Here is a 66,871-nt window from a genome sequence, read left to right as displayed (position 1 = left end):
TCTGCAAGTTGATCACCACCACAATGGTCTGGTGGTCTTTAATTAATACCAGAGGAACTCCAGCACCTGATTCTGTATATCACACTGCCAGCATCATCGGGACAACAATGTTTGTCTACAACAGCTCAATCGAAAGTTCTGACAGGCTGTCATGCCCTGGTATAGGAACTGCGCCGCCAGCTAACTGTAAAACCTACAGTGGGTGGTGCGGACGGCCCAGCGCATCGTGGGAGGTGAGCTGCCCTCCCATCAGGAAGTGTATGAGAGACGGTGAGTGGTCAAAGCTCAGTGTTTCAATTACCACCCCAGCCACAATCGGCCAGGCAAGCTCTACCACTGTATAAAATGCCTGAATACCAGATTTCTGAACGGTTTCTACCATCAGACTGTAGAAAAAGGCATGAACACCACCTGCCTGTGGTGGGTTTTAACGTTAGGCTATATAATGCTGCACAAACTGGTCTTTTGAAACAGCTACGTTATTTTTATCTAGCCCATGGCATCACATTATGCATATGATGCTTTCTAAATTAGTATGTATGCATGTATGTATGTATATGTATGTATGTATGTATGTATGTATGTATGTATGTATGTATGTATGTATGTATGTATGTATGTATGTATGTATGTATGTATGTATGTATGTATGTATGTATGTATGTATGTATGTATGTATGTACACACCTGCATATGATGCTAATGTTTCTAAATAGTGTATCACACCTGCATATGATGCAAATGTAACATAAAAAACATTAAAAAAACTAACCATGTGCCTGCGAATGTTCTACATTATCATGTACCTGCTTTCACATAATGCTATCTGCATATATGGTTATATCTTTATTTTTTCTATTTAACCTGTTTCTCTGTATCTCTTTCCCTTTGCTCTGCACCCTCTCTTCTCACGGAACAGTACAAAACGATGGAGTGCACACAAAAAAAAGAAGAAGAAACCCACTGCTTTACAACTCTAAAACTGTGATGTGACAAATAAAACTGATTGTGATTCTCCTGGAAGAAGGTGGAAAGTCAGATTTCTTTTTGTGTGCTGTTGCATGGTGGGAGATCGTATCATCATTTTTGGGAGGATACAAAGGAAAGTACAGTACATCTTAGGCTTAAGTCCTAGTGTAAGAGCCATATGATTGCTGTTGTTATTTTGCACTTTGATGACGTTACTGGAGGGCATGGTCAAGGCCAAGGTTGCCAAGGTATTTAATAATGTCCCTAATCAAGCGGCAGGTGTTGCTGATTGGCAGAGGCAAACAGTTTTTCGACTGTGTTTTGGCTGGCTGGTGGTCTGATACTGTGCCGTGTTCTGTTTTGCCTGCATATTTTGCCTTCATATTTTGTGTATGCTGAAGTGACGGACAATAGGAACAGACAATAAATATCATTTGTTATCAACCCAACGGACACGTTTGGACATCAGTTTTATTGAGCACACGTCTGAACTTTAATCCCTGACCAGTAGTGCCAGAAGTATAGGACTTTGACACTACACCTAGTGTTAAAACGTTAAGCTAGCAGTTATCCAGTACGGTCTGGAGCAGTCGAAACAACAAGTTAAAGCTAATAGCATCTGCCCATCTGTCATGTAGACTTGCCCTTGTGTGTGACACATGTCTTGTATTGTACCGATTTAAAAAAATAAATAAGTGTATGCTTTTATACATGATTTTGAATGATTTCGTCATATTGATCTAACTTCCATTGTGTTTGTGGAATCAAAACTACAGTGAATGTCATCCCTTGTGTCCCCTTGAGGAACAGGTTGTTTGTGAGCTCCAGCACCTGTGGGTCTCTAAAGACTTGACTCAAATGATGCAATATCTGGGCTTTTGTTGCTAAAACTGGGTGGGAACAATTACAGAGTTGAAACTGCACTGCAGAAACGATCCAAAGGTAGGTCCGTCCTTCATACTGGGGCCGTGATATGATTGGTTTCTAAAGAAGTGGGCGTAGCTTTGTGTTTGCGCGGCTGTTCTTGCACCTACCTTGCATTCAGAAGTGTCCTGACGTATCAGCATAGGCGGACATAGACTGATCGTCTGTCAACACCAGACTATACCCAGGTGGGTACAAATTAAACGTGAGCTGGGCAAGCAAAGGCAGGTGTGTGTTCCCCAGTGATAACATCTGGCCCAGGGGTGATGAAATAGTGAGTCAACAGGTGCACTGTTGGAAAATAATTAATTTTCAGGCCCAATGAAACCATTGAGTCACTGGAGATGGTTTCAAAACAGGCTAACATTAATTAACAAGGACATTGTTGTACAGTGTCATAATACAGACAGGGATGGGCAGCCAACAATCTAAATGGTTGTTAATACAAAATATCCCAATATGTAGATTTATCTAAATAAACTACAGTAGTTGACTGATGGGTTTCAGATTGTAAGGATTCGTCATGATCTCCTATTATAGGAATAATCTTTTAAGTGTGACACAGCAAGCCAAACATCAAACATGGATGGGGGGCACCACAACTGCCCTCAACTACTCCTCTCTCTATGAACCCCACCATGACACAATAAACACATTTACTTGAACATAATAACTAAATAATAAACACAACAAACATATTGAGACACAGTGGTGTGGTTGTCTTTGAAGTCGAACCCAGCATCTGTTCGGCTGACTGGGCCGGTGCCTGGTCAGATCTCGTCCCTCTCTTCAGGTGACCACTATGATACAGCTGGCCATTGATAACACTGAGGCCACCCCACTGAGAACTAGAAAAATGTGCTCCTCGGAGGGCAGATCTCCACCAGGCCGGGTTGCCAATCCAGGGCCTGCATACTTTGGAAGTCAATCATATCCGATCAGAATGTAAAATAAAATATCTGACTGACACATCTTGATCACGTGCCTCTGTAGATAATGTGTACCGATTTGTGTGAGTATAGGAGCAAAAAGTGTGTTTGGAAGTGAATGCTAAGAATCTTGACCATTTGTCATTTTGCAGAAATGGTCGGGCTTATATATGGGGAGCAGCATCGTGAAACAAGGAATCCAGGGCAAAATATTTGTATTAAATCGTACAGTTCAAGACTAAAAGCACATAATGTGAGGCGGCCTGTTACAGAGCCACCATGACGCCGATTTGAAACATTTGGCGCACTGGGAGTGTTAGTGCAAAGTTTCACGCAGAGTAGTCCAGCGCTGCCGGAGATTAGCTGTTCATAGACGGACGGACGGACGGAATCACAGTGGTAAAAATATGATCCCTCATCGCCTGGCAGAGATAATTCACCTAGTCTTCTGATTGTGTTTGACATTTTGCATATGAAAAGGCTTTATGTGTTTGCATACACCCGCACATCTAAATAGTGCACCACTATGCCATAATAGAAACATGGCTGTATGTGATTATAATTATCACTATTGTCTCCACCAGGCCAAAGGCGTGGCCGAGGCTATGTATTCGTTCCTGTCCATCTGTGCATCTGTGCGTCCGTCCGCGCGCAAGCGCGTGTGTGTGTGTGTGTGTGCGTGTCTGTCCGTCCGGCATGCATGCGTTAATCCGACAGACCTTTTCTCCGACTATGTGGCATCCGCGTGCGGTTAGGGTTAGGGTGCGGGTTTGGTTCGGGTTTAGTATTGGAAACGTCGGAGCGCTGCGCTGTCGGAGGAATGCGCTGTCGGACTAACGTACTGCACCCTGTCCGTCCGTCCGTCTGTGAGCAGCTAATCTCCGGCACCGTTGGACTGATCACTGTGAATCTGTGCACTCACTTTTTTTTCCCCATCATCCTAGTTATAATGCCACCAGCAGGCCAAGTTTTGCAAAACACATGTTTGGCTATTACTCACAGATTTTGTCACATTATCTCTATAGACAACAAGCAGATGCATTGTTGTCAATGTAGCTCTGGTAAGATAGTTAACCCTGATCAGATACTTTTTTTTTTTTTATATACTTTTTTTATTGCCATTTTTAGTAATAAGATAAACACATCAGAGTATAAACGACTATAAAATATAAAACAATAAAAGACAATGACAAATAATTTGGTATGAATTCAAAAATAAAATATACAACATAAAAACAACAACAAACAGTTATACAGTCCTGATCAGATACTTAACCCTGGTCAGTACTTAACCCTGGTCAGATACTTAACCCTGGTCAGATACTTAACTTAACCCTGGTCAGATACTTAACCCTGGTGAGACAACATGTCGAAACGTTGGTTGTCTATTATTTATTTTAAACAAAGAGTATTGCATCCTAGCATCCGAGCTGTGTGGCCTCCTTTTTGTTGCCTGGGTGGCTTTGAAACAGTATTGTCTCTATACCATGGTCAGCACCTCCTTAATGTTGGTGTATATACTCCTTCTCCTTTGTTTTCCGGATAATGTTGTTGACACATTCCAGGACACACACAACATTACTTTCATATGACAGGATTATTCATGTATGTTAAGCCCTGCCTCTACTTCTGCCTCTGCCCTGATCGGTGTGGTGAAAGATTACGTTATGCCATAAGGTGGCACAGGGGATGGCATGGCATGCCACAGCTCAGTGTATAAAATGTAACAACTGGACAAAAGGCTTTAGAGAAGGGGGGGTTAGGCAGAGGAGGACAGTCATGGGGGCTTCTCTAGACACACACCTGCTTTCATATCTGTACTTGACCTTGATATTGTTCTCTCCCTTCTCTGCTTTGTCTTCCTCACCTTCCTCTTCTTGTGAGTTACAGGCACAGTTTAATCTGAACAGAGTTTACAAGGCTGGGGACTTGGTTCTGGGTGGTGTGTTTAGGATCCACACCATCCCTGTCTACTCTGAGGCGTCTTTCACCAGCAAGCCACAGGAACCCACTTGCAAAGGGTGAGTATAGGGCTGGGAGAAAGAAGGAAAAAAAACAGCACAGGTGCTGGACAAATGGCAGAACAACAGTGACAACAGTGTCTGGTTCTCAGCTTCACTTTTATTTTATTTCATTGCTGCTTTCGATGTTTTGATCTGTTGATCTTCATCAGGGATTTTATGAAAATATACAAGTAAGTTGTAGATCTGCTAACATTCAATTATCATAATTGAGGCACAAGTAGCCCTTGGTGATCACAGATACAAAAGCAATCACGAGAGCAGGGAACTTGTTTTGATAGACATTACGATAAGGTTAGTTGATGTTGTATATTTGTATGTATAGTTTTTACAAAGATAAATATTCAAAGTAAAAGCATTTTTTTTTGTGTGTCAGATTTTGCAGTCAATGCTTCAGATGGGCCCAGACTATGGCTTTTGCCATTACTGAGATCAACAGAAAAACCAACCTACTACCCAATGTGGCTCTGGGATATAGTATCTATGATAATTGTACCCCGTTTGGAGGTGTTTGTGCAGCACTGTCATTGCTCGGGAGAGAGGAGCAGTTTCAATTGGATGAGAGATGTGTTGGGTCTCCTCCAGTGCTCGGTATTGTGGGGGCTGTTACCTCAACAACCTCTATTGCTATCGCTAGAATATTAGGTTTGTACAGAGTGCCCCAGGTACGTTTCCTATCACCATTTTGTTATATGTTTAATTTTGTTTATTTGTAATTTTTAGAAATCTAACATATCATCATTGGTGGACAGAAACCTGAAACCTTATAGTTGTTTTACAGCTTGAGAGGCAGAGCATATGAGCGGGGTGAAGTGGCACAGAGAGAGAGAGAAAGAGAGAGAGAGAGAGAGAGAGAGAGAGAGAGAGAGAGAGAGAGAGAGAGAGAAGAATTGTTGGCAGAATTGTTACTGAATATTGCACTGTATGTTTGAACTGTATGTTTTCAGCAAGAGTTTCTGTTGTTGCTTTTCTTTATTGTTATTGTAGCCAATCTACAAGGCCACAAGGTTGTGACCTTGTAGATTGGCTATTTTAGCTATAATTTTATAAGGGGCTTAAAAATGGTTAATTCATAATGCATTTCTGCAAGTTTTGTAAGTTATCTTTTGGGTCACAAGCTTAGAACGTTTGGGAACTCCTGTCATGTATTACAGAACATAATAATGTGGTGTATTACAGAACAGATGTGGTGTGTCTTTGACAGGTCAGTTATAGTGCTGCCTGCTCCTGTCTGAGTGACCGGAGCCAGTTCCCATCCTTCTTTAGAACAGTTCCAAGCACTGCCTACCAGGTGAACTGCTACACACTAAAGCACTGGTTCTCAAAGTGGGGTCCAGGAACCCCCAACGGTCCTTGAGCAAGAGGAATCAAATTATTGACTTAGGAATGCCACAAAAACAAAAATAAATCCCTGAATTGAAGGCTTCATGGGGTGTGCAATTGATAGAAAATAAGTAATTTTTTGGGTGAACTCCTCCTTTAAACACTTGAGTCCTATTTGGATGTGTGGCTATTCAAACATAGCCTATCTACAAGCTCATGCATCCCAATGTGATGTGTTGTGACTCTTGTGAGCTTATATATTTTGGGAAAAATGTTTTACAAATGTTGACAAATCTTCTCTTATGGGGGTCCCTGAAACTAAATAGTTTCAAATGTGGGTCCAAGACCAAGTATGTCAATTTAGCCTTGATATGAAATTGTTTGAGCACCAATGGCGTCAAGTTGTTTCCACACACCTGACAACATCGTCCCTTTAGTAGTGCATGTCATCAATATTGCAAAACATCTGATGGTGGATAGTAACAGTAAAAGTAAGAAAACTATTCTAATAATTTGGCTACAGAGCTTGTTACATTTATTTGTTAATTAAATGCTTGTTCTGTTCATTTCATTCTCCCAGAGAAACGTCAGAGATTTGTCTCTGTTTTATTTAAAGTGATATAGACTATAGTGGATATAGGCTGTTTGGCTAAATTATAGTTCATTTCTATTGGACAAGTGTCATGCCATTTTATATATTTTTTACATTTCAATTATAGAAAGTTGTGATTATTTAAAAAATACAGATCATAGGAAGTAACTCTAAATGATTTACCACTTCGTGAATAATCAAACCCACTTTTTCCCAACATGCATCAAAAGTGTTCGGCTGCCGTGTTAAGTGGTCAGATGGGTGGGCTGTGTGCATTTTTAGAACATATCAACTTATTAAAAAAAGGTGTTCCGCATGGATCAATGGTATCATAATGATTTTATTTTATTTTTCGTCATTTTTATATTAATGATATGTTATCATTGAAATCTTAGTGATGTGCCAATTATTTAAGGGCCCAGTTGCAATATCTTCATGGTCCACCACAGGTTGGGAATATAGCCTAAGCACTTCTGCCTCCATTCTTTATCCAATCAGGTGCGAGCTATGCTCCAGATCATGAAGCGGTTCGAGTGGACCTGGGCGGGACTGCTGTTTATCGATAATGACTGGGGCCACGATGCCGCCCGCATCCTGCAGTCTGACCTGGTCCAGTCTGGTTTGGGCTGTCTAGCTTATGCGGAGGCCCTGCCATACGAGCTAGAGAGGAATGACCCGGCCGAACTGCAGAGGATTGTCACGGTCATGAAGGAATCCACGGCTCGTGTGGTCCTTGTCTTCGTACAGGAACACATTATGATTCATCTCATGGAAGAGGTTGGGGTCATGATTCGAGTTCATTAAGGCATTCATAATTATAAGCAATCTGAACTAAATTATATTGAAGAATACATCAAAATATGTAGAAATGTAATTTAAATTTAAATGCTTCATTTCCTACTTGTTTGTGTGTATGCATATATACTAGGGGTGTAACAATACATAAACAAATTGCCTCGTTTACAACAACACTCCACTGGACGTGGAGTGTTGTGGTTGTGAATGGGTATTTAAAAAAAAAGGTTCATTCGGTACGGGCCATTCGGTTCGGTACCGAATATATATATTTTTTTCTTTTTCGAATTATATATCTCAACACAATGAACAGGTGGTAAAGCAGAATGTGACAAGTCTGCAATGGATAGCCGGTGGGTACTGGACATTCTCCACCACACTCCAGTCTCCTCGCTTCATGCCGTTCCTGGGAGGAACCATGACGATTCATGTGCACCGTGGAGAGATACCAGGTCTCCGGGACTTCTTGTTAAATATACATCCTGACAATGACCCTGACTACAGACATGAAAATAGCATGGTGTGTACTGTAGTGTTTAGGCTGCAATTTCAAACTGATGTCTGTTTTCAACCACGTGAACCCATTTTGTGGCATTATGAATGCACAAATCTCAGAACATTATGTGAGGCACGTATTAGTGCGACGTGCCGTTCGACACTTGTCGTCAAAAAAGCATAAATTGACCTTCAGTCTTCATCGCGTTTCTTCAGGTGAGGCAGTTTTGGGAGCACACATTTCAGTGTAAATTTGCACCCCTTCCGTCAGACTGGCTGGATTCTGGTGGAAGGGTGTGTACTGGACAAGAGGACCTAGGAACAGCAGAAACTGCACTGTTGGATGTGTCTAACCTCAGGGTAGAGTACAATGTGTACAAGGCTGTGTATGCTCTGGCCCATGCCCTCCATGACATGTTGCAATGTGTGCCAGGAAGAGGGCCTTTCATTGGGCACAGCTGTGCCAGTTTGCAGACAATACAGCCATGGCAGGTGGGATGAATGGAGGGTGTGTGTGTGTGTGTGTGTGTGTGTGTGTGTGTGTGTGTGTGTGTGTGTGTGTGTGTGTGTGTGTGTGTGTGTGTGTGTGTGTGTGTGTGTGTGTGTGTGTGTGTGTGTGTGTGTCTGTCTGTGTGTCTGTGTGTCTGTGTGTGGGGGTGAGTGTGTGTGGGGGTGTGTGTGTTCAGTGGGTGCATTCTGGGCGACAGGAGACCATGTTTTGCATGCTGAAAATACTTAAGCTCCCCTTTTTTTAAATGGCCACCTTTTTGATGCCCCCTTTTAATGACTGTTTGGGTGCCTTGGGCAAAAAGTTTGGAGTTTGAAAACCAGTGGTGTATTTAATACAACAGTCCTTGTCAGGCCCTTGGACAAAGAGTCTGATAATGTGACTTTTTAAAGGTTAATTCGTTTTTAGCAAATCCCCTCCCCCCCAAAAAAGCACAGGAATCGGGTTCAATCTAAAAAAGTTATGCACAATTATGTATGCAAGAGGTCATGTGTGTTCTTTGTTTACATTTTTTGTCGTCCATTATTTTCATGCTGAAAGATCTGATTCTGATACGCCACCTACATTACTTACCTATATTATTATGTCATTTGTCTGCATTATTATTATTAGTAGTAGTAGCAGTAGCGGTAGCAGTAGCAGTAGCAGTAGCAGTAGCAGTAGCAGTAACAGTAGCAGCAGCAGCAGCAGCAGCAGCAGCAGCAGCAGCAGTAGTAGTAGTAGTAGTAGTAGTAGTAGTAGTAATAGTAGTTTCTTGCTCTTCATAATTTTGCTCATCACAATTTCTAGCTTGTGTATTACCTGGAAAAGGTCAACTTCACCTCATCAAATGGTGACGATGTATCATTTGATGAGAATGGTGATCCTTTACCAATCTATGATGTCATGAACTGGGTGTGGCTCCCTGATGGAAGCACAAAGGTTCACAATGTGGGTGTGTACAAGAAGTCCCCATCTGCAGGTGAAGAACTCATCCTTGATGAAGACAAAATCTTCTGGAACTTTCAATCCTCAAAGGTCACTTTGACATTCTATAATAGCTAATGTTGAGCTAATGAGGTGTATGTAATTTATTATGTCTGCTAAGCTGCCTGGTCTGGAGGCAGAGATTATGTTTTTGCCCCTGTCCGTGAGTGCCTCATTGTGATGCACAGTCCAACACAGTCCAATCTAACCCAATTTGAATGAGGGGCCTCTAAACAACACATACCTGAAAGCAATTAGCTACAAATGCTACTGTTTGATTAGTGGGAGCCTATGTCTTATCGGAATTGCATTTTAGTGGGCTCTCAATAGGGAGGTTTCCTGTTAGTAAACATGAGAGGAATATGACCGCGCAGCTGCGGGGGGAAGCCTATGGGTGCGTTTGGAAATTACGCACCGGAGCACACTCGCCTATTAGTTTGTATTGGCCAGTGCGCTCACTGCCGCTCAGGGCTGTATTTTCGAACGCGCCTTTCCCCCACTGACCCCCAGGCATGCGCAGATTGCGCATTCTGCTCTGTGATGACGTCGCGCGGAAATCCGTCTATAGAACGCACCTCCAAAAGCATTTTGATGTCTCCCCATAGTGGTCGCCACAATTACGGAAAGTTGCACCATGTTGTTGAAATTCTATTCCCCCCGCTTCCTCATGCCCTGATGGCCACAACCCAAGACTTAAACAGCCCTGACTAGGTAACCATGCCTGGTGGAGCTACTGTATTATGCTCCAAGGAGCACACTTTTCTAGGTTTAGACTGAAATTTGTCTTTGTTCCTTTCCTCTGTAGCCTCCTCGGTCAGTGTGCAGTGAGAGCTGTTCCCCTGGAACCCGTGTGGCCAGAAGGAAAGGAGAACCTGTATGCTGCTTTGACTGCATTGCTTGCGCTGAGGGAGAGCTCAGTAATGAGACTGGTATGTTTACATTATGTAACAATGTACTGCAGGTTATCTTTAGGATGATACTGTGTGCTTTTCTGTCCCTTTAAACTTGGCATCTTTGTTAGACTCTACAGAGTGCACCAGTTGTCCAGAGGACTTCTGGTCCAGTCCCCAGCGTGACCACTGTGTCCCTAAGAGCCTGGAGTTCCTCTCCTACCACGAGCCCCTGGGTATCTCCTTGACAACCATCTCATTGCTAGGCACACTCATCTGTGCCATTGTTCTGGTAATCTTCTTCTACCATCGAGACACACCCATGGTACGCGCCAACAACTCAGAACTCAGCTTCCAACTTTTGTTGTCACTCAAACTATGTTTCATGTGTTCACTTCTGTTCATTGGCCGTCCCAGGCTCTGGACTTGTCAGCTGAGGCATGCAGCATTTGGGATCAGCTTTGTGCTGTGTGTCTCGTGTATCCTGGTGAAGACTATGGTGGTGTTGGCTGTGTTCAAGGCCTCCAAGCCTGGGGGTGCAGACATTATGAAGTGGTTCGGTGCTATGCAGCAGAGAGGAACAGTTCTGGCTCTTACTTCAATCCAGGCAATAATATGCATAGCCTGGCTTGTGTCTGCCTCACCAACTCCTCGTAAAAACACTCAATACCACAGTGATAAGATAGTCTATGAGTGTGATGTGGGATCAACAGTTGGTTTTTCAGTGTTACTAGGTTACATTGGTTTACTGGCACTCCTGAGCTTTGTCCTAGCATTCATGGCAAGGAATCTTCCAGACAACTTCAATGAAGCTAAGTTAATCACTTTCAGCATATTGATCTTCTGTGCCGTGTGGATAGCCTTCATCCCAGCATATATCAGCTCTCCAGGCAAATACGCAGATGTAGTGGAGGTATTTGCTATTTTAGCATCTAGTTTTGGTCTATTAATGGCACTGTTTGGCCCAAAGTGTTATAACATCCTGCTGAGACCTGAGAGAAACACTAAGAAGTCCATCATGGGTCGAGGCTCATAACAATACATAGCAGCAGTATAGTCAAATAAATCAGTCAGTGATCTATTGTAAAGCTTGTGTCGCTGTGTCCAGCCTGTTCAGGTTGGTGAGGTTGAGGATTGAATATTGTAATGTTAATTTCACGGCTTATAGAGTGGTACAATTAAAGAGTTACATCTAGAGTTTACAAGTCCTCACCATTTAGCAACTAATAATTTATTCTGCTTTGACAAAGGCATTAAAAACGTACAGTCAGCTACATCTGGACGAACTTCAACACAAAATGCAGTTCAAACACATCATTCCGACTCAATGATTTGGTTTGTGTGAAGCTACTGTATTGGTCTACATCTATGCTGTGCCAACTCTGCCCATATTCTAATCCCACTCCTTTTAGTGGGATGATTGACACATTAGATCAGATTCAGCTTTATACAACACTTACAGTAGATATGCAGGTACATGTGAAAATCTTAAACTGGGAAGATCAACCACAATAAAAAAAAGTTTGCTGGCACGCCGCCCTCCTCACAGCACCATGACAATAGTGAAAGTAAATTCATTTTTGTTTTCTTATTTTTTTCTTGCAATGGGCTATTGTGCAACTGTTTTTGATGGGGTGAATGGGTCAGCACCATTAGTTCCATTCGATACGCAATCATGAGCATCTGCTATTACAATGAGAGATGTTTTGTATTTATTATCTCAATACAATAGCTCCTCATGGTTTGAATAAGGCATTTGACATCAAACCATTCTTGTAACCATGCTTTTAAACTGTGTCTTTTTATTTTTCATTGTCTATAATTCCCGTTTGGGGTGGGTTCTCTTTTTTGTACCTGCTGGTCCTCTTTACTGTTTAGTAATATATGTCAGATGGTTTATTTGTATTCTGGACATGTATTTTTAACAGGGCACTTCAACAGTCTGTGTATTAGATGTTTTTTTTTCTTCTCTTTCCTGACTATTAGACACTTGTTGTTGGGTGGGAACATAAGTGGCATTTGCATCTGCATTGCTCACCTTGACACCGATTGCTGACCTGACAGATTATTTAATTGGTAATTGGTTCTTTAATGTCTCAGGTGTCTTTCATTTATTAAACTGATGTGAGGTCTGCCCACTTCTTCCTCTACCGACATACATGTCCTGTTCATTGTACCTTACAAAGACCTTGAATAGGTCAAAACATTGTACTCTGACAAATAAAGTATAAACAGGGAGCTTTGAAGATGGTGTGCAGATTCTGTTCAATATAATAGTTACCAATATTTTATTTCCAGGTCAAATCAAATAAGTATTCATTTGGATATCAAGGATATCAGCCGCTGGCGCACACATTCACAATTATTTTATGACAGATCGCTGTCTTAATGACATTTATGGCAAACCAAAGGTGGAACAGCATTTGCCAGCAACAGTAGGCCTACCGACTCTTTCTGATCAAAAGTCAGTTTGAGGTTAGTTATAAGTCCCCGAAACTCAAATGCATAATGTGAGGACATGAATTAATAGGAAAGAAAAGGAAAACAGCTCTTAGAAAGAGTAAGAGAGTAAAGATCAAAAGGGAAATCGTCACCATTTGTCACCCATGGAGTTGAGATGTCACGAGGAATGCACCAGCATTTTCTGGGCAGTGAAAGAATGAACATCAATAATAACTCTGATGACAGGCAGGATAGAGTAGTGAGCATTTTATTGTCAGGATTTTCAAAAAGACTAAATAGCAGAAAAGCGAAGGCAAGAGGCAGAATAAAGTTAATGCAGTCTTTACTCAGAATAAAAGCAGAATAGACGCAGAACAAAGGTCAATACCAGGAGGTCAGTCATTAAACAGCAAGCAAAGCAGGCAAGGGCAAGGCAATCGGGTGATCCACTAAACAGGCAGTCAAAACTTCACAGTCCAAGAAAAAACTGATAAACGGTTGCTGGTTCAGGCTGGAACAAAACACAGACAGTAGTAAACAGACAAATGGTTGTTGAAGCTGACTGATACAGATTGACAGAGGACAGGGGGCCGGTCTAAAGGGAAGGATTCCTGACAATTTGATGGGATCAAGATGGTGACGTTTCTGAAGTATGCAGCACTGACATATGGGTAGCTGTAGACTTGCACCTTTGAAATTCAGTTCCTTTTTCTCCCGGGCAATTCTAAGTACTCAGTTGTCTTGGAAATTAAGAAAGAAAGACATAGAAGCCTGTCGGCTATAAGTAGGAGTACGATGGGCTTTCTCAAGGATCAGCGGAGAAAGTCTGACTAGAAAACAAAATAGTCTTTTGTGCTCGACTTGGTTCTGACTAAATTGCTGTCCACAGCATATTAGCCTACTACGATTATAATAATGCTTTGCACACCTCCCTTCCAAGATATAGCTCTATGCTTCCAAGCCACTCCGGGGTGTATGATTATTGTCGAGTTCCCCCGGCTACTATTTACAGCATTATGCGCACTATGCAATAAAGGGAAGGCTTCCTGACATTTATGTCCCATGAGAAAAGAACCTGTATCGATTGGTTAGATTTTTTTTTCTTGAATAAGTAATTGTGGGAGCAATGGAGATCTGTGCGCGGATATTCCCTTTACCTCTTCAATGAAAATATACACCTTAATGCTGTAATACTGACATGTAAAACTATACCAAAGTTACGACCCCTGGGTAGAAGATCAGTTAGTACCTAACATTACTAATCTGTAACATTAAAACAATCCAGTGCAATTAAGGAATTATAGATTTCATCCAGTAATATGAAAAGTTTGGATTAAAAGTTTCTGGATTATTCCGATTTGAAGACACCTTCCTGATTGGAACTACATGAAACACAGTGTTTAGTCCACTAAGTCCAGAGCATTCCGTAAAGGGCTGTGATTCCCTTTCATATGTTACAGATTGTGTGTGAAAGAGGGAATAACAAAATGCACACAAACATAATGTTTTGTACGTCCTCAGCTTCATGAATATGGGATTTGTGTAAAAAAAAAGAAGTGCCCCTTTAAGCTAATTAACGTATTCTAAAAGGAACCTTTGAAAGTAAAAAATAAATCACCAATAGCCTTTACGGGAACATTTCACCATCATTTTGTTATGATACTGTAGATAATAGATATTTACATCTCTGACTAATTACTGCTTTAAGTTTAATTATGTATAAAACCAAATCTATTAATAACGAGGTATCAGCAATCAAATCTATTGTTATAAAATATATTGTATATTGTTATAAAACATACATAAAATGTGTAATCATTGAACTTCTGATTAACCATCTACGTCTTGGTAGCACCTCGACCCATGATGGCCTTCTTAGTGTTTCTCTCAGGTTTCAATATGATTATATAACACTTTGGGCCAAACAGTGCCACCAAAATGCCAAAACTAGACGCTAAAATAGCAAATACCTCCACTGCATCCGCATATTTGCCTGGAGAGCTGATATATGCTGGGATGAAGGCTATCCACACGGCACAGAAGATCAACATGCTGAAAGTGATGAACTTAGCTTCATTGAAGTTATCTGGAAGATTCCTTGCCATGAATGCTAGGACGAAGCTGAGGAGAGCCAGTAAACCAATATAACCTAGTAATACTGCAAAACCAACTGTTGATCCCACCGCACACTCATAGACTATCTTATCACTGTTGTATTGTGTGTTTTTATAAGGAGTTGGTGAGGCAGACACAAGCCAGGCTATGCAGATTATTGCCTGGATAGAAGTAAGAGCCAGAACTGTTCCTCTCTGCTGCATAGCACCAAATAACTTCATAATGTCTGCACCCCCAGGCTTGGAGGCCTTGAACACAGCCAACACCACCATAGTTTTTACCAGGATACACGAGACACACAGCACAAAGCTGATCCCAAATGCTGCATGCCTCAGCTGACAAGTCCAGAGTCTGGGACGGCCAATGAACAGAAGTGAACACAAGAAACATAGTTTGAGTGATAGCAATATTTGGAAGCTGAGTTCTGAGTTGTTGGCGCGTACCATGGGTGTGTCTCGATGATAGACGAAGATTCCCAGGACAATGGCACAGATAAGTGTGCCTAGCAATGAGATGGTTGTCAAGGAGATACCCAGGGGCTCATGGTAGGAGAGGAACTCCAGGCTCTTAGGGACACAGTGGTCACGCTGGGGACTGGACCAGAAATCCTCTGGACAACTAGTGCACTCTGTAGAGTCTAAAGACAGCAAGATTAAAGAGACAGACATGGACATTAAGATTCTAAAGATAACTTACATTGCTATACATCCTATACTATATTCTACTAGCCTACCATCTTACTATAACTATTCAAACCTCTGTCCTTCCTACTGTCTGTCTGTCCTCATCCATTCATCTCCTTTGTGATGGGCATTGCCTTTTGTCATAATTATGCAGTTAGTCAGGAAACCAACTTTCTCAAATGTAAGCTGATTATTAGCATTTTCAACCCTCACTAACTTAGACTACTGTGGGTGGAAATGCCTATATAGACTGATGCACCAATATGTACAGTATGTGTGTGTGGCCAATAAAGCACAGAAGCTTTAATTACAAAACAATCAATCAATTGTGTCAGCAGCAACCCACAGTAGAACTCATTATAATGACCAACTGGCAGATGGACACTTCTACAGAGATAAGTGGCCATTCTTATGCACATAGTTTGGGTGAGAATATCCCTGGTTCTGGACTAGTGATGTAAACCAACCTGTCTCATTGCTGATCTCTCCCTCAGAACAAGCAATGCAGTCAAAGCAGCAGACAGGTTCCCCTTTCCTTCTGGCCAAACGGGTTCCAGGGGAACAGCTCTCACTGCACACTGACCGAGGAGGCTACAGAGGAAAGAAACAATGTTCAAGCTCAATCAACACTAAATTACATTCACATCATGAGCTCAACATTAGTTATTTTAGAAAGCTGAAGTGACCTTTGTGGATTCCAAGCTCCAGAAGATTTTGTGTTCATCAAGGATGAGTTCTTCATCTCCGGAGGCTAACTTCTTGACCACACCTACATTCTGAACCGTTGTGCTTCCATCAGGGAGCCACACCCAGTTCATGACATCATAGATTGATAACGGATCACCATTCTCATCAAATGACACATCATCACCAAATGATGTGGTGAAGTTGACCTTTTCCAGGTAATGCACAAGCTAGAAATTGTGATGAACAAAATTAGGAAAAACAAGACAAAAATCACTCCTAGTGTGAAGTATTATTCTGTTATTACTGACACCCTATTGCCTTGTGCTCCCTTATTACTGACAATTAGCATTACTTTATGTACATCTTTTCACTAATGTTATATTTAAATATTCATTACTATTCTAAATTAGACTGCAACTAAAAACATTAACAGGTAAACGTATACCCGACCTGCCATGGCTGTATTGTCTGCAAACTGGCACAGCTGTGCCCAATGAAAGGCCCTCTTCCCGGTACACATTGCAACATGTCATGGAGGGCATGGGCCAGAGCATACACAGCCTTGTACACATTATACTCTGGTCTGAGGTTAGACACATCTAACAGTGCAGTTTCTGCTGTTCCAAGGTCCTCTTGTCCAGTACACACCTTTCCACCGGCATCCACCCAATTTGTCGGAAGGGGTGCAAATTTACACCGAAATGTGTGCTCCCAAAACTGCCTCACCTGAAGAAACACAAAGACTTAAACATACAGTAGCTAAACGTTTGAAAACAGACATCAGTGTGAATTTGCAGTTTAAATACTAAATTAAACAACATACTCACTACACTATTTTCATGGCTGTTGTCAGGGTTATTGGCTGGAAGTATTTTTAACAAGAAGTCCTTGAGACCTGGTATCTCTCCTCGACGGATGGCGATACCCAGGGTGCCTCTCAGGTACGGCATGAAGTTAGAAGTCTGGAGCCCAGTATATGATGTCCACGCCTCACTGGCCATCCATTGCAGACCTGTTACATTCTGCTTTACCACCTATTGTGTTGAATAGCCTTGTAGCAAGTCTGTATTTTATCAAGTCTGATTTTTACTTTCATATCTATGATAGTCTTGGGCTTCACCCCCCAATTGTCAGTGGACATCCATGCGGAAAGCCTGTACTTCTCCGTACATGTACAGAAAAAAACATATAAAGTGCTGACCCTGTAGCCCTGGATGTTAACTCGACATTAGGAACCTGCATGCACTGTATTAGCCCGTATCTTTCAATAGATATGTGTTTTAATCCCGTCTGTGTCGGATTCTGTCGGTAGTTCCCTGTATTCCTATTCCAAAATGGGCGGTCGTGATCGGGCACATCCGGTGAAAGCCGGTATTACACTCAATATAAACAGGAAGTAAACGAGGGGAACGTACGGGCACAGACGTGATTGAAACATATATCTACTGAAAAATACAGACTAATACAGTGCAAAAAGATTCCGAATGACGTGTTAACATCCGGGGCTACCGGGTAAGCATCTTATATTTTGCATTTGAACATGTTCGGAGAAATACGTACTTTACGGGCGGATGTCCAGTGACAATTGGGGGGTAAAGCCCAAGACAATATATATATATATATATATATGCAAATGTAAAAATCGATAAAATACATCTATGATAGTCTTGATCCAAGGCTAGTGTTGAACAAAATTGGTGTACATTGTTGCTGTTGGACATAAACCTTGTAAGTCCAAACATTTTCAGGAAATGGAATAATAATAATAATAAAATCTGAGAAAAGGTCTGGTTATCAAAATATTTTTTAAGAAGTGATTTCAAACATGACACTGACTTTGTTAGCCTGAAATCCTTCCATTCCAGAGCCTTAGGTGCCTGGGCCGCAAAAGCCCAATCACGCCCGGTTAAATATTCATAAAACCCACAGACAGACTTTATAACATTTAGTTATAACAGTGAGATTTGTGAATGGTGTTATTCTTTTTTTTCCTTATTGGGCAGAGAAATACAGAAACCAAAAGCAAAAGCAAGAAAAAATCACACCCTGTGTGAAGGAAGCGGTGCCTTTGGGGCGGGGCTTAACTCATTTCAGTTCGTCCCTATTGGTGGTCTGAGTCGACTTACCAAATTTGTACTTGGTAGCATGCTGCAAACTGGAATGATGGCTGTTTAAAGCCCAGCCAATGGGCAGACAGAGGGGGCGGGGCTTAAGTAATTACAGTTCGTCCCTATTGCTGGTTTTAGTCCATGTACAAAATTTGTACTCCGTAGCATGCTGCGAACTTGAGTTATGGCTGTTTGAAGGCCAGCCAATGGGAAGACAGAGGGGGCGGGGCTTCAGCAATTCATGCTGGTCCCTATTGGTGGTCTAAGTCCACATACCAAATGTGGACTTGGTGGCATGCTGCAAACTGGAGTTATAGCTGTTTAAAATCCCGTGCTCATCCCGTGCTCATACGGGCGCTGGGGGTCCCTGGACCCCTCTTTGATAACGTCAGCAAGTCATGCGCCTCGCTATTGGTGGTGTAAGTCCACATACCAAATTTGGACTTGGTGGCAGGCTTCAAACTGGAGTTATAGCTGTTTAAAATCCCGTGCCCTAAACGGGCGGACTGACATAGCATACGCGGGGGGTCCCTGGACCCCGCTTTGATAACTTCAGCAATTCATGCTCGTCCCTATTGGTGGTGTAAGTCCACATACCAAATTTGGACTTGGTGGCAGGCTTCAAACTGGAGTTATAGCTGTTTAAAATCCCGTGCCCTAAACGGGCGGACTGACATAGCATACGCGGGGGGTCCCTGGACCCCGCTTTGATAACTTCAGCGATTCATGCTCGTCCCTATTGGTGGTGTAAGTCCACATACCAAATTTGGACTTGGTGGCAGGCTTCAAACTGGAGTTATAGCTGTTTAAAATCCCGTGCCCTAAACGGGCGGACTGACATAGCATACGCGGGGGGTCCCTGGACCCCGCTTTGATAACTTCAGCAATTCATGCTCGTCCCTATTGGTGGTGTAAGTCCACATACCAAATTTGGACTTGGTGGCAGGCTTCAAACTGGAGTTATAGCTGTTTAAAATCCCGTGCCCTAAACGGGCGGACGGACATAACATACGCGGGGGGTCCCTGGACCCCTCTTTGCTAACTTCAGCAAGTCATGCTCGTCCCTATTGGTGGTCTAAGTCCACATACCATATTTGGACTTGGTGGCATGCTGCAATCTGGAGTTATAGCTGTGTAAAATCCCGTGCTCATCATCCCGTGCTGATACGGACGGACGGACGGACATACGGACAAAGTCAAGCTTAGAGCGGTTGGCACCGCTAAAAATAAACAATTGCTGAGCATTTGAATTAATTAACCCAGATAAAGAAATAATCAAAAAAACACAACCACATTTATTTCAGAAAGAATGTCTTCACTTCAATATAGCTAATTTTAGATTCCATGAATCCCATAATTAATGTGTGTGTTAACCCTAACCTCCTCCATGAGTTTAACCATAAGGCCCCGATAAGCAAATCCAATGACCACACGAGCTGTGGACTTCTTCATCACGGTGACAGTCCTCTGAAGTTCCGCTGGTTTATAGTCCATGGGCACAACCTCCACATACGCCAGACAAGCCAAACCAGTCTGGTCCAGCTCAACCTGTAAGGATCTGGCAGCGTTGTGTCCATAGTCATCATCAATAATCACCATTCCTACCCAGGTCCACCTGAACCGCCTCATAATCTGGAGCATAGCTCGCACCTGAGCGGATAAAGAATGGAAAGATGAGTTGTACACGCCACTCAAAATTAGGTCCACATGCTTCATACAGTATTGTTTGTGGCCCTTTATTGCCATAGCAACTACCAATGAAAATATCATAATTCTCCTTTCATTGAGGACAAAATCATTAAATCAAGACAAATCATCAACAACAGACATGGGAGGAATTATTTTCTTTTAATTCAGGTAAATAACAAGCCACGCAGTGTGCCACCTTGGCCAGAGAAAATGCGTTCTGAGTAACTCTTCTCTGATTTATTGCAATAGCAATCTGTCTACATTCTGTTCTGTTCACATTTTGAGGATAAAGCCTACTCATTTTGTAACTTTACATTCTATATTATGGCAATCCTTTTTTTCCAACAAGGTTTAGCCTTATAGATAGAATGTGGCTGTTTTCCGTGTTTCCTTATGTTTAGACTAGTCATGTAGTCTGATTGTAACAGTGAAATTAGTCGCTGCACACATCCCCAATCCATGTGTCTTGAAACCAGAAAACTACAGTTTAGGTTAAGGCCCTGTATGGCCCCTGAGCAATGTTAAGTTGAGTAGCTCACTGGTAAATGAGAGCTATACAAAAAGGTCTAATCGTTCTCTTTCGGTGCTGCCAATAAAGACCTTCAGCACTGGCAGTAATACCCACAAGCAGATGATAATGCAATATCTTATTACACACACTAGAGGGAAGTATTTGTCAAGTGTGTGGAACTTGTACTACTTGATACCAAGATCTAATTGTTAGAAGAAGTTTACCTGGAAGGCGTCACTTGGGATTGTTCGAAAAAAGGACGGGAACTGGTGACGGTCACTCAGACAGGCGCAGGTGGCATAGTAACTGACCTACACAAAAGGTACAAAACATCTGTTCTATACAGTATATCTGTATTATACTTTTTTTAAACAACTGTCCACTGAATGCAGAGAATCTCCCTGTCTCTCTCCCAAAAGCATTTGTATGGACTCACTAAAGCAGTGTGTTGTAAGCAGCTATAAATATAACACATAAACACATTTCACATTGTAACCTTTGATTGACTGATGGTGAAAACAACATACCTGACACAATGAAGTAACAATCAGACTTTGCGGAATACAGAGACTTGGGAATCTTACGAGACCAGGGACATGCACACATGATGCAATGTATTTTGTATATTTTAACGTTGTTGTAGCCTTATACATTGATCACAGTGATTGATAATTAAGGTAAGGTTACAATGTTATAGTATTCTGAATGTTGACCCAATTCAGGGAAGTACAATTCCTACTCTCAGGCCCAGGCAGAGAATCACACCTCAATCACAGCTTCATTGCACTCTGACCTTGTGAAAACTATGTTCTACTATGCCTTTCAAACCTGCATATAAAACCTAGCGATGGTACTATAAAAGACGTATCACGTAGTAAACTCACCATGGGCACTCTGTACAAACCTAATACACTAGAGATGGCAATAGAATTGGCTGAGATACCATCACCCACAATACCGATCACTGGAGGGGACCCAGCACAGCGCTCATCCAAATCAAACTGGTGATCTCTCCCGCTGACCATTGACAATGTCGAACGGAAGCCAAGTCCCAGCACGAGACAGGTAGGATAGAGACTATATCCCAGAGTCACATTGGGTAGTAGGCTGGGGTTTCTGTTGATCTCATTGATGGTAAAAGCCATGGCCTGGGCCTGTCTGAACCCTGGAATGAAAAAACTAACAGACCAAAGTGCCACTGTAATCTTGAATATTTATCTTTGTAGAAATAATATACTCTCTATCAAAACAATTTACCTGCTCTCTTGCTTGCAATTGAATAGGCACAAACCCCTAGTCATATTTCAACTTTTTGTAAATGAATGCCATACTTTGTTACACTGCAGTGTCGCACAAAAGAAACAAAAATAGCAGATCTACAAGTTCACAATTCTTCACAATGCAGCTTGTAGATCTACATGCAGTGGGGGGGGGGGGGGGGGGGTGATTATGTGTTTCTGTGGGTTTTTCAAATAATCAACCAATGAAAAAGTATTAACCAGATAACTAATATATTAGATCAATAAGAACGCATATTTTTCTTCCCAATTCCAGAAAAGTAACAGTTTTGGACATACAAGGTTTCTGCCCAACAGCAACACTATATTTGTGATATACTGTGCTACTCACCCAATGCATGTGGGCTGCTGTGGCTTGGAGGTGAAAGACGGCTCAGGGTAGTCAGGGATGTAATGGAACGCAAACAAGCCCCCCAGAACAAAGTCCCCAGCCTTGTAAATGTTGTTCAGATCAAACTGTTCCTGTAACTCACAAGAAGAGGAGGGTGAGGAAGACAAAGCAGAGAAGGAAGAGAACAATATTAAGGTCAAGCACAGATATGAAAGCAGGTGTGTATCTGGAGAAGCCCTCATGACTGTCCTCCTCTGTCTGACCCCCCCTTCCCAAATCCTTTGTCCAGTTGTTACATTTTATACACGGTGCTGTGCCATCCCCTGTACCGCCACCTTATGGCATTACGTAATATTTCACACCGCCCATCAGTGCTATGCCATCCCCTGGCTGTGCCACCTATTGGCATTACGTAACACCCATCTGGGCAGAGGCAGAAGTGGAGGCAGGGCTTAAAGGGATAGTTCACCTCCAAAATGACTTTTTTTCTATGGATTACTCACCCCATGGAGCCTTGAATTTATGGAGATTTCTTTTGTTTTTGGCATATTCCTAAGCCAATAATTTGATGACTGGCGGAATCTCCGGTAGGAGACTCAAAGAGTCTCCATTGAGTCGCTGGTGATCCCCATGAAGCTCCTGTAATGAGGGTCAGGGGGTTAGATGTGATGTTGCCCATTCTAACCAATACAACTACAACTACCATCACCACTACTACCATAACCAATTGTACTGGACCATTTAATGAGGTTATGTACAGTACCTTGAGGACAACTCTCCTACCGGATAATACTGTCAGGAGAAGGCGTGCTCTACTCAGGGGGAGTCTTGAAGAATAGGCTCTTGTAATTTAACTGGGTGCAGATTCTTGAGATACATACAATGAAATAACACTCTCTTCAGTTAATATCTTAATTCATTTTCTTAGATTAGATTCACAGCAGCAGCATTCAATCTAGAGAAACGAACGCTTTTCGGCACGTCAGCCTTCCTCAGCGTTTCAAAACTAAATGTTTTGAAACCCTAGCCCTGTGGGGATGAGTGAGATCACAGGCAGGCCCAAATTGGGCACTCATCTACAACCACTCCAGCACCAACCACCCACCCCAGCTCTAACGCCAACACAGGTCATTTTAAATCAGCTCTTGTAGTCTTTCGGTTCAGTTTCTGACATACTGTACTAGAGACTAATGGCTTACCTGCCTATCAGTGGGCGAAGGGGGAGTCAAATTCCGGAAGGGAGTCAAAACCCGCATGATGCACAAATCAACGACTTCAACACTAACCACCTTTTTTATTGAAAAAAAAAAAAACACTGTCTAGAGTGCAACTGACTGAAACAGCCTTCAATAATACTCTATGGAACTTACTTCCAGAATAGAGAAAACTACATTTTTAAACTATAATAAAATTGAGCGACTGTATAGCATATTTATTGCCTAAAATGTACATATTTTATGCAGGTTAGATGGCTGTAATATTTTGTACATAATATGGTAAAACTATTCTTAAATAAGATTACAGTTAAGGAAAACTAGAGGTTCCGGCCGCTACGTGGTCCTAGATATCTAGAGCCCCCACCTACGTACCCCACACTGCCGATCCGACCAATATGTCTGAGTCAAAGTGTCATGGGCTAAGTCAGAGTACCCGTTGTACCCGTCTGTCTGTGTCCCTTTGTGCCCATATCCCCGGACGCCACTTTGAGAACCACTGATCTAGATGTACAGTATAACTCACTCTAGGATAATCTTGCCAGATAATCACTTCCAATCAGCCTAGAACGGGAAACCCAGACCCCAAATCACCCTGATTATCTTGTAGTGTGAGCTCTCCTTAACAACAATAAACTATAATGATTGAAACATTACGATAATAAATATCAGTCATGGGTCAGCAGGGTCAAAATGCACGTTTTTATTATTACCAATAACATGATTATACAAATATTATTTAATTATTCTAATAAAATAATGCATAATACCAATAAATCTGCTATCAGTGAAATTGTACAATCATTGAATTAATTTGATAAATGTTATTACAATGTAGTTACAAATGATATCACACAACATTAATCGGAATGCACGGAAATGTTTTAAATGGACTGATTTTAGATTATTGTTCCTCTGAATGCCATCTACCTGAAAAATTATAATGAGACCAATAAATGACCACTAAAATGACTAATTACTGCGTATGCGAAAACACATACACGCGTGTTTGTGTGTTTACCAATATATTAATTGGGAATTAGCAATACAACATTTTGGCATGTTTTCATAAAGTTGCATACATGTCACATCATTGTGCAGGGGAATTAGACATTTGTATAATAGGTATTACACTTACACTTTGACAACCTCATCAAATAAACAATTAAATAATAATTTCTAATCTAGCAAGGCATTGACCAATGTGATCATTAATTGTGTTAATAATTGTTATTGTACTTTTTCAACCTTGTGGTGTTTAAATGGCCTCTAAGGCCTGGGTTAATTAAAAACAACACTGTTTGTGTGTTTGCGATGCTGCCTGGCAGATGACGTCACTCAGCTAAGGGACTGTCATTTGGGACATATCTGGTGACTAGAAAATGCCTTGGGCTTCACTCTTGTTTTCCCTCAGATCTTGGCAGTGGTGGAAAGTAAACTTACTTTCCACCACGTACATTTACTCAAGTACTGTACTTATACTCAAACCCCAGCATCCATTATTCTGGGAGGAACATTAGCCAAAAATCCCCGATCTACAAGCTCACAACGCGTCAAAACGCGTCACAACGAGCTAACTCAGGAGACAAAAGGTTTAAAAATAGGCAGGTATACCGTATGCTCTTTTTTTAACTCTCAAATTTTCCCCACCCAGTTTTAGCAACGAAAGCTGAGAGATTGCATCAATCTCTAGTTGAGTGAATTGTTTAGAGACGACTCACTGGTAATTTTCCAGGTGCTGGAGCTAAACCTATTCCTATGGGGGACACAAGGGATAACATTGACTATGTTTTTTTTGCTACCACAAACAAAATGTAAGTTAGGTAGACATGAAGAATTATTTCAAAATAATGAAAAAAGGTGTAGGTCACATTACTTGTTGTCAACGAGTGCACGCCACTATAGGACTTACAGTTAATCCAAACTGGACAAGACCTACTTTAAACTAGCAGTGTAGACTAGAACACTTTGAGGCACTGGAACAATGGGCCTCATTCACAAAGCTCTTTGTACATTTCTACAACATTTTAGTGTAGTTTTGCAGACCGAGTACAGACCAATATGCGGTTCTTGGAAGGAGGTTTGAATGTATCAGATGATGAATTCCACCTGTTCGTAAATGAAATGCACGTTCATGTGAGTCACATTTGCATTGTCCCCCCCCCCCCCCCCCCCCCTCATGTAATACCATAAAAGGCATCGGAGCATTCCAACCTGAAACCAACTTCAGAACTCCGTAGTACAAGTTCAACGGTGTCGCTCGTCAAAAAAAAAAGATCTTACAACGCTTCACATCGCAGCACATTGACAGCATACATCTGTTTTATTTGTCAAGCGAGTCGTGCGAGGGATCAGCTGAACATTAACAAAGTAACACTGTAGATGAAAAGAAAAAAGTTACAAAGTGTGTGTAGATAAGAAGAAAAAAAGTTACATCAGAACATCATCATTATATTCAGCCATGCATTAACTGAAAAAAAAAATCTGGTTGAATTTGACCATGTCTATAAGCCCCATCCTTAACCCTGAAACTGACATATTTTTTCATTTTTATCAGGGAGCCAAGATCTGGCAGATAATAGGTGGCTAATGTAGCTCTGATGAGAACGTGTGATTGACACATTGTAGGACACACACAAAAAATGTTTTTAATATGAAAGCATTGCTGATGTATGTTAAGCCCTGCCTCTAATGCCTCTGCCCAGATGGGTGTTGTGAAAGACCCCATAATGCCATAAGGTTGTACAGGGGATGGCACAGCATCACTGTGTATAAAATGTGACAACAGGACAAAGGCTTTAGAGAAGGTGGGGTTAGACAGAGGAGGAGAGTCATGACGGCTTCTCTAGTCACGCACCTGCTTTCACATCTGTACTTGACCTTGATATTGTTCTCTTCCTTCTCTGCTTTTTCTTCCTCACCTTCCTCTTCTTGTGAGTTACAGGAACAATTTAATCTCAACAGAATGAACAAGGCTGGGGACTTTGTTCTGGGTGGTTTGTTTTATATCCACTACATCCCTGTCTTCCCCGAGCTGTCTTTCACCTCCAAGCGGCAGGAGCTTACTTGCTATGGGTGAGTATCACAAATACAATAGAGAGCAAGAGAACAGGTAACTCGTTTTGATAGATTGTATGCTGTGTATTTCTACAAAGATAAATATCAAATGTTACAGTAGAATTGTGTTAGTTTTTTCATTCCAGGGTTCAGACGGGCGCAGACCATGGCTTTTGCCATCAGTGAGATCAACAGAAACAGCAGCCTGCTGCCCAATGTGACTCTGGGCTATAGGATCTATGATACTTGCCACACGCTTGGAGGTGCATTCCATGCGGTATTGTCATTGGTCAGTGGGAGAGAGAAGCAGTTTCAATTGGATGAGAGATGCGTTGGGTCCCCTCCAGTGCTCGGAATTGTGGGCACTCCTTCTTCGACAAGTTCTATTGCCATCTCTAGTGTGTTAGGCTTGTACAGAGTGCCCATGGTACATTTCCTACTAGAACCCGTTTACCATTGCCAATTTTATATACCGTTGCTGTCCGGTAGAAACCTTGCCAACTTTTTTTACTTTTCAGGAAATAGGAAAAATAACTACTTTCGCTTACATTTTTTGTCGTGAAAAAAGCTGTTCTACAGGCTCACAATGCGTTGTGATGTGACTTGTTGTGAGCTTCTAGATCAGCTTTTCCCCCCACTTATTTTTCATTACCTTCTTGTAGCTATGTAGGGCATTCATTTACAAAAAATAAATACTGTACATACAAATTTGAAATATAGAGATACAAGGTTTCAGCCTGACAGTCACAATTATGCTTAATTTTGGTTATGTATTTACAAAAATGAAATGTGCATATCGTAAGTAGCCTTATTACAGCTTGAAAGTCATAGAACATATTACTTGTAAGCAGAGCATGCAAGCGGAGATTGTGAACAGAGCAGGCAGATTTTGAATGGAGCACATAGCTTTTTTCATGCAATCGTCTGAAAACACACATTAACACAAATCCAGCATGTTATTATTAGCTAAGATAATGTATAACTAAGCAAACTAACAAACAAACAAAAAGATTTAATTAATATTTATGATACTGCTGCCAAATTACTCTATGGAGCCATCAGAGCTGCAGCATCACTTGGAGACAACCCATAAACAAAAGAAATTGATTATACAGTATATCAATCACAGTGATCAATATAATGAGGTTACAACACTGCAATAATACAAAATGCATGGCAACAGGTGTGCATAACATACTTCTGTCATTGAAATTGCTCTGTAATGTCTGTTTGGTTATTTATTGTGTCAGTTATTTCATAATCAGTTAATCAAGGTTTCAATTTGAAATGAAAGTGTTGGCTTTTTTGCTGCCACACTGCTTTAGTGAGTCTATTCAAGTGCTTTTGGGAGAGAGAGAGTGGGTGTGGTGGGGGGGATAATACCACAAGATTTATTGTTATATTCTCATACTGTATGGGCTAATGCTCATATTCTCTGCTTGGAGGGGACATTCATTTTGTTAAATAATTGAGTATATTAGAGAACAGATGTTTTGTACCTTTTGCAGGTAAGTCACTATGCCACCTGCTCCTGTCTGAGTGACCGGAACCAGTTCCCGTCCTTCTTTAGAACAATCCCAAGTGACGCCTTCCAGGTGAATTTCTATAGACTATTATAGATCTCTTGGCATCAAGCAGTACATGTTCCACACTGAACACATTAAGACCTGAGGCCTACAACTCTACAAATGTCTTCTAAATCAGTTTTCTGAAAAACCTATGTTGCTATATCAGTGGTTCTCAAACGTATTAATGTCAAAATTCTATGTATTTGGCCACGGAACCCCATCGCAAAATGTTTTGTTCCAAGGACCCCCAGAAGCAAAGATTTGAGTACAACAATTAGCTTTGAAATATATATATATATTCAAAGATATGCACAAATTGTCACAATTAAAAAAAATAGCAGATCTACAAGCTCATAGCGCAGCATTAAGTGACACGCTATGAACTTGTATATCTGCATTGTTTTAATAGTCGAAGAAATGTAGAATGAATGAATGTAGAACACAGATGCTTTCTCGGTTTTAATGGGTTAACACATACCTCCCTCTAGTGAGTGTAATACGATATTGCATATTACCTCTGATTCTCTTGTGAGCATTACTGCGGGAGGGGAGCTGAAGCTCTTTGATGGCAGCATCAAAAGAGAATCATCAGAACTTGTGTTATCTGTGTAAGAGATTCACTATATGTCTATGTCTGGTTATTGCTACATTGATACATGCAAAAACATCTTGATTTTGTATGCACTTTTGGTACTTTTGGTATGCGGTCAGGTTTAGGCCTGGCTCAGGGAAGAGGACGCCCCTGCCATACACAGTCCACCATGGGAATTGTATTGGTTCTTTAATTGTTATTTTATTTTAGCTTGTCAATTATATGTTTTAATTGCACTGTAATTGTTTTAACTGTACTGTTTGACCCCAGGAAGAATAGTCACTGCTGAGGCAGTGGCTAATGGGATCTAAAATAAACAATAACCAATATGTGAATAATCTAGCCTATAAGCGATTATCCCTCTGTTATATCCACAGGTGCGAGCTATGCTCCAGATTATGAGGCGGTTCGGGTGGACCTGGGTAGGGTTGCTGTTGATTGATAATGCATATGGCCACCATGCTGCCATAGCCCTACAGTCTGAGCTGGTCCAGTCTGGTTTGGCTTGTCTGGCGTACCTGGAGGTCGTGCCCATGGACTATGACCCGGCTGAACTTCAGCGGATTGTCACTGTGATGAAGAAATCCACAGCTCGTGTGGTCATTGCATTTGTATATGAGAGCCATATGCCTGAACTCATGGAGGAGGTTTGGGCTTTCTTTAATACATGTTCATTTTGTTAAGTTTGGGATTAATAATTATAAGGATTCTGAAATCCGTTATATTGAAGTGAAGACATTCTTTCAGAATAAAAATAGGTGTCATTTTATTGCAAGCATTTCTATCAATTGCTATGCAATTTAATCACTCAAGGTTTATGAATGCTCAGCAATTGTGTATTTTTACACGTCTTCTTATTTTGCTTTGGCATTGTATCTTTATCTTTAGTACTTCTCTGCACAATAAGCAACAAATTATCAGACCATTCACTCATGTCATTGCTATAACGAATTGTCAAAGTCTAAATAATAACTACATCGAATCCATTTGAACACAGTTTCTTATTTCCTGAACGGTTTTGGTACAAGGTTTCCGTCCGACAGCAAAGATATATATACATACATGTCATTTGTTCAATACAATAGGTGGTAAAGCAGAATGTGACAGGTCTGCAATGGATGGCCAGTGAGTCCTGGACGACATACACTGAACTCCAGACTCCTAAGTTCATGCCGTACCTGAGAGGCACCCTGGGTATCGCCATCCGCCGTGGAGAGATACCAGGTCTCAAGGACTTCTTGTTAAATATACACCCTGACAATGACCCTGACAGCAACCATGAAAATAACATAGTGAGCCTTTTGTTTCATTTAGTATGCAAACTGCTGTCTGTTTTCAAATGTTTACAAGGTATCAAATCATATTAATGCTTAAGTCTTCATTGTGTTTCTTCAGGTGAGGCAGTTTTGGGAGCACACATTTCAGTGTAAATTTGCACCCCTTCCAACAGACTGGGTGGATGCTGGTGGAAGGGTGTGTACTGGACAAGAGGACCTTGGAACAGCAGAAACTACGATGTCGGATGTGTCTGACCTGAGGGTAGAGTACAATGTGTACAAGGCTGTGTATGCTCTGGCCCATGCCCTCCATGACATGTTGCAATGTGTGCCAGGAAGAGGGCCTTTCATTGGGCACAGCTGTGCCAGTTTGCAGACACTACAGCCTTGGCAGGTGGTATTAATTCACAGTTTAATTTACCTGTTAATGTTTCTAGTTGTACTCAGATTTAAAATAATAGTCAATATGTAAATATAACATCAGTGAAGTGTCCCCTCCAATTTCAGACAACCTTGACATTGTCCCCCCAGAAATTACTTGGAAATACCTTTTGTAAGTGTATTTAATAGAAGCGAACAACACTTTTGAAATAATCACACACTTTTTGAGGGTTTTATTTATGCCTACTTTGCACGATCACCATCACAATCCCGTGGCCGTCATTGCACCTCAGTTTGGTTTGTTGAGATTCTGAATTCTTAGTCCCCATCTCCAAACCAGTCCAGTGACTTTGATTGGTACTGGGCTGAGCATGTATTGTAAACAAAACAATAAATAGTTTTGTGAAATATACATTATTTTTAATGTATTTATTTCAGTGATGGTTAGACTACAATACAAAATCATCCTTAACCCTTACATTCAATTAATTAAGAGGACTTTAAATCATTGTTTTATTTGATGGCCTTGCTGCTGTGGTATTTGGCCTTTGTGTCCTCATTTTTTTTTTACAACAGCAAAGGCCAAGTGGCCTCTCTTAAAGTGATGAAATTCCAGGCCTGTTTAGCACCATGACACAACAATATTGTGTCATTCATAGCATGCACTGAAAATGGATGGACATTTTATATTTGTTATTACAAATTATTATTGATTAGTGAATGCCCTGCACACACTCTCCACACAATACAGTTCATGTTTTTACTGTGCACTGTAAATACTGCAAGGTTGTAGTAGTTAATAAAACAGTCCCTGTCAATGTAACTATAGAGTATTTGTTTTTATTTCTTTTGTTAAAGTCATTCTTCGTAACTTTCTTCATCACCATTTCTAGCTTGCGTATTACCTGGAAAGGGTCAACTTCACCACATCATTCGGTGATGATGTATCATTTGATGTGAATGGTGATCCTTTACCAATCTATGATATCATGAGCTGGGAGTGGCTCCCTGATGGAAGCACAAAGGTTCACAATGTGGGTTTGATCAAGAAGTCAGCCTCCGGAGATGAAGAACTCATCCTTGATGAAGACAGAATCTTCTGGAACTTTGAATCCACAAAGGTCGCTTTGGCTTTCTAAAATAACTAATGTTGAGCTCAGTATGTGAATGTTATTTAGTTTTGACTGAAATTGATCATTGTTTCTTTCCTCTGTAGCCTCCTCGGTCAGTGTGCAGTGAGAGCTGTTCACCTGGAACCCGTGTGGCCAGAAGGAAAGGTGAACCTGTCTGCTGCTTTGACTGCATTGCTTGTTCAGAGGGAGAGATCAGCAATCAGACAGGTTAATTGATTGAGTTTTTGATTAATTGATTAATTCACGACATACAGTCACATTTGTATCATCACAGATGAAATCACAATGAAGCCCAAAGACTTATTTCCATTGTGTCCTCTGGACATAACCCCCCCCCCCCCGTACAACAACACGAAAGTGCAATAACATTTAATCCAAACAATACAATTTAAGAATTTGAAATGAAAGCTATATAGCTCAAATATTTTAGCATTCACCTTTTCTTTTTGCAAAACCAACTGTTGATCCCACTGCACTTATCACTGTGGAATCGTGTGTTTTGTATGAGTAGCTGGCGAGGCAGACACAAGCCAGGCTGTGCAGTCCACAGAAGTGGACTTAAGTGTGAATCAATTGACGGTTCGAAAAAATGCTTATAAAAAAACTTAAATTTAGGAAAAGTGAAGAATTGGCTACTTGTCTGTCCCTTTAACCTTGCCATCTTTGTTAGACTCTACAGAGTGCACCAGTTGTCCAGAGGACTTCTGGTCCAGTCCCCAGCGTGACCACTGTGTCCCTAAGAGCCTGGAGTTCCTCTCCTACCATGAGCCTCTGGGTATCTCCTTGACAACCATCTCATTGCTAGGCACACTTATCTGTGCCATTGTCCTGGGAATCTTCGTCTATCATCGAGACACACCCATGGTACGCGCCAACAACTCAGAACTCAGCTTCTTGCTCCTGTTGTCACTCATACTATGTTTCTTGTGTTCACTTCTGTTCATTGGCCGTCCCAGGCTCTGGACTTGTCAGCTGAGGCATGCAGCATTTGGGATCAGCTTTGTGCTGTGTGTCTCGTGTATCCTGGTAAAGACTATGGTGGTGTTGGCTGTGTTCAAGGCCTCCAAGCCTGGGGGTGCAGACATTATGAAGTGGTTTGGCGCTATGCAGCAGAGAGAAACAGTTCTAGCTCTTACTTCCATCCAGGCGATAATCTGCACAGCCTGGCTTGTGTCTGCCTCACCAACTCCTTATAAAAACACACGATACCACAGTGATAAGATAGTCTATGAGTGTGCGGTGGGATCAACAGTTGGTTTTGCAGTATTACTAGGTTATATTGGTTTACTGGCACTCCTCAGCTTCCTCCTAGCATTCATGGCAAGGAATCTTCCAGACAACTTCAATGAAGCCAAGTTAATCACTTTCAGCATGCTGATATTCTGCGCCGTGTGGATAGCCTTCATCCCAGCATATATCAGCTCTCCAGGCAAATATGCAGATGTAGTGGAGGTATTTGCTATTTTGGCATCTAGTTTTGGTCTATTGGTGGCGCTGTTTGGCCCAAAGTGTTATATAATCATTTTGAAACCCGAGAGAAACACTAAGAAGTCCATCATGGGTCGCGGTGCTACCAAGACGTAGAAGAAGAAATTCAATGATTACACATTTTCTGTATATTTTATAACAATAATGTATATTTATATTTGATTACTGATAACCTTGTGAGTAATAGATTCATCTTACAATAAATGCACCGAATCTCTGTACGTACAGTATGTAAGTTTGTCTGTTATATTATGTATCTTGAGAACCGTCGGACCGACTTAAAACTCGGCACACACATCGCAGACGACATAAGGGAGTTGAGTCGGTCGGATAAGGCGGTTGTCCAGAACCGCCGATCTGACCATTAGGCCCATATATATATAGACACATGGCGATCCGGCTGTCCAGAACCGCAAATCCGACCAAATGGTTATGCACATAGATGGGACCCATCGACTTCAAACTCGGCGAGCAAATGTGGTTGTATTACCTTTCAATAGACATGTTGGAGATCAAGGCCACTGAATAATAACTAGAAAATGTGCTCCTCGGAGCACAGGTCTCCGCCAGGTCAGGAAGTTGATAGTATCACACTAGAAAGTAGTGTGTTGTGTTGTGTTGTGTTGTGTTGTGTTGTGTTGTGGTGTACGTTTGCTTTCCGTGTGCTTTTCCTTTGCCTTTATTTTGCCTTTCATAAGTTTCATAACTACAGCTAAACCATATCATAGCAAGAAAGGAAAACATGGAGTGAAAATATTGTACATATCAAGCAGGTTAGATATTCCAGATATTCATGAGAATGCCAAGAGGCAGTTATAAAATAAACAATATCTGAAGTTATAAAAGGGTTAGGATGAAACGTGAGAAACCTTTTGTCGCTAAACCTGCTTAACCTGGTGTCGCTAACACATTATAGGTTTTAAGTCATTCATATTAAGAATTTTAATTGTTTAGTCTATAATTAATTATCTACAGTATGATTGTTTTTTCCAATGCTCAATGAATTATTTGCTGAAAAATAATGAGCACTTGACCCTTTAATTCTAACAGTCTCTAACTTTCAATATCCAGTGTAGTCATTCTGAAATCAACATTAGAATGTTCAGTTGTCAACCTCACTAACGTGAACATGCTGCTCTCTGTATTATTTTATGCAGCAAGCATTATTTCATACATTTGACCAGGAATCAGAGGGTCCCTGGTTCATTCCCTAGTCTACCCAGTCATGTCAAAGTGTCCATGAGCAAGACACTGAACCCCTAAGTGCTCCCCGGGTTAATATATGAATAGCGCCCACTGCTCCTAATAGTTAGGATGGGCAAATGCAGAGAACAAATTTCATAATACGTACATGTGAAAATGTACAGGGAAAAAAAATGTGAGTGGGGTCTTAATTATGAATTGTAAAGTTGTATCCTGTGGTGTGTTGTACAGCTGGAATAATGAAGCTTTAGTGGAAGTTGAATCAGGAAAATCTTTTCTCTCATGTTCCTCCCCTGCAAGAGACAGCATCCCACATAGCAAAACCTATGCAGACTGGTCTGGCCCAAATGCCGTTTTCGTTCCGGCAGTCTGGCAGACCTCCGGCAGAATATCACTCCGGCAAGTGGTATGTGGACCGGATGTGAGCCAGGTCTGGCAATGATGGCACCGGTTACATGATGGCAAGCCGCATATGGGCCGAGTATAGATTGGGTTCATTTGGCCCACATTAGGCATTTTTGTATCTGGCCCACAGGTGTTTTGGGTTCATTTGGCCCACATTGGGCATTTTTGTATCTGGCCCACAGGTGTTTTGGGTTCATTTGGCCCACGTTAGGCATTTTACAATCTGGCCCACAGGTGTTTTAGGTTCATTTGGCCCACGTTAGGCATTTTTGTATCTGGCCCACATGTATTTTGTGTTCATTTGGCCCACATTGGGCATTTTTGTATCTGGTCCACAGGTGTTTTGGGTTCATTTGGCCCACATTAGACATTTTTGTATCTGGCCCACAGGTGTTCTGGGTTCATTTGGCCCACATTGGGCATTTTTGTATCTGGCCCACAGGTGTTTTGGGTTAATTTGGCCCACGTTAGACATTTTTGTATCTGGCACACATGTGTTTTGGGTTCATTTGGCCCACATTGGGCATTTTTGTATCTGGCCCACAGGTGTTTTGGGTTCATTTGGCCCACGTTAGGCATTTTACAATCTGGCCCACAGGTGTTTTGGGTTCATTTGGCCCACGTTAGGCATTTTTGTATCTGGCCCACATGTATTTTGTGTTCATTTGGCCCACATTGGGCATTTTTGTATCTGGTCCACAGGTGTTTTGGGTTAATTTGGCCCACATTAGACATTTTTGTATCTGGCCCACATGTGTTCTGGGTTCATTTGGCCCACATTGGGCATTTTTGTATCTGGCCCACAGGTGTTTTGGGTTCATTTGGCCCACGTTAGGCATTTTACAATCTGGCCCACAGGTGTTTTGGGTTCATTTGGCCCACGTTAGGCATTTTTGTATCTGGCCCACATGTATTTTGTGTTCATTTGGCCCACATTGGGCATTTTTGTATCTGGTCCACAGGTGTTTTGGGTTAATTTGGCCCACATTAGACATTTTTGTATCTGGCCCACATGTGTTCTGGGTTCATTTGGCCCACATTGGGCATTTTTGTATCTGGCCCACAGGTGTTTTGGGTTCATTTGGCCCACGTTATGCATTTTTGTATCTGGACCACATGTGTTTTGGGTTCATTTCATTTATCATTTTTGTATCTGGCACACAGGTTAGCCTTACTTCTATCTGGCCTGCATGTGTTTATGGGCTTATTTGGCCCAGATTAGCCTTATAATTAACAAGCCCTAAAGGGCGATCTCGCGCACATGGGTGCATGCACATGAGCCCTTGCACATGGGCGTTTTGGCATGTATACCCTTCTGCTGAGCTGGTTGAGTCACACTGTGATGTCTAAACAGGTCAGCTATATCCATATATGGGGTCTCTTTGGCTTGGATGTGTTGAATCCTAAATGGTAAATGGTGCATTTATATGGCACCTTTTTTATCCAAGTCCCTTGGATTAAAAAGGCTGCAAGGCAGCAACCTGCGTACCAGGAGCAATAAGGTTCAGAGTCTTGCTCAAGGACTCTTCGACATGTGGACCTTGAAAGTGTATTCTCCGGGGTGGGTAACCTCTCAGCACCCCACCCACACTGTAAAATAGACTATTTTGAGCAGAAAACAAACCATGCCATGTCGGAACTACCATGTCATGTCGGAACTCAGCACACTACCACTGAAAGTCAATGGGGATGTGCTAAGAGTTCTGACACTTTCCGACATTGAAGGACGCATAAGAACCTTTGTTTATGTGAGTAGCGACGTAGTTTAGTTTATTTTGACTACAGTTTAGCGCCCGTAGCGCGGTGCCTCGCACGGTCCGTTTTTTTGTCATGCCGGAACCGGCTTGCCATAAGTGAGCCAGATCTGGGCCAGATCTGTTTGCCAGATTTGGCTGTGTTTTGGATGTGGATGTCTTTGCTCTTCGCACCATGGCAACCTCTTCCACCCCCTCCTGGGGGGCACCCACGATCCTGCCCGCCCCCCCAAACCCTCTGAGCCTTCTGAGTGAAAAGAGCTTGCTCTTTCTTCTGCTGTGCAGTGCATTGGCATCATCGGACCAGTCAAGCGAGCTGTTTAGGTGCACGCCCAGGAATTTGTAGCTGTCCACCAGCTCCACCGACTCTCCTTTGATGATGCTGGGTACTGGTGGGACCTTTCCTGCTTCTTCGGGGATCCACCGGCATCTCCTTAGTCTTGCCGGGGTTGAGTGGGAGGTGGCCCACCTCGCTCCATTGCACAAAGCCGTTCACCACGAATGTAACGTGGATAATGCAGCAAAGTGAATGGCAGTGATGACAAACACTCCTGAAGAAGAAACAGTAGTGCAGACACTCTCCAATGGAACTGTACGTGGAACTGATACTCACATGCACTTGCCAGTATCCTGAACATCAGCTGTACATGAGCTAAGCAACAAAGTCCTTATGAAAATATGTAATTCTTATACTCCAAAACGGCACTGCAACACGGCTGTCTCTGTAAAAAATGACACATGACTCAGAGTTTGAACACCTGTTCCATAACAGGCTTTGAGAACCCACACATGTGGGACTGGACTCCTGATTGGCTGTCAACTATGAATAAATCAAAACTCAAAACCCTCCTTTGAGGGGTTTCCACATGGGTCTGTAACTCAGACAGACTCCAGCATGTAATGGTTTGACATCCTGTAATATTGTTTTAAATACCGGGGTCCCACAGGGTGTCTTGCCACATTCTCTTCTCCATAAACACAAACAAAATCACATGCAATAACAATGGACTGTCATTCTTTAAATATGCAGGTGACAAGCGCTCTCTGACCACTTGTGGACATGCATGGTTCTCCCTGAAGCTGAGTGTCAGTATAAGACCCAAAAGCGCATGTTCCTCCTGAGGAGTCTGAATGATTTTAATAACAAGGACAGTTTAACAGTATTGAATCAGTTCTCACATTCAACACATCACAAAAAAAAGTTAAAAACATCAACTCACAAGAATCATTAAACAATAAAGCTACCGAAATCACCCACCACACCAATATGTGTCTCTACATGCAGTAAAAAGTAAGGCAGATCATCAAGGACCCTTCAAACTGGGTTGAGGGTGTTCCAGGGGTACCCAGTTAAATGACATGACAGAGCCTTTTACTCTGTTATAAGTAAAAGGCCTGTGTTCAAATTGTTACTTGAGTAAAAGTACAAAAGTATTGGCATCAAAATACTTAAAGTATCAATAGTAAAAGTACTAAAATGTTTGAAAATAGCAGATCTACAAGCTCACAACACGGTGCCAATGCAACACGTTGTGAGCTTGTAGATCTGCTATTTTCATTATAATTTATATCTGCAAAGTAACTAAGTATAAAGTTTTCAAATAATTGTAGTGGAGTAAAAGTACATTATTTGTCTCTAAGTTGTAGTGGAGTAGAAGTAAAAGTATTGAGAATGGGAAATACTCCAGTAAAAAAAAAATACCTAAAAATGTTACTTTAGTACAGTGAGTAAATACACTTATTAACTTTACACCACTGTGATCTACAAGCTCACAACACATCGCTTTGTGACGCGTTGTGAGCTTGTAGATCTGCTATTTCCAAAGGATTTTATACACATGATAACTTGTAAAATGGGACATTGTGCATAATGAGTACTTTTACTTTGAGTACTGAAGTATATTTTGATGCCAAAAAATGAAAACCCTCCAACTCTATTCCCATTGCCTGAGAGACAAGAGCCTGCGGTGATTGGTCGTGATGGTTTCCCTGACAACCGATAAAACCTGCGCTCATTGGTCGTCCCTCAGAACACACCCCCGTGTCCTGTGCTCTCATTGGTTGCATGACTCCAGCGCATGTGATAACCAGCTCAGCTGGTCTAATCAGCAGCAGCTGTGACTGAGATTGTCTTTGGGAGACGTCGACAGAACACAGAACAGCAAAAAGAGGTATGTTTATGCATTTATAATTATTTAGATCACGTCTGAACATTAATGGTTGAGAAATAACGTTGTGACTCAACATATGCTGCACATAATGTAAGATTCTGTTGGTTAGTTAGCCTGTAGTGTAACAGGTATTTCCTTGTAAACACAAACCGTTTGTTTGGACGTTTTAAAAGACAACATGCTATTAAAACAAAAGTATCTTGCCTTTTGTATATAGAATACATAGGTGTGTGGCCTTTTCTACTGTTTATCATGAAGTTGCCTCAATAATCTATATTTATTTTACTTATATTGCAGGGCTTTGTAGGCCAGGGGGGACTTTTAATAAGCAAGTCAAAGGTAAGGTTCCATTGGTACACTCTTGAGTTACTGACACGTAAGGGTCCATTTGGTTCCATTTGTACACTGTGAGTGTACACATGTAACCAAATGGACCCTGACAGGTCTGTAACTGACAGTATACATGGAACCAAATGGACCCTTACAGATCTGTAAGAGTTACAGACCTGTACGGGTCCATTTGGTTCCATTTGTACACTCACAGTTACAGATATGTAAGGGTCCATTTGGTTACATGTGTACACAGTTACAGATATGTAAGGGTCCATTTGGTTACATGTGTACACTCACAGTTACAGATATGTAAGGGTCCATTTGGTTCAATTGGTACTCTCAGAGTTAAAGGCCTGTAAGGGTCCATTTGGAATCTTGAGGGTCCCTGCTGAACCCCACCTGAGAACCACTGTACATTTAATGTGTTGGTTCTTAAAGTGGGTTTCTAGAGATGGTTCCTCCAGGTGTAAATACACTTCTCTTGTGGGGTTCCTTGGCGCACAACCTTTTCAAATCTGAAGCCAAATACAATTTACATGGAAATCTTTGAGAACCACTGATATGATATAGCTACTTATAACTTATTTTAAGGTGAATTGTAATATGACAACTGTAAACAAAATTAGAGTTTGAATATACTGTATTGTTAGTTAATCAAACATTTCTTTCCTTGCAGGGCTGTGATTGTCATTGGTTGTATGACTCCAGCGCATGGGAGAAGTTCATTACTGTCTGATCAGCAGCTGTTATTTTCACAGCAAGTAAGTTCAATCTGGTTGATTCTGTTGCATCTCTGCGCTATCTTTTTCCTTGGAGTGCTAATAATCGTTCAAACAAGGCATATATATCATCAAAGACGTATTTGACTATCTGTCAGGACTTATCTAACTTGACTGCGTGACTCATTTACGCTGCACCGCACACACACCGCGTTTAGATGCGAGTGAGCAACAGGCATGCTGTCACTGAAATATGGACCGTGGTGACAAACGCTCTAAAGTGTGGCTTCACTAAAGCCTTAGATCAAGACTATCGTATATGTATTTTATCAAATCTGACTTTTACTTTCGTATCTACGAGAGTCTTAGTGACCACACCCCCAGTTTGCCCTGAAATGTCACCGGTAAAACCTGGAGCTGTATGTCTCCAAACATGTAGAAATGCAAAACATAAGGTGCTTGCCCCAAATGTTAAGTAGGTGTCCAGAGTATTTGTGCAATGTATTAGTTCATATTTTTCAATAAAGAAGTGCTTTAATCCCATCTGTGGCCGAACGCCATTCCCCCCCCTCGTTTACTTCCTATTTACATGTAAATTGTGTAATTCCGGCTTTCACTAGATGCGCCACGTCACTACCGCCGATCTACAAGCTCACTGCCTTTTTAAAAAGGAGGAAAAAAATTAAAACGTGCAGCTCACTGTATAATCCACAAATGAATCGACTGTTGGAATAAAGGCGAGGATGTTACTCTATTCATTAAATGTCTTAAATTGACTAAGGCTTAAAAGAATAAAGTTACTTTATTCTTGTGTAAATATGTAGATGCATTGTTGTTTTTTAAAATGTATCTTCTCTCTCTTCCCCTTGCTCCATCTTCTTCCCTTTCTTTATGGAAATACACCCACTGTTTTACACCTGCAAACCTGTGATGTGATAAAGCTTTTCTCATTCTCATAGGTGTTGAACCAAATCTGCTGCCATTAGCTGATACCCAATCCCTAGAAAACCTGGAGGAGCGGCTACAAAATAGCCCCGACCTCAAAATCCAACTGGTAAGAATGTCAGTTCTACTCGGGGAAGACACACACACAAAACCCTTTTTGTTTGTTGTTTAATGCTAACCCTTATCTTAAATTGGCTTCTAACAACTTTGCTGGGACATACAATATAGAATTGAGAAGCTAATTTAGTCAATCATGAAGGAACACTGCTATTCTATAGCTACTGCTATTTTTTAAAGAATTGTGCAGTAAGTGATTTTGTTTATTAAAAGATAAACATATCTATATTCGGATGGCAATAATTACTATGAAGTGTTCAGTAACAGGGGTCTCCCTGTCTCTCCAGGTGTTTAGTAAACAGAACATGCATGTTATGGTCAGATACCAATGTTATCCAATCAGAGATGACTCATACAGGATAAACAAGTGAAATTGGAAATGATGACACAAAGAAGTGAGCAGTAGCAGTACTCCAAGTCTTTCGGGTGACTGAACTCATTTCGGCTGCTTGTACCTGTGACCTTATGCTTTTGGTCATGACCCACACTTCAGCACAGAGCACATCATCCTTAGTTCCAAATTCTTGTTCTAAACAAAATTGATTTATTTTCCCTTACTGTTTTATTTACCGTTGCACTGAGAATTAAGACACATTACTAAAGAAACATTCTCATGATTGCTTTGATTTCAGGTCTCCAGCGTCAGGTGGAGGTGGGGGCAGAAGAGGCCGAGACAGGGGGTTCTCAAACAGCTCCAATGCAGAGTGAGTCTTGTCTAGAAAGATGGTGTGTTTACATTGATACAGTTCATTCTGGAATAGGGGTCTTGTCTGGCCATTAATAACTGAGCTTAAATTATCTTAAATTCCAAGTTCTTCTTCTAAACAATATGGATTTGTTTTTTCTTTTTTTTCCCTCCAGTTTTCCTTACTGCATTTTATTTTATTTATTTATTTTTTTACCGTTGCACCGAGAATCAAGCCCCATGACTAAAGAAACATTCTGATGTTTGCTTTGATTTCAGGTCTCCAGCGTCAGGTGGGGGCAGAAGAGACCGAGACAGGGGGTTCTCAAACAGCTCCAATGCAGAGTGAGTCTTGTCTAGAAAGATGGGGTGTTTACGTACAGTCAGTCCGGAAAGTATTCAGAATGCTTCACTTTTCCTACATTTTCTTATGTTACAGCCCTATTGAAAAAAGTATTTTTGAATATGTTTCCACAAGTTTGGCTCACATATTTTTGGGTAGTTTTGACCATTCCTTTTTGCAGAACAGCTGCAATATATGCCAGCTTATGTTCAGCTAAACAAAGTAACATTTTAATTCAAATATCAACTTTAACGATCGGACCAACATCTAGGCTAAACATGTCACGTTTGATCTCTTCGCAGAGCATCAGTAGAATAATGATAAGTGGCTGAGCTCATCAGTATTAGTGTTGGGTCGATAGTCAAACTAGGCTATAGATTTTAAGATATAATGTCAAATGATTGAATAAATCTAAGATAGTCTAATTGATACTGTACAGTATCAGCGGCGCTATAGACAAATTGTTTCAAACAGGCTGTTTTAGAAACAATTTTACATCAAGTTGTGCAGATGTGAAGGCGAAATATATTGAACTTGCAACGAAAATGAGAAAATCAGATTGATCAGAATAAGAGGAATTAGAGGGGTGTGTTCTAAAATAATAGCCTACTCTACACTGAAGGTATGATAATGACTGCGCGTGCATGAGGACTCCAGTCTTTGAGCTCATGACAAAACACAAAGGTTGCATTCGTTCAGAAAATAATGTTTGATACGAGCTGTCCAGAAGGCTCTCATCCACTGCAATGTATTCACTGAACTTCTGGTAGATGTTATGCCACCGAAAGTGTCATGGCGCATCTCTATGGACGCAACCACGTGATGTATGACACTTCCTTGTGAGATTTTCCTTGACGGCTACAAGGAAGTAACACGGAAGTATCCATTATTGTTTTACAATGGGCGGCGACACTACAGGCCAATCAAAGCCTTGTTTTTCCAGGGACTTCTGGGGTTGTTTCTTCAGTGCACTCAGGGCATGGTGCTGCAGCACATCAAGCGCACCGTAGATTCTGTCATGTGACGGGAAAGACCCGCGGTGATTGGCCAGTTTCTCCAAGAAACAAAAATGCCGACCATGTATGCTAATTACTGAGAATGTCCATCGGCCATTGCCGGATGAGGCATCTAGGTATTTATATCTATGCTTGTACCTGTGACCTTGTGCTTTTGGTCATGACCACATCTCATCTTTAGTTCCAAATTCTTGTTCTAAACAAAATGGATTTATTTTTCCTTACTGCGGTTTTATTTACCGTTGCACTGATAATTAAGACACATTACTGAAGAAACATTCTCATGATTGCTTTGATTTCAGGGCTTCAGCGTCAGGTGGAGGTGGGGGCAGAAGAGACAGAGACAGGCGCATGTGAAGGAGCTCCAATGCAGAGTGAGTCTTGTCTAGAAAGACATGGTGTGTTTACGTAGATACAGTTAGTTCTGGGATGGGGTCACGGCTCCAGACGTAACTTTTTCACTGGTGCCACTTAACTTTTCAGTAGGTAGCACCACCAAAAATTACTTACCCCCCCCCCATATAGCCTACAGTATGTAGGAATTGTGTTTTAATATACTACTTAAGATGTCTGCCAATATTGATAATATGGTGTACCATCACTAGCTTAAGTTTTTAAGTGCTTTATTTATAAAGTACATACAAAGTTCTTTTTACATAGAAAAATAAATACTCCTGGGAAGAGGAAGAGGAAGAAATCGTTATTTACCCAGGGTTTGGACTAAGTTGCAGTAACTTATTTCTTGCCAGACCCTGCAGGATTGTTAATCACCCGGTGATTTTCATACCTAGTGTCGTGTTGGGGAGTCGAACTGGGAACCTCTCGGTAACAAGCCTGACCCTCTTAACCACTAGGTCACCGCATCCCTTGGGTATACAAGCCTAAATAATAAATTTACTTTGATGCTGCGTTTTCCCCCCTCTTTTCTTACACAGGTTTTTATTTATTTACTATTTTTTGACTAAAGAACAACATTCTTATGTTTGCTTTGATTTCAGGACTCGGATCTCATCAGTTCTGTTCTGACAATGGCCAGAACAGCATCTACAACAGCCTCGTGGAGGAGGTCTGCCATCTCTGCGTGAACCTTGGTTCTGAGGGAGGTGCGAGCTACGTGGATGAGGGTCTCCTGGTACAGTTCTTTGTGACTCACAGTTGTCACATCGGAAATGTATAATGGACATGATGAGATTTGTTGACTCGGAACGTCAAATTCTGTGAGTTAAATTTTGGCGAGGGAGGACCGTCACTTCAGCAAAAAAGCACTACTTTTTTTTTCAGTTTACAGTTTCTTGTTAACTGCATTGTTCACATATTCCAAATGTTGACTGCATTGTTCATACACGCATTTGCCTCACATGGTTTGCAGTTTAATAATAAAAAAGCAGAAAACTTTATGCTTGTTTTTATTTTATCTTAGTCAATTATAGCCTGTGTATGGCTTGATTAAAGGAGAGAGCCTGACTAAAGCACAACCCCCCCCTAAATAAGACCTTTGTCACACCCCATCTTAACTTCTACAGTTGACTTTTTTCATAGGTGCTCCTGTTTCCATAGTGGAAACACTGTTCTGGCTCATCACTGGGTCAGCACAGTGTGGCCCTTTACAGCTGGCCCATGCACGGTTCATGTATGTCTGAGCTTCTGGCAAACCGATCTGGCGCCAGACCAGGGGGTATAGACCATTGCTCCGAGCGAGCCATGACAAACTGCATGATCCGGGCCATAACTTTGCCAGCTTTGGGCCAGAACATTATGTCCACAGCTGGCCCTGTCCTGGCAAATGTATGGGCCAGCTGTGGGCACAGTGTTCTGGCCCTATGCTGGTGACCCATATCTGGGCCAATTATGGACACATTGTTCTGGGCTAGTTCTGGCCAACCATGCCTAGGCCAAGTATGGACACAGTGCTCTGGCCCTGTGCTGGCCAACCATGTCTGGGCCAGCTGTGGAAACACTATTCAGGCCCTGTGCTGGTGACCCATGTCTGGGCCAGCTGTGGAAACACTGTTCAGGCCCTGTTCTGGCGACCCATGTTTGGGCCAGCAGTGGAAACACTGTTCTGGCTCATCACTGGGTCAGCACAGTGTGGCCCTTTACAGCTGGCCCATGCACGGTTCATGTATGTCTGAGCTTCTGGCAAACCGATCTGGCGCCAGACCAGGGGGTATAGACCATTGCTCCGAGTGGGCCATGACAAAACGCATGATCCGGGCCATAACTTTGCCAGGTCTTTTTTGCTATGTTCTGGCTCATCACTGGGTCAGCACAGTGTGGCCCTTTACAGCTGGCCCATATACGGTTCATGTATGTCTGAGCTTCTGGCAAACCGATCTGGCGCCAGACCAGGGGGTATAGACCATTGCTCCGAGTGGGCCATGACAAACAGCATGATCCGGGCCATAACTTTGCCAGGTCTTTTTTGCTATGTGGGATGCAGCTGTCTGAGAACACAGTGTCGTCTGTGATCAAGTCAAACTGGTTTTACTGCTATAAATTATCATACAATTTAGACTCAATGTGCGTCACATCAAACTAAACCGCACACGCTCCCTAACCCTAAAGCCGAAAATAGCAGATCTACTCTACAGTGTGTTGTATTGTAACGCACGTTAGCGTGTAGACCTGCTCTTTTCAGTGCACGACACTGGCACACAACTGCCATAACTGAGGGACAAGTATGGTAATACTAGTACACACACACACCAGAGGCGTACGGTCATTGGGGCCAACGATGCCATGGCCCGGTCTGTGAAACCCTGCTTGCCCCTGTGTAGGGGCAAGATCCGCCAGAGGGAAACAACAAAAAATCTACATAACATTAGCAGCCCCTCACCCTATAAGTCGCCTTTGTTTTCAAATGGGGCTCATTTGCATTCGGCCGAATTGTTAATGAGAAAACCAGTTTCGCCGTCAAAGCGGTTCTCCATTGCGCAGGCTCCTCTTTCCATTCAGAAATGTAATATAACAAGAACCGTCGTCCCAAAACACCCTGCCCCGGGTCTAAACCGGCGGCCTCGGTCCGAAAAAAATGGGGCAGTGTGTTTTGGGACGAGCGTTCCGTTTTCCACCCGGAATGGCTCGGTAATTCTCGGGAGAGGGAGAGTCGTGTCAACTTTTATATATGTACAGTATGTAGACTGTTACAATAGCATATAAGATCTGATCATAGAGTTAAGTTTATTTACCAAATTGTGTAATAATTGTAAATCAGTAATAAATCAAGTTTCCAAATCATAAAGGCAGGGAAACATGCTGCCCACTGGAACTGAATCTAATAACTCAACATAAGGAACTCAAACACAAATGCTCTGCTGTGCGGCCACACGCCTGTGACCTGGGGAGGACTGAAGAGAAAGAACTGTTGTAGAGTGGGGTTTTATAGAGTGAGGAGACAATTGGCCAGGTGTCTCCCCTTCCACTGATCATCTCAGCCTCCACCCTCCAACCCAGCACTGCAATAGAATGTTAAAGGCACACACACACATAACCCTATAGAAAAGGCCCAGGGGGCCGTCACAGAGTTTTAAAAGTGAGAGACAGAGCAAGCTGTCATTCCTAACATTCCTATCTACTCATTCACCTTTTTTGGCCCGGCTCCAATCAGATAATTTAAACACTGTTTCTCAACGTCTAGTGCGTGGACCCCCATGGGTCCAAATGGACCCTTACGGTCTGTATCTGTAACTCTGAAAGTGTGCGAACGGGACCAATTTAGTTCCATTTCACACCACTCAGCCGCACCACCATCTTGCTGACACCACCGACCACGCCACAGTGCATCTACATACCTTCATGTGTGTGTGTGTGTGTGTGTGTGTGTGTGTGTGTGTGTGTGTGTGTGTGTGTGTGTGTGTGTGTGTGTGTGTGTGTGCGTGTGCGCACGAGTGTGCATGTGTGTGAGGGCTGTGTTTAAAGAGGAAGTATCTAATTTACTATGATTCATCGATAGAAATATTCACCTTGTTGAAACATGCCTCAGAAGTTTTCCTCTCATGTTGAATTGATCAAATAAACCTAAATTAAAACCCTAATGAACAATTGAAGACAAGAAACACTGGAAGTTGTCCTCTCTCATTCTATTGCTCTGCCCCCGACACAGTCCACAATAAAGCTGACTCAGATGCATTATGTTATGTTTCAATAATGCTGCTATTAGAACTGTGGCAGTTTTTAGATGCAGTATCAAATGTCAGTTTATTCAGAGGTCTGCTACTGTGACTAGGATCATCATCAACCCTCCACCACAAATCACATCTCATTCAGTGTCCCGCAGTCCACTTTACACTGACACCAACAAAGAATGTAAAACAGCAGATTAGACCTAACCCTAACACCAACTCACAAAATAATAATACAAACTCAATGCACACACAGTCATACACTAACATGTATTCAAATAATAGTATTTCGTTTTTTGGTACTATTTATTACATTAATTGAATCATTTAAGTTCAACAGGTCTGTGAATTCACTTGTAATGTTTGTATAAATGTTTATTATAAATCATAAATCAAAAAACAGTTGCATGTTGACAGCAATCAGTTGAAACAGTTGCATACAGGTAATGCACGGTTATTATATACATTCCTAAAATGGCCAATAGATGCTAGGGTATTTCACATGGAATATCAAAGCTAGACAATAATGGGGGCTCAGGAGGTAGAGCAGCCGTTTGGGAAGCAGAAGGTTCCCAGTTAGATCCCGGGCTCCCCCAGAATTAGTTTCAAAGTGTGTGAATGGGTGATTGTAATGCACATTGTACCACGCTTTGTATAAAGGCGCTATATATGAGCACAATTTACTTCAAAACAAGACACAAAAATGGTTAAAGGCATTGTAGGGAACATTAAGCCTAAATTTAAAAAATATTTATATATATATTTTTTGCATTTTTTCCCCCTCTATCAGCCACTATATAATGATGCTGGGGTGTTTTCCTGCATTGAAACACAGGCCTCTTTCTGAAAACCCTATTTTCCCTATTGTTGTTGTTGTTGTTATGTTTGTCCGGGACGTAAGGAAGTCTATGGAAGTCTATGGAGGCATCACCCCCTGGTGGCCGGGAAACAAACTGCACAAACATAAACAATGCAGGGAAAATAGGGTTTTCAGAAAGAGTACTGTGTTTCAATGCAGGAAAACACCCCAGCATCATTATATAGTGGCTGATAGAGGGGACAAAAATTCAAAAAATATATATATAAATATTTTTTAAATTTAGGCTTAATGTTCCCTACAATGCCTTTAAAATGTATATAATAATAAAATACAAAAAAATATAATAATTAGAAAGTCCCAAATCCTCCTTGAAATTAATCATATGAATACAAGAGAACAGATTTACTGAAAAATGATTATTAAGAAGTTATACAATACTTTTCAAGAGACAAATATGGTAAACATAATGATTACATTTGTATTTGTTTTGTTTTGTCATCTTTTTTTGTTTTGTCAAGGTTAGGAACATCCCTACTGCATCATGCATGGGGTTAAATGGGTCAAATACATTATTTGGTTGTTTTATTTACATCATTCTGAGAATGTTGACTGTGAGAGGTAAAACAAGAAGTATGAAGACATTATTGTGGAGTCATGAGAGACAAAACCAAAGTCTGGTCTACTTGAGGTCAGACAACTCAGCAGTGGATCCAACATAAAACAAACCAAGTCCAGCATAGAGGGGCTGGGTGAATGTGGTCTGGACTCTGTGGAGGAGAGTCATCGTGTCAGAGACATTATGGAAAGACAGAGTACCTGCACTGTGATCCAGGTACACTCCTACTCTGGAGGACGCAGGACCTGGGATGTAAGTAAAATTGATAATACCATTCATGGTATTGAAGAAACAACCTTCATTCTGGCATATTAAAGACCACGATTTATCATTAAATCCGAATCCACTGTCAGTATTATCCCCTGTTCTGCTGATATCTTTATATGAGACTGCTATATTAACAAGACTTCTACTTAACTCTACCTCCCAGTAACAGCGTCCAGTCAGACCCTCTCTACTCAGAACCTGCCTCAAATCATTGAATCTCTCTGGGTGATGAGGATATGAATGTTGTTGGTCCATCTCTGTTATTTTTCTGTTCTCTTTAGACAGAGACAGATGTTGGTGTGCTGTGTTTGGATCCAGCGTGATTGGACATGAATATTGTACAAAATCAGCTCTGGTCTTGGGTTGCACACTGCTCTTAATAGGATGTGTCAAAGTACTTAAAAATAAGAGGATCACTACAAATACCCTCTTTATTTTTTTAATTTTAAGAATGTCCTCTCGTTTGATTTTTTGTGAGAACTCAGCTCTGGTCTTGGGTTCTGGTGGTGTTGGCAGTAAAACATCCACTCTATTCTCTGACTCTAAGACATGTGTCCCTTCCTCTTTAAGAATGTCCAATAGTTTGTCCCTCATCTTTGACACAGCCACAGTCACATTTTCAAAGTATCTCACAGGACGGACATTGCTGCTGACTGGGTGTGTAGATTCACTGATCTTTGAGAGGGAGGTGGAACTGTTTAGAAAATGGATGTGATCCTCTGTGTGTGAGAGCTGCTCCAGCTCAGCATGTCTCCTCCTCAGTTCAGTACCCCTCTGCTCCACACACTTCCTCTGTTCTTCAACACGACTCACTTCATGTTTCTGCTGGTCTCTGATCAACTCCCTCAACTCAGATCGTCTTTTATCAATGGAAGAGATGAGATCAGTAAAGACAGTGTCACTGTCCTCCACTGCTCTATCAGCACAGTGATTGATGGACTCCACCTCCTGATGAAGCACCTTCACATCTTCCTTTGTCTCTTGGATTCTCTGCTGGATGTTCTGCTGACTCGTATGAAGTTCTTTCTGTCTCTCAGTCCTTTCTGCTGCTGCTGAGATGGTATCATGACCTTTGTGTTCTTCCATGGAGCACAGATAACAGATACACTGCTGATCAGTACGACAGAAAATCTTCCTAACCTCGTCGTGACGAGAGCAGATGTTCTCCTGAAGCGTGGTGGATGCGTTGACCAGCTTGTGATTCTTAAAGGCAGGAGATTGATAGTGAGGCTGGAGGTGAGTGTCACAGTAAGAGACCAGACACTGAAGACAAGTCTTCACAGCTTTCAGTTTTCTCCCAGTGCAGAAATCACAGGCCACATCTCCAGGTCCAGCATAGCAGTGCTCAGGAGGAACAGATTGGAGTTCTGTCTTCTTCAGGCTCTCCACCACCTCAGCCAACATGGTGTTTTTCTTCAGAACAGGTCTTGGGATGAACGTCTGGCTGCACTGTGGACAGCTGTGTGTCCCTCTTTGATCATCCTGATTCCAGTATCCATCAATACACCTACTGCAGTAGTTGTGTCCACAGGGAACAGTCACTGGATCCTTCAGTAGATCCAGACAGATAGAACAGCATAGCGTTTCCTGGTCCAGTTGAACTGCTTGTTGTGCCATTTTACAGCTGACTGTCTGACAGACTGGCAGACTGGGTGCAGTGTGGTTTAATCTCCTACTAAATCACATGACATGGGTGATTCATCTACCTACATACCTAACTCGTTGTAACTTGCGAGCGTGCACGTATGTGTGTGTGTGTGTGTGTGTGTGTGTGTGTGTGTGTGTGTGTGTGTGTGTGTGTGTGTGTGTGTGTGTGTGTGTGTGTGTGTGTGTGTGTGTGTGTGTGTGTGTGTGTGTGTGGAGGAGGAGGAGTGTGTTTAAAGAGGCAGTGTCTAGTCCACTGTGATTAATAGGTACAGTAGAAATAGTCACCCTGATGAGAAGTAGTTATCTTCTCTTTGTGGAAAATACTATAAATGTCAGCTAAAACAGTGATCAATATTTAAATACAAGACATATACAAGTTTCTCCTCTATAAGTGAAAGTCTGCAGTTGTCTGCGTTGCTTCACAGCACAATGTTGTCTGTGGTCCGGTCAAGCCGGTTTTACAGAAATAGAACATTTCAGCTAGACTCAATGTGCTTCACATCAAACTAAACTATTGCTAACTAAAAACTATTATGAACATACTGTATAAATATTGAACAAATATAGCCACCACCACACAAACACGATAAGCATTTACAAACTCCAACCATCAACATTTTGCTTTATTTACCCAGGGAGGTGGCTAAGCTGAGGTGCTTATTTTCAGCCATGCCCTGCAAGGACGCACACACACTCGCCCGCCCTTACGCACGTACGCCCGCCCCCGTACCTGGGAGCTGACCAAACCACAGTCTTATACTGTTGGTCACTGAGCAGCTCCACTGGTTCAGTTGGGGGTTCAGTGCCTTGCTCAAAGACACTTCAGCTGTGTTGGGGGGGAGGGGTGAGTGGTGGCCAATCACTTCTCCACTCAGATTTTTCTTCTAACCGGGAACCTTCCGGAAAAAAGCACGGCAATGCACTGTTGGTCCCCCACTTTTACAATGAATACGGTCATTTGAATTATTAGTACTCCCACCGGCTGGCTGCAATGCATTGTGAGCTTGTATATTGACTATTTGTGATACAAACATTTTCTTTTCACCAATAATGACATGCCCAAAATAGGAAGACCAGGCTGAAAGTGGCTGCGTCTGTCTGTGCAGGTTTTCATAAATATTGAACCAATGAAAGGTTTTAGCGAGTTTGTGACAAAATAATAATAAAATATATTGGTTCCATTGGAACAAATGTTCTTTACTGTATGTCCATTTCCACCCGGCGACAGCAATAAGAGCTGAATAGATGAATGTGTTGAATGACAGATGAACTGAAAGGTGAAGGATGTAAATATCAGGGTCTGTCTGGTGTGTACATGCTGCTCCTCTCAGCCAGTGGGCACCGTTTACTTCTGTCAGAAGCAGCTTAGGTCTTCTTAAACACCTGCTTGGCCACGACTCCTCCAGCTCTCAGCTCCTTCACAAAACAATGGAAAGGAAACACAATGTATTGTTACAGTTTACAGTTTAGGCTTTTATCAGACAATCTCATCTAGATTGACAGGTGTGAGGTCAGAGTTAGTTAGCTGAGTAGATTTTTTGTATTTGTTTTTATTTTATTGATTTGCGCAACAAGATGAGTGTGAGTACACATTAAACATGAGAAAGTAATGTAATAAGAGTTGCAGTGCAGGTGAGGTGAGAAACCCTGGAAGGGCTTATATGAGGACCTTACCTTTTCTTACATTACATTACATTACATAACACATTTTATTAATTTTATTTAGTAAATATGAACTCTAGTCAATAAACAACAAGGTAAATCATGACATAATAAAGTGCAGAGAGAGCAATATAGTGCCTCAAAGAAACTAAGATACCAGGTAAACAATGAACCTAGCGTCTGTCTAAACAACATGCTATCTAAATAACATTATGTAGCCTACATGTGATACAATAGGATACAAGGTAAACATTGAATCTAGCATAACTAACTCTAACTCTTAACAACATGCTAAATAACACAGCCCTCCCTACAAGTCAGGGGCAGTGGTGGACAAAGTACTCAACCCCAGTACTTGAGTCAAAGTATATATAGGCTACTCCTGGTAAAATATTACCACTACAAGTTAAAGTAGCTGGGCCAAACTTTTACTCAAGTTAAGGTACAAAAGTAATCGGTTTAAAAAATATATGACAGGTTTGTATGACAATCCTAAAAACTTTATTGATATGCACATCAGAAGTGAGTGTACTGCATACTATGACCAATGAACAACATATAGGCTACAAGGGTTTCAGCTAATGAAGCTAATGGAGGGGGGGGGGGGGGGGCATTTTTAACTAATCTTTCTATAATTGGTCCTCATTAATGCTCATTTTAAAATGGCACCATATCTGTCTACTCACTCTGCGTCTCAGAGGAGGTCTGTGGACAGTTCAGAAACCTACCATCATCGGTAGACAGGTTTGATCATTTCAAACAAGATTTCAAACTTTTTGTTTCATTTATTTTCTTTTTTATGCAAGTACAATGGCTTCTATTTCAGCATGCTAACTTTACAGGAAGAGAAAGGCTGTAGTTTCTACTGGAAACTAGAGAAAAGGGAAACTAGAAATCCCCATTGATGATGTCATTGGTAGGTGTAAGTGTCTGAACTGTACATAACCCATCAATGAGACACAGAGTGAGTAGACAGACATTGAAACATTCTTTTCATATAGGCTGTTGAAGTTTAACATACATTCTTCATTTAAATCAGAGAGAAACACTTTAACTGTCCCCTTCCCATGTGACAGTGGTCTGCATGAGGATCAGAGAGAAACACTTTAACTGTCCTCTTCCCATGTGACAGTGGTCTGCATGAGGATCAGAGAGAAACACTTTAACTGTCCCCTTCCCATGTGACAGTGGTCTGCATGGGGATCAGAGAGAAACACTTTAACTGTCCTCTTCCCATGTGACAGTGGTCTGCATGAGGATCAGAGAGAAACACTTTAACTGTCCCCTTCCCATGTGACAGTGGTCTGCATGGGGATCAGATGTGCCCAAAAGGCACACCAATAGCAAATGAAGTCACCAGAACTCTCAAATTACTATGTAACACTTTTAATAATGCACAACAGCAGAAGGAAAAAGCCATAGACCTCTCTCAGCATTTGTGAAACCTGTGGGTGTGGAGTGTGGTTTTAGATTAGCACATAATATTATGTCTCATGCAATGTGTGAATTTCCTCTTTTGTGACTTCTGTTTTACAACAAGTTGCACAAATAGTTTGAAGATGAACCAGAATGAGTGAGGACGTGTACGCCATACCAGACCTGACAAAGAAGGTGAGATACGGTAGAGGAGGGAGCAGGAGATGGAGGAGAGAGGAGAGAGAGAAGAGAGGATAGTAGACATCTATGTCACTTGACCCTGGGACACAGCAGGATTCTGTGCAGAAGAACACAGCACAGGAGCAGAATGGAGGTACAAATTACTTATATAAACACAAAAGCTTAATAAATTACTTATCTGTCATAACCCATTAAAACCGGGAAAACATCTGTTTCATTTTAGAATTTAGCTATATATATAGCAACCTATTTTTTTCAGAAAACTCTTAGAATTTAAAACAGTGGTTCTCAAAAATAGCAGATATACTATATATATAAGCTCACAGCGTGTACATCTGCTATTTTTGTAAAAAAAAAAAAAAAATATCTTGAAAGTGTTAGAAAAGGAATCTTCTGAGGGTCCCTGGCACAAAACATTTTCAGATGGGGGTCCGCGGCCAAACACATATCACTTTGTGGGTCCTTCACACGAAAATGTTTGATTCAGAAAGTATTTTCAGAATCGGCCTCAGGTCATAATGGGTTAAGAACCTAAATGACTTGTTATCTGCAATAAAGCATCATAACCTGTTAAAACCATCTGTAGTATCCTCATAGGTTTGTCTTATGTTTTTCAGGTTCTGATCAGTCAAAGAAGAATCGTTCCAGAGCTGCTGCAGTGTGTCTGGTGCTGCTGAGTCTTCTATTGGCTGTCATCATTGGTCTGGTCATCAAGTGTGAGTATCATTCTATAAACACTATCTTTACATGTTATATTTGTGTCGGAAATAGTGTTGATAGCTGTTGATTGGAATACTTTGGCCTCTATTTTGGGTCAGGACTCAGTGTGTTTTCCCCTGCCTGTATGTTGTGTTTAGGGGACTCACAGCACGATATGCTTCATCCACCTGCTTAGACGAACTGGCATATAGCAAAGTGCGTGCTTGTCCATTGCTATTTTCAGCACATTTTAGTTGGCGGAGGCAAAACCAAGATAACATAATTTTTAACTTTTGAAATGCATTCTAACCCACATGTGAAAATGGTTAAATGCTTGTGTGTGTCCCACAAAACTATTGTACTGTATGTCACAATGCACAACATTGAATAGGGTTGTGTATTGCCAAAAAGTATCTGATACGATGCATATCACGATACAGAGGTCACAATTCAATATATTGCGAGATTGTAAGCAAGGTGATATATTGCATAATTATGTTTTTTCGAAAATCATCAAAATGTAAAAAATATACATATAAAATAGCCAATGTACAAGCTCACAACCCGTTGCGATGCTACATTGTGAGCTTGTAGATCAGCTATTACGACAAAATGTTGACAAAATCTTTCCTTATGGGAGTCCCTGGCACAAAAGCTTTTAAAAAGGGGGACCACATTGATTGATTGATTGATTGATTGATTGATTGATTGATTTAAAATGGGGGACCACAGCCAAATGTATAAAGATGAAAATGTTTGAGAATGACTGGTTTAAAGTTAACACCCCACCATATCACATGCACACTGTATAGCCTACTGTTCCACTGTAGGCAGGAAGCCTTCATTCTGTACAACAGTGCTTCCCAAACGGTAGGTCGGAGCCATGTTTGGGTCGTGGTCACAAGTAAATATCCCTTTTTATGAAAAAAAAGCAAACATTTGTAAAGAGAATTTCCAACATTTAAAACAAATCTAAGACATGTTGTAGTGAAAATAGCTGATCTTCAAGCTCATACCGTGATGCGTTGTTAGCTTTTCACTAGTTTGGGTCCTGAGGAGACATCACATTTCTCTTTTGGGTTTCGGGTTTTGGGTTTCAAGCCTAATTCAATAAGCATGATTTATACTTTTTAGAATGATCGTATCATGCATCGAACATAGCTGATCTGCGAGCACACAAGGCGTCGCATCCATGTGTTGTGTGAGCTTGTAGATTGTAGTAAATCCCACCCATTGTTGAAGCCTAATGATGAGAACATTGTGTATAACGCTTCACATAGGAGCAGTTCCAAACAACTGTATTATTTCCTCCCAATATCATTTTTACATAACCTGTGCTTGGCGGACTGTTTTAGTTTGTTGTTGTTGACTCTGAACCTCCTGCACAAGGACATCCGTTTGATCTTGCGATAAATTATGTTTCTGAGGCTTTTCTTCCATGAATGTATAGTAATGCCCTTTCTTTTTAGTTCTTTATTTACCCATGCAGGGTAGTAGCTATAGTAAGCACAAGTTACACACACACACACACACACGCGCACACGCGCGCACGCACGCACGCACGCACGCACGCACGCACGCACGCACACACACACACACACACACACACACACACACACACACACACACACACACACACACACACACACACCAGTGTGTTACCAGACACTTCTTTTTCCTTTATAAAACCATGAAGATTGTGCACTTGGTGACCTTGGTGCCATGTTGAATTGGTCAATAAATAATTAACTAATGATGAGTTTACTGATTCAGTCACATTCCTTGAGATATAGCCATTTTAAGCTCCCGGCAGCCATCGTGCACACAATCTTGAAAATGATTCCTTTCCAGAAGTTATATTTTCCTAAATATTTATTTTGCTATTTAGCATACCCATTAGTAACAGAATTCATTGAAAAAATGTACCAATTGAAGATTATCAGGACAAAGTTGTACGTACAATAAAGCTCATTAGTTTGTTGATTTTCCTTCTTACAGATTCTGAATTGAATGCAGAGAAAAACAACCTGGTCAAAGACCTAGACCAGATACTGTCCAGATATAACAATGTAACTAAAGAGCGAGATGACCTGAAGAAGAGACTCTGTGGTCAGTGAGACATCGCTGTTTTTTTATTAATTGTTATATCATGTTGTTCATCATTTGCCATTAATATGAGCAAAGATGTTGCTAACTTTTTTATTTTGTTGTTATCACATGGATTTACATTTGATGGTTGTATGTGTTACTACGTCTCACCCACTCTCAAAACCTGGGATGCGAGCAGACAATACTGTAAAGACAGACAATCAGACCTGATGGTCATAAACGGCAAAGAAAAACAGGTATGGTGTGTGTGTGTGTGTGTGTGTGTGTGTGTGTGTGTGTGTGTGTGTGTGTGTGTGTGTGTGTGTGTGTGTGTGTGTGTGTGTGTGTGTGTGTGTGTGTGTGTGTGTGTGTGTGTGTGTGTGTGTATGTGCGCGCACACACAAGCGTGCTGTAATATATCTGTTATACAGTTTGTACTTCACTATTCACTGTTCACTAACCAGCATCGTTTCTGTCCAGGACTTTGCTGAGAGAAATACTGGCAGACACCAGAACATGTGGCTGGGTTTGACTGACAAAGACGAAGAAGGAGTCTGGATGTGGGTAGATGGAACCCCACTCACCACACCTACGTAAAGACTTTACCTTACGTTTAACTTTTCTTTATTTCAACTAACATTTTAACTACATTTCACACATTTGCTGCCTTTGTCTAAATGGTATTAATGTTAATATGACAATTATTCCCATTGTCTATCACTATCTAGTTAATGTGTTAATGTGAGGGGAAAACACGCAACAGTATGTGTTCAATGTCCCTACTTTATCAGGTACTGGGCCCGTGGTGATCCTGATAACAAGCATGGAGGAGTAAAAGACTGTGCTGCGTTTTCGAATGGAGATAAAATAGGATGGTTTGACAAATCATGTCATGAAACTAACCAATGGATCTGTGAAAGTCTTATGTGTTGAAATCATCATTTTCACAATGTATTAAGCTGGTGTGTAGATGGGTTACATTCAGTGTTGTAGTGCTAAATTTGGAAGTGGGGGAGCTCTGAAATAAAAATCATACAAATTTCATACAAAAATAATAATATATCTTTCAGCATTTAGAGAAGTGAGGGAGCGCCGCTCCCCCGCATCCCCCCTCCACTACACCCCTGGTTACATTTGGTAGTTTATGTGTTTGCTTTGGTTTAACTGCCTTGTAATTCTACCCAATATGCACTCTAGATATTACATTACAATTGATATTAATATTTTCATTATTAAAGGGGGGTCTTCTAGAATGAGAATAACATTAATTTAACAGCCGTCTGTTACAGATTAGGGAACCAGATTCGGATACAATGGTATTTTACGGTTTGTCTTTTCCTGGAAAACCACAGACAAAAGCTATCTGTGGAAACATGCTACGGCAATGTTTTATACCAAGTGACAGAAAAACCTTGAAATGTAGCTATATTTCCAAAAGCTCTATACCAATTTATAAGCTTACATGTTAGACTGCTTCTAACAGCAAACACACCACTCTTCTGGTTTTGTAAGTTAGTTTGTCTAATGCAAAGTGTCACACTCTGTTTAGTTTAGATTTTTGATTGGTTTGTTTCATTTTTGCTTTGGCAAAGTAAACGTATGTTTTCTCATGCTAATAAAGCCCCTTTTAATTGAATTGACAATGTTTCTCTCTGGCCATCAGGCTGCTGAAGTAGGCTACAAGGAGAAGGAGGCAGCTGAACTCATGAACTGGCACTGCCTCGATGCAATTTCCTCAGTGTCTTTCTTAATTTTGTGTGTGTGTGTGTGTGTGTGTGTGTGTGTGTGTGTGTGTGTGTGTGTGTGTGTGTGTGTGTGTGTGTGTGTGTGTGTGTGTGTGTGTGTGTGTGTGTGTGTGTGTGTGTGTGTGTGTGTGTGTGTGTGTGTGTGTGTGTGTGTGTGTGTGTGGTTTAAAGAGGTAGTATCTAGTTCACTGTAATTCACTGGTAGAAATATTCACCCTGTTGAAATATGACTCCTTTTCTCAACATGAGTTTTCCTCTCATGTTGAGTTGATAAAATAAAACTCAATTAAAACCCTGATGAATAATTGAAGACAAGATCCATTGAAGGTTGCTCTCTCTCATGCTATTCCTCTGCCCCCAACACAATAAAGCTGACTCAAATGCATCATGTTATGTTTCAATATGCTACTATTTGAACTGACATTTTCAGAGGAAGGCTTGAATGCCCGTTTATTCAGAAGTCTACTACTGTAACTTAGATCATCATCAACCCTCCACCACAAATCACACTACTGTGACCCAGTCCACTTTACAGTGACAGCAATAAAGAACATAAGACAGTAGTATATAAAGTACTTATAAAATAACTATTTTCAAAATCATGTCACCAGGATTTATTAAGATCAGAATTCCTAATAACGTACAGATTTTCATTTTTAAGAAGGCCTTTTTCAGAACCACATTACACATTTATGTGCACATCCTGGGTTGAAGTTATATATATATTTTTTTTTTACCAAAATGAAGTCATCTTCGACTGAAAGCTGGTTGGTTCTATCATTATACTTTCTCTCTCCCAGGTGACTAAGATTAATTTGACCTCTGACCTGTGTGGGTTAGCATAGAAGTAGCCTCGATCTCCAGGCTTTTATTGTTTAGTTTTGCTAAAAAATAAAAGCCTGGAAGAGCGCGTCGGTGTACCCGGTATAGGAAGTGTTTCATTTCCCCAACCAACCAGAGTGCAGTGGGCGTCGCTCCGACCCGCTCGTAATGTTGTGTTAACGGGGCGGGCGTTGACGGACAAATCTGTGAACCAATGGGATCAGGCGCAATCTCTCCGCGCCTCTGTACACCCGCCCCTCTATACACGAAAACAGGAGCGCTAGTGCAGCCTAGCATAGAAGAGGAACACATACCACCATTCCCACTTGAGGCCTTTTTTAACATAATCTGTGTACAATCAAGTATCGTTTATAAAAATCCTGTCCTGAAGTTCCCTAGGGAATCATATATGGCCACAGTGGGTTAAACTAGGAATAATGTATTTGGATGATTTATATGAGGGAGAAACATTGATGTAATTTGAACAATAAAAGGTCAAATATAGTCTAACTGATACTGAATGTTGGAAAAGCCGCCAAGACATTGTATTAAAACGATGGTTAAAACAAAACCAGATTATCTGACAGGGATTCAGGAATTATTTCATAAGGTTTGGAAATCTAAAGGTAGTGCTGCAAAGTTTTATGAATACATAAGAGGTATACAGACTCCACGGTTTGAAGGTCTTAAATTATGTTGGGAGAAGGATTTAGGGATATATATTACAGATAACTTATGAAAATACATGATTGCATGATTACTTCAAGAGAAGCAGAGTCACAGTTAACTAGTTATCCTTTTTTCTTTTTTTTAATCGCACAATTTTGCAACCCATTTTTTTGCCCAGTGCCAATTTCCTATGTAATCCTGGGCGCTACTCTCCCTCTGCCAGTCTAGGGAGAGCCCAGAACTGAGCTCAACGCATGAGGAGTAAGCAGGCCGCTACATGTACAGTAAGATGGCTAAACTAAAGTTGAGGAACACTGACCTCTGCTCGCGTTATGAGAAGCAACCTGGTACATTTATACATAATGTTCTATGAGTGTGAGAAGGTAAGTCCTTTTTGGGACGAAATTACCATCTTTTTAAGTAAAGTGTTGGAAGAGTCGCTATAAACATCCTGCTTTATGCATACTATGAATCCTTCCAGATAACCTAAGGGTATGTAAACAAACCAGATTATGGTGCCATATGGCCCTCATAACTGGATGTAGAATTATTTGAAGACAGTCAAAGTCAACCTGTTCATGTGCCTCTAAAGATTGTATAAAACTGATGTAAAAGATTGCTTCTTATATGAACAGGTGGTATAAAAGCTAACAAAAGTGTACTTTCCTCAATTTGTCTAGAGGAGACAGGTAGTGGTGATGTTTGTTTTGGGTTTGGCCATCATGCTGGCATCCGCGTGCGGTTAGGGTTAGGGTGCGGGTTTGGTTCGGGTTTACTGTTGAATGTCGGAGCACTGCGCTGTTGGAGGAATGCGCTGTCGGACTAACGTATTGCACCCATCATGCACGGAGAGGTATAAAATAAATAAATAAAAGGGAATGTAGTAAATGTGTGTAGAAAAAAGGGGGGAAATTAAATAAATGTGTAACTGTGGACCCCTGGTGGCTATTCTGTTGTTTTATGTTATACTATTGGTGTTTGTGTTTTGATAGTGTTCTGTGTCGTTTTGTTTTATTTGGTGGATATGTGTATAAAATAGTATTATGTAAAACAAAAACAAGCAAGATGGCATGTTTTGTGTTGTTTTTGTGACACTGAGATGTAAAATGATGTGTGCCTTACTTCTGAATAAGATCAAGAAAGCTGGTTGGTGATACAAACTATGTATCAATGTCATGTGTTTTAATCACACTGGTACATGAGTGTGTTTTGATGTGTTGAAGTGCGGTGCATACACAAGATTCATTTAGATTCCTTCCTCTGCTTCTACAGAAAATGATGACCATCACACAAAAGGTTAATGTTGAGAACAATAATAAAGAGATGATATGCAGGACAAATTAATTTAACTCGACTCCAATTAATAGTAATTCATATTTACCATTTGAGTACATACCTGCAAATGTTTTATGTTTATAATGTAACAGTGAAACAGTCTGCCTTGAGTTCATATTTATAACATGATGCAGTGTGTTTTATCAGTGACCTTTGGAGTGGTGCATATCAGATAAAACAAGATACTGTATACATTTATTGGCTCATTTAAAGGTTGATACGGCAATGACGTGGATTTTCTTATGTAAGTAATCTTTTCATTGTAATGTCAGAGTACACCAGAGTGATACAGCAGTACACAACGGCTGTAAAAAATAAATACAAATTGTAACTGAAAATTCTTGTTGTGAAAGTAAGGACCTTATTGTAAAGTAGTCTGGTCTTCCAAATTCATGCAGTTTTAACATAATTCAGCACTATGTGTTTCAAGTTTCAATTCAATTGTACAATAGCCTGATAAAGCCCCTCCCTCCGGAAAATCTCATTTCCATTTGATTTCACTCCTGAAATAAATGACAAATGAGATTTCCGGAGGGAGGTTTTACCAGGCTACAATGTGTGGCCCTTCCCTCATTTTTATCAAAGCCAGCATGGCCCTCAAGAAATAAATGCTACCCACCCCTGACCAGTGGTGTAAAGTAACTAAGTACATTTACTTAAGCAAAATGTTTAGGTATTTGTACTTTACTTGAGTATTTCCGATTTCCAGTACTTTTACTTCTACTCCACTACATCTCGGATCCAACTATTGCACTTTTACTCCTCTACAATTATTTGAAAACTTTAGTTACTAGTTAATTATTATATTATGAAACATACATTAACCACTTAAGCCCTATTTTACGTAGGCTATTTGAAAATATTCGATCTACAAGCTCACAATCTGCTATTTTCAAGCATTGTAGTAATTTTACTTTTGGTACTTTAAGTACATTTTGATGCCAATACTTTTGCACTTTTACTCAAGTAAATTTAGAATTCTGGACTTGTAACCAAGTATTTCTATACTGCAGTATTGGTACTTTTACGGAAGTAAAGAATTTGAGTACTTTTTCCACCACAGCACCTGACAGATGAACCCTATTCTGGACACATAGACGGATTTCCGCGCGACGTCATCACAGAGCAGAATGCGCAATCTGCGCATGCTCGGGGGAAACAAATTGTTGCGCCGTTCACTCTGTTGTTATGTTCGGGGGTTAGATAGCCATAATTCTGCTATTATAGGCATAATAGGCATAATGCTGCTATTATATACAAACAGATCCAACTTCCAACAAATCATTTTTATTGAGTAAACAAGGTATTACAAACTGCATAATTTAATCTACTTTCATTAAACCCGGTGAAGATCATTTCTTTTATGAATGGACATTTGACCAGAGCTGCTGCGGGTAATGGCGCCCTCTATAGGCTTACCCCTCCTCTGCGCGGTCATATCCTCTCAATGTTTACAAACATGAAACCCGTCTATTATAATAGGCAAACATTTGGCAAAAACAGGTGAACATTTGGCGAAAATAGGCAGTGTAGACTCAGAATCAGTATGCACTGTATTGTCACATTACAGGTTTACAACAGGTTTACAGGTGTATTTATTTCACTACGAATTGAGTACATGGGCCCCTTTTGAAACAAGCCATTAGGCTTTCATGGGCTTTTCAATACTATTTAGTTGACCTTGTATTTAAACTGTAGCCTACTTTCATGGGCTTTTTTCTGCACATTTCTAAATAAAGTATTCAATCAATCAATCAATCAATCAATCAATCAATCAATCAATCAATCAATCAATCAATCAATCAATCAATCAATCAATCAATCAGGACATGGGTGAAATAATTTTTCTTACATGCCCCATCATTTGAGGTACAATAGAGATAGAAATAAAGAACAAGGAAAACATGGATTTAAAAAGAAAACAGTTAATATTTTTGGAGTGGAGTGAAAATATTATACATATGGAAGCAGGTTAGATGTTACAGATATTCATGAGAATGTCAATGCTATGATCGAGGCAGTTAAACAATATCTGACTGAAATTATAAAAGGGTAAGGGTTAAATGTGGACGGACGGACGGGCGGGCGGACGGACAGACGGTCGGACGGACGGACGGACAGGGTGCAAAAAATAGTCTCGGCCATGCCTTTCGGCCTGGCGGAGACAATAAGAGAAAGTATGCAGCTGTCTGCATTGTTACTATGACAACACAATGTTGTCTGTAATCAAGTCAAGCTGGTTTCACCGCTATAGAACATTTCCTCAATGTGCTTCACATCTAAACCACACACACTCGCGCAAACACTCTCTCTCACACACACACACACACACACACACACACACACACACACACACACACACACACACACACACACACACACACACACACACACACACACACACACACACACACACACACACACACACACACACACACACACACACACACAGCTTAGGGAAACTGCTGTGCCAACTCTTATACATAGGCTGTTATGATATGATATGATATGATATCAAGGAACTGATCTGAGGAACTGAGTTTGGTTTGTTCATCTTAGATTGTCAGTTTATTCAGAAGTCTACTGCTGAGACCTAATGTACATACTGTATGGATAGATATGCTCACTGTAAATATGTAGATACCTTTTTTAATTATCCCCCCCCCACAACTTTTTTTTGTCTTTTTCTGGAAACAGCATAAACGAGCTACAAACAAAAACAAATTTCACCCACATGTATAAACCTGTGATGTGACAATAAAGTTGATTCTGATTCAGATTCTGACTAAGATCATCATCAAACCTCCATCTCAAATAACATTCAACTGGGACAATGTATTTACACTACATTGTCCTTTACACTGACAGCAATAGACAGCAGCTTAAAGTAGTCATAACAAAGTCATCCAATTATAAAACACACACAATACACATAGTCATACAGAAACATTTATTCAAATAGTATTTTTCATGTTGGTTACTTTTTATCAATTGAATATACTTGTAATCATTTAATTCCAAAAGGTCTGTACATTCATTTGAAATGTATTCTGAGAGCAGAGAAAACAAAAATCAAAATCATTGAATGTTATTTCACATAGAATATCAAACCCACACAATAACGATTACTTCATAACTACAAGACACACAATGATACAGAAAAAACTCTGAAAGCCCCAAGTCCTCCATAACATGAATTATATAAATACAAGAGGAGCACAAAATAGTAAAACAGATAATTAACAAATTATCTGTATGTATCGTTTTACCTGTGACTGTCACAGCCCTTTGTGGATTATGTGGTTGAACCTGCAGTACGTTGACAATCTGTTTGCACTTTATCTCATGTACAACGCTGCTATGTGGTTCTACCGAAGTGCACCTCTGTGGCTAACCTTATCATTAATAACCTCATGTATATACTGTTCAGCTGGATTATGCTATGTGTATACGTATCTTTGTTGTTTATCTATCCCTGACATGTTTCTATTCACGGTTTGATTTATTTTCTAATTGCTCTCCCCTGTCCCCCCTCTTCTCTTTTTTTTCTTTTTCTCTTCCTGAAAACAACACAAACAATTGAGCTTATAATTATAATAATAAAAAATCATCCACTTCTTTACACCTGCAAACCTGTGATGTGACAATGAAGTTGATTCTGTGAGAGAGCTAAATTATGTCTTCTTAATTGACAAATGAAATATGCATACTGTATGATTCGAGTGACAAAAAGGTCAAATACATCATTTGGTTGTTTTGTTTACTGTACATCAAAAGTTTACCTTTTGGATGCCGAGCTTGTTGACCTAGAGAGAGACAAATACCATTATGAACAAAATATTGGGAGTCATGACAACCCCCTTACTTGAGGTCACATAACTCAACTGTGGCTCCATGATAAAGCCAAAATCCAGCATATAGGGTCTGGGTGAATGTGGTCTGGACTCTGTGGAGGAGAGTCATGGTGTCAGAGACATTATGGAAGGATAGAGTACCTGCACTGTGATCCAGGTACACTCCTACTGTGTAAGAAACACGACCTGGGATTTTAGTTTCAATGCCTCTGTGTCTAAAAATATGACCTCCAGCCCAACACTGTAAAGACCAAGATGCATTGTTGGATCCAAATCTGCTTTCAATATAGGATCCTGTCCTGCTGATATCTTCATATGAGACTGCTATATCAACAGAGTATCCACTCCACTCTACCTCCCAGTAACAGCGTCCGCACAGACCCTCTCTACTCAGAACCTGACTCCAATCCTTGTATCTCTGTCTTACATATCTTATCATTGTTACTTTTCTGTTCTCTTTAGACAGAGACAGGTGTTGATCTGTGTTGTTTGGATCCAGTGTGATTGGACATGAATATTGTAAGAACTCAGCTCTTGTCTTGGGTTCTGGTGGTGTTGACCACCAAAACCCAAGCCAACCAGGATTGGGGTGTCCCTGACCAAGACAGTGAATCCCTAACGGCTCACTGTGCGTCCCCTGGATCTCGACGCTGCTCCTAATGGGATGTGTCAAAGTAATTAAAAATAAAAGGATCACTACAAGTACCCTCTTTATTTGTTTTATTTTAAGAATGTCCTCAAATTTGATTATTTTTAAGGACTTGCGTTGTGGTGGATTTGATAGTAAAACATCCACTCTATTCACTGTCTCTGAGATGTGTGTCCCTTCCTCTTTGATTATGTCCTCTAAATTGTCCCTCATATTTGACACAGCTACAGTCACATCTTCAAAGTATCTCAGAGGACGGACATTGCCGCTGACTGTGTGTGTAGATTCACTGATCCTTGAGAGGGAGGTGTAATTGTGTAGAAAATGGACGTGATCCTCTGTGTATGCGATATGTTCCAGCTCAGCATGTCTCCTCCTCAGGTCAGTAACCTCCCGCTCCACACGCTTCCCCAGTTCTTCAGCACGACTCACTTCATGTTTCTGCTGGTCTCTGATCAGCTCCTTCACCTCAGATCGTCTCCTCTTAATGGAAGAGATGAGCTCAGTATAAATGGTGTCACTGTCCTCCACTGCTCTATCAGCACAGTGATTGATGGACTTCACCTCCTGGTGAAGCACCTTCCCGTCTTTCTCTCTCTCCTGGATTCTCTGCTGGATGTTCTGCTGACTCGTATCAAGCTCTTTCTGTCTCTCAGTCCTTTCGACTGCAGCTGAGATTATATCATGACCTTTGTGTTCTTCCACTGAGCACAGATAACAGATACACTGCTGATCAGTACGACAGAAAAGCTTCCTCAACTCATTGTGGCGAAAGCAGATGTTCTTTTGAAGCTTGGTGGAGGCTTTGACCAGCTTGTGATTTTTAAAGGCAGGAGATTGATAGTGAGGCTGGAGGTGAGTGTCACAGTAAGAGACCAGACACTGAAGGCAAGTGTTTACAGCTTTCAGTTTTCTCCCAGTGCAGAAATCACAGGCCACATCTCCAGGTCCAGCATAGCAGTGATCAGGAGTAGCTTGGAGTTCTGGCTTCTTCAATATATCCATCATGTCAGCCAACATGGTGTTTTTCTTCAGAACAGGTCTTGGGTTGAACGCCTCTCTGCACTGTGGACAGCTGAATCTCCCTCTTTGATCATCCTGATCCCAGTATCCCTCAATACACCTACTGCAATAGTTGTGTCCACAGGGAACAGTCACTGGATCCTTCAGTAGGTCCAGACACATAGAACAGCAGAACTTTTCCTGGTCCAGTTGAACTGCTTGTTGTGCCATTTTACAGCTGACTGTCTGACAGACTGGCAGACTGGGTGCAGTGTGGTTTAATCTCCTAAGAAATCACATGACATGGGTGTTTCATCTACCTACATACCTAACCTGTGTGTGTGTGTGTGTGTGTGTGTGTGTGTGTGTGTGTGTGTGTGTGTGTGTGTGTGTGTGTGTGTGTGTGTGTGTGTGTGTGTGTGTGTGTGTGTGTGTGTGTGTGTGTGGGTGTGTGTGTGTGGAGGAGGAGGAGGAGGAGGAGAGTGTTTAAAGAGGCAGTGTCTAGTTCACTGTGATTAATAGGTACAGTAGAAATAGTCACCCTGTTGAAATTTGAGTCAGTAGTTATATATTTTCTCATG

At 41.1% G+C, this 66,871-nt stretch overlaps 5 protein-coding genes across 5 annotated transcripts; 2 read left to right on the top strand and 3 right to left on the bottom strand.

Moving 5' to 3' along the window:
- Window positions 1-14,692: 14,692 nt before the first annotated feature.
- On the bottom strand, window positions 14,693-23,532 carry LOC311044921 (extracellular calcium-sensing receptor-like; the record flags this gene model as incomplete). The annotated part of the gene is made up of 10 exons (XM_084056731.1): window positions 14,693-15,606; window positions 16,120-16,243; window positions 16,339-16,566; window positions 16,790-17,065; window positions 17,167-17,373; window positions 19,828-20,097; window positions 20,872-20,958; window positions 21,532-21,805; window positions 22,277-22,407; window positions 23,476-23,532. 10 exons carry the CDS (start codon window positions 23,530-23,532, stop codon window positions 14,693-14,695), a joined length of 2,568 nt encoding a protein of 855 aa, XP_083912857.1.
- A 2,923-nt stretch (window positions 23,533-26,455) lies between these two features.
- LOC311044920 (extracellular calcium-sensing receptor-like) lies at window positions 26,456-33,082 on the top strand (the record flags this gene model as incomplete). Its single annotated transcript, XM_084056730.1, has 9 exons — window positions 26,456-26,565; window positions 26,680-26,974; window positions 28,056-28,142; window positions 29,085-29,354; window positions 29,793-29,999; window positions 30,103-30,378; window positions 31,259-31,486; window positions 31,582-31,705; window positions 32,169-33,082. The coding sequence occupies 9 exons, from the start codon at window positions 26,456-26,458 to the stop codon at window positions 33,080-33,082; spliced, it is 2,511 nt and encodes an 836-aa protein (XP_083912856.1).
- Window positions 33,083-38,446: 5,364 nt separating this feature from the next.
- LOC311046292 (uncharacterized protein) lies at window positions 38,447-44,072 on the top strand. The gene is made up of 8 exons (XM_084058513.1): window positions 38,447-38,519; window positions 38,817-38,858; window positions 39,529-39,613; window positions 40,531-40,625; window positions 41,266-41,337; window positions 41,598-41,663; window positions 42,980-43,051; window positions 43,676-44,072. The coding sequence occupies exons 5-8, from the start codon at window positions 41,331-41,333 to the stop codon at window positions 43,852-43,854; spliced, it is 324 nt and encodes a 107-aa protein (XP_083914639.1). The 5' UTR covers window positions 38,447-38,519; window positions 38,817-38,858; window positions 39,529-39,613; window positions 40,531-40,625; window positions 41,266-41,330; the 3' UTR covers window positions 43,855-44,072.
- A 3,885-nt stretch (window positions 44,073-47,957) lies between these two features.
- Window positions 47,958-50,132, bottom strand: LOC311046235 (tripartite motif-containing protein 16-like). Its single transcript, XM_084058438.1, has one exon. The coding sequence runs from the start codon at window positions 50,116-50,118 to the stop codon at window positions 48,298-48,300; it is 1,821 nt and encodes a 606-aa protein (XP_083914564.1). The 5' UTR covers window positions 50,119-50,132; the 3' UTR covers window positions 47,958-48,297.
- Window positions 50,133-63,716: 13,584 nt separating this feature from the next.
- On the bottom strand, window positions 63,717-66,586 carry LOC311046231 (tripartite motif-containing protein 16-like). Its single transcript, XM_084058433.1, has one exon. The coding sequence runs from the start codon at window positions 66,519-66,521 to the stop codon at window positions 64,647-64,649; it is 1,875 nt and encodes a 624-aa protein (XP_083914559.1). The 5' UTR covers window positions 66,522-66,586; the 3' UTR covers window positions 63,717-64,646.
- Window positions 66,587-66,871: the final 285 nt, after the last annotated feature.

Source organism: Gymnoscopelus microlampas, assembly GCF_963454915.1.
Source record: "Gymnoscopelus microlampas genome assembly, chromosome: 5".
NCBI classification, from domain to species: domain Eukaryota; kingdom Metazoa; phylum Chordata; class Actinopteri; order Myctophiformes; family Myctophidae; genus Gymnoscopelus; species Gymnoscopelus microlampas.
This window is presented reverse-complemented; position numbering and strand designations above follow the sequence as displayed.

Bases quoted from the DNA above. Each gene is read 5' to 3' on its own strand.
- LOC311046292 (XM_084058513.1), top strand. The intron at 41,664-42,979 runs GTGAGTCTTGTC...CTTTGATTTCAG, and splicing joins TCAAACAGCTCCAATGCAGA to GGCTTCAGCGTCAGGTGGAG. The intron at 43,052-43,675 runs GTGAGTCTTGTC...CTTTGATTTCAG, and splicing joins TGAAGGAGCTCCAATGCAGA to GACTCGGATCTCATCAGTTC.
- LOC311046235 (XM_084058438.1), bottom strand. From the start codon at position 50,118: ATGGCACAACAAGCAGTTCAACTGGACCAGGAAACGCTATGCTGTTCT.
- LOC311046231 (XM_084058433.1), bottom strand. From the start codon at position 66,521: ATGGCACAACAAGCAGTTCAACTGGACCAGGAAAAGTTCTGCTGTTCT.